General features: G+C 47.8%; 1 protein-coding gene across 3 annotated transcripts; it reads right to left on the bottom strand.

The window, feature by feature from the left end:
* Positions 1-10,256: 10,256 nt before the first annotated feature.
* FOXN2 (forkhead box N2) lies at positions 10,257-26,621 on the bottom strand. 3 transcript variants are annotated; one of them, XM_009809476.2, is made up of 5 exons: positions 26,085-26,621; positions 20,082-20,206; positions 15,727-15,791; positions 11,276-11,344; positions 10,257-10,813 (listed from the first exon to the last, which is right to left on the bottom strand). In XM_009809476.2, exons 1-5 carry the CDS (start codon positions 26,619-26,621, stop codon positions 10,296-10,298), a joined length of 1,314 nt encoding a protein of 437 aa, XP_009807778.2. In that variant the 3' UTR covers positions 10,257-10,295. The 3 variants fall into 3 exon arrangements, with proteins under 3 accessions (XP_009807778.2, XP_009807779.2, XP_059691575.1); XM_009809477.2 differs by having other exon boundaries at positions 15,727-15,788; XM_059835592.1 differs by lacking the exons at positions 11,276-11,344; positions 15,727-15,791 and having other exon boundaries at positions 10,257-10,668.
* Positions 26,622-60,948: the final 34,327 nt, after the last annotated feature.

Raw genomic sequence — 60,948 nt, 5'->3', positions numbered from 1 at the left:
ATTCAGAGTTGACTTTGCAGCTCACGTTCCACTCGGGTACAACACATACCAGCCCCTGGTGCAACAGTAGCAACTTCTGTATCTTCACAGCAAATCCTTACCCATACTCACTCGGTAATACAGCAGAACTTAGTAACTGCTGAGAAAGTTTATTTTTCTTCCATTTTTTTTGAATGCGGAATTCTCCCTCTTCCAGGAAAAGGAAACCTCTTCCCTAGCTCTGCCATCTTTTGTTGAAGGTCTACACATCTTCTACAGCTTTTCCTCTCTTCATGCTTGCAGGGGCTATAGCTGAGAAACGGTGGCCCAGCTAAGACTGCCTGCCCCCAGATCACAGAATCACAGAATCACTAAGGTTGGAAAAGACCTGTAAGATCATCAAGTCCAACCATCAACAAACCCCACCATGCCCACTAAACCATGTCCCACAGTGCCTCGTCCACATGTTCCTTGAACACCTCCAGTGATGGTGACTCCACCACCTCTCTGGGCAGTTTATTCCAGTGTCTCACCACTCTCTCAGTAAAGACATTTTTCCTAATATCCAGCCTGAACCTCCCCTGGCGCAACTTGAGGCCATTTGCTCTTGTCCTGTCGCTAGTCACTTGGGAGAAGAGACCAACACCCACCTCCCCACAACCCCCTTTCAGGTCATTGTAGAGAGCGATGAGGTCTCCCCTCAGCCTCCTCTTCTCCAGACTGAACAACCCCAGTTCCCTCAGCCGCTCCTCATCAGACTTGTGCTCTACAGTCTTGCACATTTGCTGGAGAAAGAAAAATAAAAGCAATGTACATTAAATCCCAAGAGACAAATTGTCCAATTTCATAGAGAAAGATAAAAGACTGAATTGAGAAGGAGCGTTGTGAAGATTGTACAGTGAGAAGTGGATGCTCTGTCATGTACACCAGTTGTGGACACAGACCTGCAGCCTCTGAAAGAAGTCCCGACTCGCCCGTGCGAGTAACATCAACAGACCAGGAGCTGTTACCTGCAGCATAGATGGCATGGGTTTGTCTTCATTGTCTCAAATCTGCAGAGAGAGACACACACGCAGAGAAAGGAAAGAGATCCGGCAGATTTACCAGTAGTTTCGGAAACATTTTAATCAGAACTATTCCTGTTCATGAGCATTATTTTTTATTTTTAAAAAGATTGTGGCACCTCCAGAAAGAATTTGGACTTTTGGAATGAGCTAAAGCCAGGTCTTTGGTGTGTAAAGGCTGTCGCGGAAAAAGAAGCGGGATGGAGGAGACGCGGGGCAGGGTTCCTCACTGAGAGAGCGGGGGGAGAAGGCACAACATGCCATGCGGAAGGAGAAAGTGCTAAACAGTTATTTGTACATCGCAAGCCCGGCGATGGAAAACATGAACTTGAAGCAGTGGAAGGGGGGGACGGCCCGGGAGGATCGAAAGGCAGCAGGGGAGCATTACGATCAAACTGACTGCTGAAAAAAGTGCCTTGGCGGAGACAGGTTTGTCTTTGCGGATTAGGATGAACTGGGAAGGAGAAACAGCGTGAGGAGCAAAGCAGTGTCGGTTTTGAATCCTAACAATGGGAGGAGGAAGAATCTTAGGGGGGATTACGAGGCTGAGACGGACTATATTAGCATTTTTAAAAGTATGAATGGTCCAATTTTTTTTTTTTTTTTCATTTTATTGCATTTTATTACATTTTATGGGGGGTTTTATGCAGTTCTCTGGGGTTTTGTGTGGTTATGATACTGACCAGATAAAAGCAGCATTATTTCAGCCCAGTCAAATATCACATACCTTTAAGACATGAACTTGAGTGCACTTAAAGGGACATGTGTAGTAATTAATCAAGGAACGACACAGTTGGTCAGAAATATTTTCTTTTTTTTTTTTTGTAAAATATGGGATTAGGCTTCCAGGCCTCTACACTTTAGAAAGAAATAAAATGCAGAGAAGTTTTTACAAAAAGAAAAAAAAAAAAACAAAACAAAACCAAAAAAACTCTGTAGAACTTCATTATGATCTGTAAATAATCTATGTAATGATTTAAAAGAGTTAAAAGTTTTCCAGGATTTAAAAAACCCCTAAATTTCAACATGACAGTAGTTTATTGGAATGGTTTTAGATAAGAAGACAAGCTGCTTAACCTAGATGAAATTCATCTAGAAGTAAGAGAACACATAATATTACTAAAAATTGAAGCTTAATTGTTATTGCCAGCTACCCATCCCTAAGCATTCATTCATCTGCAAACCAGCATTCCTTAGAGAGAAGGTAGGCACGAGCCACTTGAGCGAGCCAGCAAAGAAAGGAAGATTCGCAGAACCACGCCGCACTATTTTCCACCTCTAATTGCAGCCCATATTTCTGTGTATAGCTCAGCACTAAAATGAAATTTGGTATCAAGATCGACCCGGGGTGTTTACGCTTCTCCTCGTTATGAGCCACTGTATATGATAAAGAAAACAGCAACGCTACCAGATCCAGGGTATTTGCGAAGTTGGACGCCAACAAGTAGGGATTAACAACAACATCGGAAATAATGAGCCTTGACAGATCTGGGGTTAAATATTTTAAAATTAGATCCTGCTGAAAGCCGAATCTTGTCGCTTAGCAACGGCTGCATGGGATGCTGCTGTCACTCAGCGGATGCTTCTCTGGGGAGTTAACGTTACGCTCACAGAAAATGGGTTATGATTGGGTCAAGGTGACATCATGCAGCACGGCGGCATCGGTTTTTTAAGGTGGCGTACAACACGATCGCACTCGAGTTAATACCCCGATTTGCGTAGCCACTCAGAGATTTAAGGAGACATCTTTTCTTTTGAAACGGCTCAGCTCTGCCTATGCCTTACCTGCCCCGCGGAAGGGCTCGCAGAGCCTGCGTGAAACGGCAGGGCATTTCAGCCGGCACACCGTAGTCAAACTCAACAGGTGAACTTTCCTTCTTTTCAAATTACTCAGAGCCAAAAGAAAAGCAAAATGCCTGTAATTTGTGGAGGTCTGGCTGTGTATTCAGAGCATGGAAACCTCCACCAGCAGTTCGGAAAACACGCACAAAGCTTATGAGAGAGAATAAAATGTACCCTTACTGAAAATAACTGAAAATTTAGTTTGCTGAGCTAATTTTAGCATTTAAACCAACTGGGAACCTACTGGATCTTAGGAAGAAACAAAGCTACCAAGTTAATTAAATCGAAAAAAGCCTTTGAGGCATGAAATCTATTTTTAAAAGCGATGCTGTGTAAAGGTTGAAATAGGCACCTACAGAGATTTTTCTGAACACTTGCCTGCCAACTGCAAAGCACATAAGCACATCAGCGCTTCTGAGGTCGGTCTGATAGAGACCAAGCTGCATCTCTAGGCATGAAAATACCCAAGTGCTTAACTGCTACCAGCGTCTTTGTAATGGATACAGAAATTAGGTACTCAGTCCAATCTACGCTGCCCACTAGGGCTTGGAGAGTCAAGATGCTATGGAAATGGAGATTATGGCAACCAGAATAAAAGCAACACTCAGGTAGACATACCTAGTTTTAAGAAACTGGATGCTCTTCTCTGAACGTTGAAAAAGCACAGACAAGTACTTGGTTGAGGGTAGTCATTCCGATGACTCAAACGAAGTGTGACGCTGGCAAATGTAGCATCTCCTATAAAGACATGAGGCAAAGACACCTTTGATCTGTCCCCACTGTTTTAAACAAAAAAACCCCCAACCCTGTAGATAACTGCAAAACGAGCTGAAATACATAGCATGGCTGACAAATCTTGTGCTTCTTCCTTTATTTGGACAGGCTGTGCCAAAAGGGAGCAGGAAGGTTACCAGGAGAGATCACAGAGAGTCAGGATCAAGACAGAGCTCATTAAATCACGTTCCAGGTCATGAACTACCAACTTTTTCCGCCAACTGGGGCCTCACCGTTTGGCAGTGACGGGAAGAGAACAAAGGCATGGACATACTAGTTGATAACACGATGAGTCGACCGTATGTGACCGTGATAAAGGCCATGACAAGCCTAGGACATGCCGGGCAAGAGTGCTGCTGCAAAGCCAGGGAAGGTATTAAGGCCAGGTTACAAAAAACACCAGCACTCTGCAAGAGTGTCTGCAGCTCTTCTCACGCACGTGCCAGCAGGCTGAATGCAAACTGGAATTGAAATGCAAACTGTAGAGAAAAGTGGTTAAGAGCAGCGAAGATCATGTCTTCCAAATGGATACCAAATAATCTTTGTTTGTTTAATAAGTCAAGAGCCTAAGGAGGGAAATGATTGCTTTTGTACTGATGCAATAGGGAAACAAACACTCTGATGTTTAACGAAGAGCTGTTTAAACTAACACTGGCAGAGGGTAGTTAATAATCTTACATTAGCTTCAAGTAGTTTATAACTGTACGAGCAAGTAGCTTTCAGGAGAGCCTTCTGGAAGAAAAGGGAGAACAAGAAACCCGAAAATTCAAGGGTGAACAAGAAAACCGAAAATTCAAGCAGAGACGATACTGCTTTGCCGTCTCAAGCGTAAGAATAACTCTCACAGGTAAAATCAGGGAAGAGAGTTTCTATGTCCAAATACGCTGGGAAAGTTCACAGGAACACTGTGGGACTAACCTTCATCCGTGATCACCCTGAAGCACGCCAGATCCTGTATTTTCTCTGACTACTCAAACTAAGAACACTTACAGGTATCTGGAAGCTGAAGATCTGTGAAAGTATAACTGTATTCTGTGTCAAATTTAGACGGCCATTTTTTCCAAATAAATCTCATCTATTAAGTATTTCCTCAACAAATGTCCTTAAAATACAGCTGGAATAAGTGGGTAATTGCTTCAGTTAATGCTTTATTTTGAGAGTTGTGGCTCCATACAGAGGGTAATTTTCAGCAAAGTCGTAACAGAGGAAAACACTCTTGGGAAATTTAACAACGAACTTAAGGCTGTGTTAGCACAATATAGTGAATAGCAATTAGAAAGATATCATTAACATATGATACATAGCTGTGATTTTGTCCAAACTAATTAGAGCAGTTGTTCTCTTTTATTAAGAGGAACACTAAATCAAAGATATTACTAGCACGTATATATTCTGTAATTTGTGATTTAAATATTATTTGATACGGCGATGAAGGCAAGTTTTTGTTAAAATCTACCATATCGCTTCAAGTGGTGCAAAAGAAACTGTTGTATTTCCATCAAAAACAACAGAGGAGACTTAACCTAGTGATAGTGGTAGGTTAAAAAAAATGAAAAAAAGGAGAGATGGACCAGTGTCCGCTTGTAAGGGAGGTAAGTGTCACATCACATCTTGTTTCCCTCCTCTGATACTTCTGCCTCTCAGGCACTGGTGGCCTGCGAGCAGCAAGCCAAGGCAAGTGGGAAGTGGGATGGGGAGTATTTCGTTCCTGCTAGTGCAGAGGGGAGCGTTCCCACCTGTGTGCCTTCCATAAGGCCTTATGTATAAAGACCCAACAGATGCCATAAATCATAGCCAGAGAAAGTAAACACTGAAAAAACACCAAACAAGACCTATGCAGCTTTATCCAGGGACACGTTTTTCAAATTCCCCGTCCTGTATTACGCTGTTGATCCTTTGAGTATCATACAAGCAACTTAGCCGCAGCGATATGGATACAGAACTGTAAATAATCACTGATGCTTCATCAGAAAAAGATTTGAGTTATTTCTGTTTAAACAAATGCTTTGCACAGGAGGGCAAAAGGTATGCAGTAGTATTTCAGCAGTTTCCAAGATGTCAAAACATTCCTCGAGTTCCAAGTTAAAGGGTGAAATCTTGGCCTTAAAAAGATGCTCTTCAAGCATTACGGGCCAGCTATGGATGAACCTGACCGTAAGCAAACCGTCCTATGGATTGGTAGGCTTCGGTTGTCGTACAGATGACTTCCACACGCATCCAACAGTCTTAACCAAGCCGAGACGTCCAATGAATTTGGACGTTTGGCTTTTTACACTAGCCCAGTCTTGTGGAAGAGACTGAAACGGCAAGGTAGGGGACTCGGAGCAGCATCTGAGACCAGGGTCTGTAGATAAAGAGAGAACACAGCACTTTCTGTTTGCAATGCTGTTTATTTTAGAAAAGCCCCTTTGATCATCTGAATGAAAAATGTGGGCAGAAAAGTCACAAATGTTATAAAACAAAGTTTATTCTGCAATATTTTGTCATAATGAATTGCATCTCTTTGGTAAAAATAAACTTTATAAACATTTTAATTAACAGAGATTAGCATACAAAAAACTAAACTTCTGTAAATCGTCTTTAAAACAGGTAAAGGACTAAACTGGAGGAAAAAGGGTTAGAATTGGTCACCTACTGGCAAAATTATTCTAAACAAACCCAAGGACATTGCTTATGCTACATTAGAAACAAGCTAACGGGAACGGTTTAAAAACAACTCTGGTTCATTTGATCAGAAAGCATTCTTACAATTCACTTTTAAATAAATAATAGTTACAATGAATTGGCAATTATAAAATGTTTTATATCGCTATATGGCAGTAACATAATACTTTTAATTATGCACTTTTTAGTTTGAAGAAATGTACATTTATAAAACAGACTTGATAATGGCACTGGCAGTTAGGTGTGAAGAATGTGCTTTAAAGATATAATGGCAGGTGCAACATTTAAAATATTCTACCTTTTCTTTTCAATAAATATTTTGACTACACCACTATTAACGTGTATGAGCATACTTTGCTTTAACCAAAGCTTGTACTGCCTTTTCAGGCTGATGAAAAGTTGCGAACCATACAACTTCCATTTTACAGTCAGATTTTAAAACGAGTGATGCGACTTTTGCAAAAGCAGTCATTTAGTATTGGAATCTGAAAGGCCAATACAGGTTCGCACAGTATTCACATCAGATTTATCCTGAACAGAGCAGCCTCCCTTGTACACGAGTCTCACACACTTCCTCACTGTATTTAAAGAATTGAATGTGGTTCATTAATACTTTTCTTGCCAAAATATATCCGAGTCAACCATTGGCATCAACATTTTACATATGTCACTAAAAAAACCCCCAAAACCCAACAATCAAAATAACTTTTAATTATACTCCATTTATACTATATACACCAGGGTCTCTAACTGAGGTGGCAAACAAACCCAAACCCAATGCTAGGTACGTAAGCGGAAGGAAGGACAGCGATTCTTCCACTCCCAAGAGGGGTGCTCCACGACGGAGCTGGCGGCCTTTGCCTGCCAAAACGTGTGGGCAGAGGCGTGGGACAACGTGGTGGAATAGGTCAGGGGCACAGATCAGCTGCCTTCTCCTTCGCGAAGGGGAGAGGGAAGATGGCAAAGCGTGGAGAGCGTGGCCCCGCGTCCCCCCTTCCACAATCCCGGTTCTCCCAGGCTGAAAGCTGTGAGGATGGATGCAGCTTTCACTGTTAACTTCTGATTAGTATGGTTTTATTGCTCATTGCATACGGTAATTAAATGCATTGTTAGCATCCCAACCCCATCCCTTCAGAAATGCTGAAGTCCTTATCACCAACTTCAGGGTTAACAGCGGTACAGCCACACTCCTAGTAAGTATTAACCTTCTCAAATTTTATCTGAGGCAAAAAAATAATTCAGGACCAAAGCAAACCACGGAGCCGACTACGACCGCGGTTTCCAGAATACTTGGACCTTGATCCAGCTTTCACTGGAAGCTACAGAAAAGCTGCAACCACCTTCAGCGGGAGCCAGGCAGCACCCCTCTTCAACAGCGTGCAACTGAAATCATGGCACCGAGCAAAATCCCAGACTGCTAACGATGTTTCTGTGTAGCTGAATCCTCGTTTTTGCATTGACACAAACTCTGCCCTTTGCAGTTTTCCATCCAAGGTACAAAAGCAACCCGTGAGCAGAAAGCAGTTCCACCAAGCTTTCACATCTCCACATCCCAAAATCCTACGAACCACTGCGTCGGTACTTAATTTTCCTTTAAATAGCGAGTTTTACCCCTATTATCCATGAGTAACACACCCGGTATCAGATCTAATTGGCTAATGCACCACTTGTGATATCCAGAAGACATACCCGTCTGCACACATGTTGCCCTGTTATGGGTGTAGGCTAATGGGTGTTCACACAAAGCAAGAATGCAGCAGAGTATTTATCTTCCCTTTCAAGAAATAAAACAAATCATGCTTAAAACTGAAATAATTGGAAAAAGAAAAAAAAAAAAGAACCACTTTTTTTTCTCCTAGTGTTTGTGCTTTAAAAAAAAAAAATAGCGTTGGCTTTAAATTCCAAAACACAAAGAACCTCAAATATTTCAGGCTTGATCCAACAGCCATTGAGTCAGCGGGAGCACCACCGTTGTCTTCAAGAGGCACTGGAACTGGCCCTCAGAGCAACAGACCTTCAGCAGCATGGCTGTGTTCGTATTTAAAGTAGACAGTTTATGGCAGTATTCATAAAGAGACTGACAAATAAGAAAAGAAAACCCCAAACCCCCACACTGATCGAAGGAAGGCCTCCAAATAGCCAGAAAAATACCCCGTTAGGGAAAGGTTAACTTTTGGCTCAATCCAGCACTGTTTTCAACAACCGAAACAGTGGACATTGGTTTCCTCGGTGGCCCTGCTCCTAATTTTCAACCAGCTTGCCCAACACCTGCTGGAAGCAATAGCTTCGTGTGTGAGCGAGAACGTTTATGGCACATCACGCTACCTTTCGAAAACAGGAAAGATGACCTTTGATAGTTGTATTCGATTCTGCAACATACTTAAGGCATCCTTATACTCGCAGTACTGTTAAAACCCCCTCCAACAGAACTGCTTACCCATTTTTGAACAGAAAAACTTTAAAAAAAAAAAAAAGCCATCATCTACAAGAAGATGTAAGCAATCACCACTGATTTTAAAAGAAAAAAAAATAGGAAAAAAGTTCACCATACCATGAAAACATTTTTGGCCGAAGGATGTCTGGGGATGATACAGAGATTCTTTTATTGCAAAAATGAATCGTGAAGGAATTTCTTCCCACAACAGAGAGGTCCTCCTGAGCTACGATGTACATCCGAAGGCTGAAGCCCAGCCTTGCCCGTTAGATGCCCCGTATTGCGTCAGGAGCCTGGTAGGACTCACACAGCACAAGGCACAGTGATCTGGGAAACAAGAGGTACGGACAGCCCACGGGACAAAAACAACGCACGTCAGGGGGGCAAGGGGCAAAAAACCCAAAAGCAATTCAGGGTTCGCTGATCCAAACGGAAGCTATTCTATTTTGTCTCAGATTAGGGGTGAGATGTTCCCTTTTCAGCAGCCGTTCACCACCTAGGCCACCTAAAGCCTCCATCTCGTCCACGTTGTCACCACCATCAGCTGCTGGGCTCTTTTTCCGCCCCCCCAAATCGGTATAGGGGAGCAGAAGGGTAGATGTTGCAGGACTATGTAGCTACTACGTATTCAAGGGTGGTGGTAACACGAGGACAACATTAAACTTGGCAAGTGGCAGCTTTCCTTGTTGGCTACATCCAAGGTGCGTGTATGCACACGTGCACCTGCGTGAAAAGGACACGCACCCCCCCAAAAAGGATAATTTGTCTTAAGATAAAAAAAAAAAACCACACAACCTATTTTCTTTCAGGAATCTGACCTGCACACAGCAGATTTGGGGGAAGGAGTTAAAAAAAAAAATAAAGAAAACTGAGGGTGGTACCCACCTCAGCTACCCCTTATCCCCACTCTTCCAGGGGGTATTTAGCATCTTGCTGAAAGCAGCTCCTGGAGTGCTACAGGTTTTCAGCCGCTATGTCAGATGGGCTGAGATCTGCGGCCACTCGGAGCTGCTTCACCAGCGTTTCCATGGGACCTGTCTCAGAAGAGCGAAGAGAGGACGGGTGGGAGGAGGCAACCGAGGCCAGGAACCTTTTTCCCCCCCTTTCTTTCTTTTTCCTCCTCCTTTTTAAGCCTTTACATGGAAGTCAGAGCCCTTAGACAGGGCAAAATTCACCTCTGCAGATGCGGCCAGCAGAGATGTAAATATGATCCGCAATGTGCACCTGAACAAAAGCATCTCTGGAAAAAAAAATAAAATCAACTATTCAAAAGAAAAAAAATATTAAAAAGCGATCATTAAGAAGTATGCTTTCAGGTTTTCACAAGTCATGCATCTCTTCTAATTTGAGAAGATTAAATAATTTTTTTTCTTTTTAGGCAGTGATTTAAAAATAAATGGCTAAATTATAGTTAGCGCCAAAAATAAAAAAGCAATGAGTCCTCTTATGGCTTTGATCTCCCTTGTGAAGGGTAAAAGTAGAAGAGTATTGCCACAATTAAAAAAAATATATGTATATATTCAACACTGACAAACATACTATTTTTTCCTTTGCTTGTGACAGTGGGTCTTTGCAGTACTTATTAAGGAACTCAAGCACGTTTGGATGCCAGCAAGGTGGAGCAGAGACCCCGCTGCTTCTTTCAACTCCTCATCGATTTCTTGACATAACTCCTTGAGCGCTTTGTTGCTAGGCTGACTTTCCTCAGAGGTATCTACACAAGGTTGCGATGCATAGCCACTGTCTCCAAGAGGATCATCTTCATAGTCAACGTCTGTTTCCGCTTCGCTGTGAAATCCTTCGCTGCCATCGCTTCCGTCGTGGCTGGTCTTGGAGATAAATTCGTACACCTCATCAAGGGAGGACAAGGAAGACACGCTGGACCTAGATGCACAGCGCTGGGAACCCATGCTGCTGGCACTGTAGTTGTGATCCTCCTTCGGATCGATATTGGTGGCCGCGGAATCATTTTCCTGCAAATTTATAGAACTGGGAGGATTGAACGCACTGCCGTAACTCCTCTTCTTAGGTGTCTTCAGAGGCTGAGGCTTCTCGCCTATTAAAAACAAGATCCGTCAGTAAGCAAATACTCCAACAAGATCACCGGCAAAATGAGCACGCTATGGCTGGCTGACTGCAAAGCAAGCTGAACATGAGTGTTTAAGAGTCGTAATATCTTGTGCACATTTACTGTCATCCACAGGGGACAACAGTCTTCAGCTAATCACAGCTAAGAGCTGGAGAAACAGAGAAGTAGCTACGAAACTCTTCTTACCATCTAGGACAAAGGGGGCAGGGGAAGAACTTTGCAGAAAAAGCAAAATTAACTGGGGAAAAAAAAAGAACGTGGTTCTATAAAACTCTGTCATGCTAGCAAAAAGAATAATCAAACCAGAATTGCTTCTTGACCGCTCTTACTATTTGGAAACTAGACCATACTCGTTTCCTGAAACTTTATCGAGAAAGCATTTAGCTGCTGGGTAGAGAAGAAAAACAGAGTAAAACGGCTTACGCTTACAGTCCAACATCCCTTGTTGAATGGAAGTATTTAACAGCATCATTGCAGTAGCAGCATCAATATCGGATTCTGTGAAGGAGAAGCAGCAAAACGTTAGATCTCAGGTAAGCCTGACAAAATGAGGTCCCTAGAACATACAAAGAATATATATCTGCGTATATTGGCCTACAATAAAGAGCAGGGGGGGCAAAATGTACAAATTTAGACAGAGCATGACTCTTATACAGTGCAATACTGTTACAGAACAGTCTCATATCTTAACTACGATATTCGAAAGCTGAATTCTCACACTGCACTTACCAAAGCTGAGGCCAAGAATCAGCGACATTAATTAGACATTCGTGTGATGATGCTGTTGCTATACTTCTCAACAAGCGGCTTTTGTTCGTACCGGTTGAGAGAGAAAGATTACGCATATGGCGCAGCAAAGCATCTCAGCAGCTTCATACCCTGGTGATGTGAATACGCAAGGCTGAGGAACGAAGGCGCCCGTTAACGCAGCGCTAATTCAGCACGCCTCTCTCCTCCAGCAGTGTTTTTGACACTAACAAGAAGTCAAACGGAAGAAAATTGAGAAGAGGGGGGGGGGAAAGGGCGCCGAGCTGCTCGATCTAAAAAGCATGGGGATCTAAATAATAAATAGACACTTTAAAAGGTTGAGGTGAACCGCGGCGCTTTTAGCTAGGGTGACAAGCGCTGCTGTAAAACTCCATCCTTTGCTGCCCGGAGTGGATTGCTTACATCTCAAAAAGGGTGCCTGGAGGATATTGTGGCAGAGGGTGACATTTCTAACCAGAATCAGGTGAAAAGGAAAAGAAAGCAGCATGCCTTTCCCACTCATTTCAGGACACGCTCAAGCTCTTCAAAAATAAAAGAGGAAATCCAAGGTCTTCCTTTGCTCACTTCAGCTATGGATGATGGAGAGACAGGCGATACACTCCTCTCTTTATACACGAGAGAAATATGTAAGACTATATATATACGGCGGACTAACCAGGGAAAAGAGGAGCAAAGAGGCAGTGAGCTCTCACAAGAACGTTGGTGTCTCAGAGCAAAAGCCCACATCCGAGGTGTACGTATGGATGTACGTATGTACATATGAGTGGAGAAGCAGGACTGGAGGACAACACGTGGAAGGCGCCGGTAGCGAGCAGAACGGCCTCGCAGTCCTGCTGAACTGCAACTGGGGTGGGAATTGCTGAAGTGAAACACCAGCAATGTCATTTTTTGATGGCATTTCTTCCCCCCCTCAGCCCCCATCATATGCATTAACTATGTTACTGAATTTGAGGGGAGGGTTAGTATTGGGAGGGGGACTGCAGAATTGTCCGTTTGGCTCCCTTGTCGTATATAATTGTCCCTAACTTCATCTTGGTTAAGGAGGGATTTGAAGAAGATGACATTGCCCTGGGAATGTTGTACCAACATGGAAAGGGAACTGAGCTGCTGCTTCCAACACAGGTCCTAAAACATCCACATTCTCCCCTTATTTTCACTTTCTGTCATTTTAAAACCAGCATACTTTAAGGTCTACCCCATAGCACTCATGAGATTATTTTATTTTATTCAGTTTTGTCTTTTTTTGGCAGCAACAGAGCTCCTGAATTTACAAGTCATACGTACCCAACTGACAAAAACAAATAAAATAAAAAAAAGCATGAAGAGTTACTTTCCTCCACTACCATCATCAGCAAGTGAAATATTCCCATTCCTTACTTGCTATCACAGACATTTTATTTTAACATACGATGTTGGTATATAAGCGTCACCTTGTTAAAATGACAAGCAATCGGAGGCGGTAATGCAACACAGAATTACTACCTGCAAATAGTGTTTCTGCATGGTAGTACCTCCAAAGAAAGAGGAGAGGCACTTCTGCAGCGACTTCTTAGCAGTGTTCTGCGTCACCGCTAATGTGCTTTGGCTTCACTTGCGATCGCTCTCCTCGATAAAGCAGTATTTCCCAAATTTATTCCCCAGGAGAATGGCCGAGGAAGCGCCTTATTACAAAGAATTCTTTCATCGGCACGACAGCTGCCCTATACGACCCCGGGAACGTGAATGGCTTTCCTCTGATGCCAGGGAGATGCTGAACAGGTTCACCGAGATGCAGAAATTAAATGAGAGCAGACATACATCATTATTTGGGCACCTCTGGTGTAGCAAACTGGAATAGTTAGCATCAGACTGGCAATCTCCAAACCTGTCAAAGGAGACACCAGCAAAATCAAGAGGAGGGGGATTTCTTGTATTCTCTAACAAGCCCTGAGAATCCCGGGTCTTCCCAAGGCAACATATTCCTCCTGCAGTCCTGCGGGCAGAGGAGATCTAGCAGCCCTGCAGCACCCAGCCAGCCAAGGATGCTTCCTTGCCACCCGGGTACCACCATAAAACCTCCGTCTGGATGCGTGGTGATTATCATCAGTGGACCAGGCAGCTGCTCGGTCTTTAAAAAACCTTGGCTTTGCTGCCTAGCCAGTATTTCTGGTTTGTGACCGAAAACTAGAAGCAACCCTCTCACCTCCACAGCCCACTGTGCTAACAAAACCAGAGAGCTGGATGGATGTCTGCTATGCTGCTGAAGTCCTACTTCATCGGTGGCCTTTTATTACCCTTTTGGAAGAGCTTTAGCAGTACTCCTCTACAATGAATTAACACATGCTCCTTTTTTCTTGGGATCAGCCCTTTAAAAAATGAGCATGTTTCACTTTTCAGTGCTTTTTAAAAAAATTATTATTTTTGATGAGGATAAGCCTTCAGTGGATTAAGCTTTATTACTGAGGTACAAGACCTGTGCTCAACAGGCTGCTTCTAAAGAAATGCTGAGATATCCCAGATCCCTCCTGGTACCACGGCCCACTAAAATGTTTTAAAAATGAAGAAAACTTTTTTATATGGGCAAATGAAGTAACCATCTTCTGTTCAACAGCTGTTGCTACTTTAATTTGCATTTGACTGTCGATGAAAAACAGATTTCCATCTTAAATTAACTTTTTTTTAAAAAAATCTGAATCTGGCTGGCTGTTTTCTGTCGTGGAAAGCAAAAGTAGAAATCGCTAGGACAGAACTATGGCCAAGTCCTTGGTACTCTAATGCTCATTAACACCTGTAAGAGTAGGTATATCCTGGTGGGCTGAGGAAGGGGACACCGGAAAAGACAAGCGATGCTGCACTTCAGCAGGGATTCCCTGAAAATAAACAGCAAAAAACCCCCAAACCCACCCAAAACCTGCATTCTTTCTCAGTAGTAATACTACTTTGGGTTTGTCTGTGCTACAAAAGCACAAGTGTAGCTACGTCAACATCCCCTGCCCAGCTTGCACGCTGCTGCCAGCGCCCGACCGACCCCTCGGGCAGGTTCGCAAGTGCTGAACAACCGCCCTAACAGCGGTGCCAGCTACTGCAGGGGCAACCGCCTTCTGAAACATCCCCTACAGACAACTACGTTTAACTCGCTAGACGGGGAAATGCATTGTGCTACCGAGTTCCTGCCACGGCTGGAAGAGATCACTCATCCACAGTGATACCCTGAGCATGATTCGGTCCGATCCAATCTTTCTCCACCAAGTTTTGGTGGCTACAGTTGAAATAACATTTATACAACGTAAAAGCTGTTGGTTGTGGACATGAGTTGTTTTCTCCCACCTACTTGTGCAGGAAACACAGAGGGATATAAACTTGGTTGAGGAGCAGTGCCGCAGCCTACGGTATCAAGACCTGTATTCGGAGTCCATATATTAAACCCATTCTAGTCCTCTCTCCCAAGAGTCAAAATGAACATTTTGCAATTTTTAAGGTGATTCCTTAAACTAAACAGACATCAGGAGGCTATTCTGTTAACTGGGTTAATATCCAGAACTTAGGTCTTCCTGCATAACTACACCGGCAATAACACCAGCTTGTGCCCAACTTTTGGGCAAGTGAATGAAAGGTACCACACAGCTATGAAATACTTATCTGAAGTGCACTCGCTGTTCCACGTTCCCCTGCAAATCCTGTCATGCTCTCCCACCCACCTGTATCAAACAACCAACTTTTAAGGCACTCCTGTGGCCACATCCCCAAGTTTTATACATTCAAGTTTGCTGCCTTTTGTTCTCGGTTCTTGGTAAGCAATAAAACCAGTGTAGAGATACGTAGCTTTCAGACTGGTTTTCTACTGAACTATTCATTCTTTAAGTAGGTCATATTTGGGAGTGATGCGTCTGCCAAGTACCTTGCTGGCAGAACAAGATGGCCCCTATTACATCTTGAAATTCGTCTTATGGATTTAAACTTAAGACACAAGCGGCTAATATAACGAGCATGTGTTCTACTACATCGGTTTTTTTCATCATCTAGCAGACCCTTCAGAGCAGGTCCATACACAAGACTAGCTGGGCTTCAGTACATGCTTGCGACTAAAACCACGGGAGCAGAGCGAAAGAAAATTAAGAAAATTAAATGTTTACCTTTGAGAGATCGGCCATGATTCTGCTGAAGGACTGAAGTTAGGTAGTGAGGGGATGCTGACCTACTGAAAAGAAATTCAACAGGTCAAAGTCAAGCCCTAATTAGCCAAATAATTTGTGCAAAGTATAGTAGACTCAATACTACCATCACAGAAAGGTAAAACCAAAACCAACCCAAACACCACAGTTTGGTGGACAAGCAACTTCTATCACCCTCAGTAAATGGCTTGACGTGTTGGTTGATGGTTTATGTAGCGCCATAAGCCATCATCAGCATTTGGAAACCACCTCAAAACACACACACTAAGCAAAAGTCTTGTTGGCAAGAGATACTAACTTCTACAGATTTTATGTACCTGCCTAAAGGCTGGATTTTAAACAAAGATATGTATTTTCTAGTAAGTAAAACATACATGTAAACAAAACATTAGCTTATATAGGGATGCTTAGAGCCCAGGAGCAACAGAATAGTTAAGGACCAGTTGTGTCCGTCTGCTCTTCGAAACGATGGGGGGAGATTAACAAAAACAAAAGGTAATGTCGTGCAAAAAGCTGGGGAAGAAAAACCCAAACCAAGATATCTGCCGATTTTAAAGTTATCTGAAGGTGGGCTCTTTTGGTGATGCGGTCTGCTTTTTTGCGTTATCAGCCCAGCTTTGCAGCTGGCAAAATACCACTTGATACCTTGCAGGATACAGGGCAAGTTAAAGCTTTCACATGGTTTTCTGCTACACACCCAGCCCTAATTAAGCAGTTCATTATAAAGGTACTAGCAAACAGTTAGAAATAAATACAACAGAAATAGTACACAACTATTAAAATTGCATGAAACATAGCAATATGCATCTTTTATAGTATCGCTAGAAGAATTCAAAGGGTGATGAGCAGAATTCTCAAGGCCAACCTGTAACAGCAACCTCACGGGGTTGGTTTCTGTCATTAAGGTGTGCTTTCCTTTTACATTTATCATATTTAGGCAGCGCTAATTTCCAAAATAAGGCACAGCCACAAATCCCCCCAAAATCACAAAGCTGCTAAGTACTTTATGTATTTTTTAAATTACTGGTCTGGATCGTTAATTAAAACCCAAACAATGACTTCAGTCTTAAAAAAAACCTTTTTAAAACTAAAAATCTTCCTTCTTTAAGTTGAATTTTGAACAAAGTGTTTTTCACTGACTGCTGCTGTGGCTGCACACATCTTAACAACCCTGAGATGAGCTATTCTGCACAGCCATTTATGAGGGATGCCTGTTTAATACTCTCGCTGCTCCAACTTGTCATCACAGTATCCAAACTCAGCTGGCCGTTGGTAACAGCTCCAAAGGTTGGTATACTGCAGGAGGAAAATAAAAAAAAAGGAAGAAATCGAAGCAAGGTTGCTTGAAATGCATCATCCGAGCTATGTAAGGAGCTCTTGCAGCACCGCAACCTGCCTGGCGCTGGTAACCAAAGCTACTGAAAAGAAGAGTAATATTTAAGCATCTCCCAATGCCGTAAGCAATGGGGAAAAGATCCGGTGCAGTTGAACGCAAACGTGCGCAAAACTCTAGTTCACTGTCCGGTATGTTTGCTTGTGGGGGTGATGGAGTGCAAAGGGAACAGATCCAAAACCGGGGGAAAAAATTAAAAATAATTAAAAAAAAAAAAACGAAAAAGGTCACAAGGAGAGCAACGGACCCACCCCACCATGGCTGGCTATGATTCTACATTGTACAAATAGATGCTAAATATCTCCAGCCTTTCACTTCAGCACAGATCCTTCGAGGATCATACCCACATAGAGCTTTCCTACAGCGAATTAATGCTTAGTATTGATTAAGACGAGCTATGCGTATGCATAAGGTATTTGCAAGATGAGGACCACGGCAGTCCCCAGAGCCCAGGGATATAATACATGTAGTACTAGAAACAGAATGCAGCTAGAAGCCTTGCACCGACTCGTTGAACAAGCTGTGCAGGAATACGACGCACCAGCAATGCCAATCATTTACGATAATACAAGTTTCAGTCTAACTAGACACAGATTACAGTTTTGGAAAGCTTCTGCTCAAAGTAACACCTCAATTTTTATTTTAAAATGTTGCTGAATGATAGGTGTATTCCCCACGAACGCACTGTAAAATAATTATGAACACAAGCCCTCCCACAGAAAAATTCAAGAGACTCTCGCAGTCGAATTCGAGCATCACCCTGTAGATAAATTTGGACAGTCCTTCCAGCTTCTCTCCAGCTGCACCTCGGGGCTTTCTCTTTCTCTCCACATACAAGGCAGCCCCTTGGGGGCCCTTCCCCAACATTAGGCCAGAATTTAAATCTAATCCAAGAATTTTTAAACGTGGAAGGGAAAAAAAATAGATCTGTTTTTCTGTGTAGCACTGAAAGTCATACAAATGTTTTTCATTATTAAAGGAAAATAAACCAGCTTTCATTAGGGAGAAGTCGAGTATCTTAAAATGTTGGGTTTATTTTGTTGTACTTATAAATACAAGCGCTGCAAAATCCTAAACGTATTGAAGTCAGTGGGAATTTTGCCACGGGGCTTCATTAGGACCAGGATTTCCTTGTCATTGTGATTGTTGGCAAGTGTGACCTAGTCCTTCAGTGAAGGAAAAAAAAAGTTACTGAAAACAACAGCTTCAAATTGAAGTCCCGATCTTCAAGTACTTCAGCATTCAGATAAAATCTCTCCTTCCCTACACCTAATTTCTGTAGGTTGTATTTATACAAGCTAGGTAAATCATGCTTCAATGCTTGTATCGTTGGACTAATCTTGAAGACCTTGGAGATATTGAAAGCTTAACTGGTCAAGGCTCTGAATGACTTGCTCTAGGCTGAGTCTGTCTTGATCCTCTGCTCCTCTGGCTAGACAACATCCAGAGGTCCCTTCCCATCTGTATTATTCTCTAAATTTTAAAGTTTGACCATGTTAACATAGCTACAGTGTTAACAAAGCTTTCAAGGACCAAACCTTCACTTGAGTTGTATTGAAGAACAGAAGTCCGTGCCCTTACATAGAAACATTACCGCCTGTAAAAACTTCTAGAGTCTAATGACAGTAGTTTCAACAATCTTTGTTCCCATACAACAAAGCCTGACAATACCACCAGCCACCTCACGCTTTCCAATTTCACTGTTTCTTAATACTTAAACGCTTCAGGGTTATTTTAGCTGAGAAACAAGACGCTTTGGCCTGGCTCACTCAAACCCGAGATGACCCTTTACGGCTCAAGATGCCTGGAAGGTTGGAGACCCCTTTTACATCTCGTAGGTTACAAGCCCACCTGGGAGAGCTCACGCCATGCGTTCAACCGCTGCCAGACAGCTCCGGCTTGCAGGGGGGTGCCAGCCCTCAGGGTCAACGTCCGTTGGACCCTTAGAAATGTCTGCTCAATGTTATCAGTTTTACATCCTGCTCCAGCAATCCCGGTTCCTCCTGTTTGTTATAGAAACTCCTCGCAGGAAGGTAAGCCATAGGGCAACGTACAGAGACCTTAATTATCTCTTATCTCACCCAAATTCTTTGCTGAACTAGATAAACCGGCCACGTGCCTACCTAACAACTGAGCTCACCAAGAGCAACGCGTTCCGCTCTGCTTTCTGTCCTCCTCCTCCTCCTCTCTGTCCCGCCTCTGTAGGCTGACCCAGCTGCCGTTCTTCTTCCTCTACTGAGAACGCGTGACGTTGACTTCAAATTCCCCAAAACCTATTGCCTAATCTTAAAATTGTGTCGGATGAGGAAGCCCTGATTTCAGAAGTCTTGCCTGCTCCACTTCAGAGTATGTTTATGGTAAAGGCTCTTCTTCCCATCCCCGCTGCAAAATGCTTTTAACAGCCTCGGAGAAAAACACCCCACTTAGTCCAGCCTCTCTAAGCACTTCAGATCGTAGAAAAGTTGATTGATTTTGACGACAGCGTAGAATATATACATTTTATATCCAGACGAGTGACTCACAGGAGAAGACACACACCTCCTTCCAAGCTAACAGCCCCAGGCGCCCCAGATCAGTCCCGGTGAACTGTGCTTGAAGGAGGCTTTTGCTCCCGTTCCCGGGACTGCCTGCCCTCCAGAGAAATGGGGCTCACCAGTAAGCACCCAGCACAGCCCCGACCCTCTTCTTTTAAACTCTCCCACAGTTACGAAGACGACTGGGACACGAACCCCAGATCTGCTATCTGGGAAGCCTGAGCTCGTTACATCTCCCCGCCTCATCCAGCCGGTCTCGCCTAAGCCCCACTCAAATTCTTCTCTCGGGTGGCAGCTGGTAACAACGCATCAACATCCACGCCAGCGTTTCCTCTGCTAGGTGGAGTAACACAACCGCGCGCCGTGCTCGGATGAGAAAATTCACCTACCTTGGTGGTGACGCCGGCGGAGTATAAAATGCAAGTGCTGAGGGAAAAGGCTGCTTTTTCAGTGCTTGGACAAGATTAGGTTTATATTCTGGATCGACACACCATAACGAACCTTTTCCATTCACCTGCAAGAAAGAAGTACTGCAAATTAGAAAATCCAGGGGCCAGGCTGTTACAGTCATTTCTAATTTAGTATTCCCAAGACGCAGCACAGTGCAATGATCTCAGCATCCACTGCTGTACAGCTGATGTACATCATCCTCAGGCAGCTCCGTCGCCTGCATGGAAAGCGGACGCTCCCAAACTCAGTGTACGGTCCCGAGAGCCTCGTTGGACGGTACGGAAGCACCCGTCTCCCAGCTTGGGGTAGCATCTCCGAAGTCCCTCCTCTAAAGCCCCATTCCCATTCATGTTCATCCACTGAAAGCTGTAAACCTTATTTAAACACTTGTTAAATACAGCTGTAAGTTCACAACTGGCCAGGCATCAGTGAATTGATCAGCAGTCTTTTGATTAACAGGTTTCCAACTAAGAAACCAAAGTGCCTTTCCTGTGCTTAGATATAGCCACACACTCATTTAACTTTACACCACCCTGTCAAAGCAATTTGCTGGATGCCCAGCTACAAAATGGATTATTCCCACTTTTTCAAAATCTGAGTGCCTGATTTGTGTATTTTTGATGCACCTAACGATGTAAGCACCACTGTGCCAGCCATTCTTGACATTAAATTTGATATGCCAAAAGTTAAGCAAGATAAAGCACCTCCTGCTCTTCTCAAGGGTTTCTTCACATGTTAACTATATAAAGAAAAAAACCCTGTTTTTCGAGCCTACTAGTTCTTGCAACATAAAGAGGAAAATTAAATAGAAGAAGTTAAAACAACTCTACAATCTCTGACACAATAGATTAGCTAACAGCTCTACAGGTAGCGGCGCCAGGGGTTTTTTTGGGGGGGTAAATGGATGTTACAGGGGTGGTCAAGCACACAGCAGAAGGATGGGGCAGCTCTACACCTGAACAGGAAGATGTTTCTATAGGATTTGGGGGGGAGGGGGGTGTGAAAGTCTCAGAGCAAAAACCCAAGCATCGTGGAGCACCTCCTGCAAGGCCACCGAGGCCAGCTGGCCTCCTCCTGCCAGTATCAATGCGGTATTAATGCCATTTTATGGATGGATACTCCATGACTTATTTAAGACTGAAAAGGACCCACAAAGCATGTAAGTTTGTGGTCCTATTTAAGTCATGTGACTTTTCCTGAAAAGAGGAAATATTTTGCTATCAATAGTGAAAAATCAAACCAGGGAGAGCTCCAGCTGAGAAACAGAGAGATGCTGCTCCATAATTTTAGCTGAAGCCGCCGCCTTTCATAACGATCTCTGAGCTGCAGCATCTCTCAGAGTTGGTGGGTTTTTTTAACCTGAATCTTTCTTACACTCGTCTTTTCATGCTAAAACTGAGCACAGCCTGTAAGGTACCTATCTAGAAGCTTTCCTTTCATTAAACAGCTGATTCCTGCACCGCGGGATGATTTAGCCTGCTAGGTACTAATGGGGGGGTATCCTCCCAACTGGCTCCATCTACTAATGCCCGGATCCCTTTCCCACACCTTGCCCGGAGCCGGACCCTCTCCCTGGCCAGCCAGCCGGCTCATTACTTTTCCCCTGTAAAAGACCCTGCCTAACTCTGGCTTTTCTTTTTTTTTTTCCCCTCCTGGGGTAGCTTTGAGGCTCTCACCCCCAAGGAGCAGCAAGAACTACCCCCACCAGCACACCACTGCTCTACCCTATTTTATCTGCTGCTTTGGGTGAGCGCTTCCACTTGATGCCCAATTCAGTTCAGCTGTGGGCTGCAGCCAGGACGGGGTTAGTTTCCCTCTTTCAACTTCCCAGCCACTTACTGATAATATAACACAGTGATTTTGGGTGGGTATTGCTGAACCGGGGCACAGCCTGAAGCCATACAGACACTCAGTCCAGTGCAAGAGGCGATAAACAGAGTGACGACTGCTTTGGGGAGTAAGATTGGGTTAGGTGTGAAGCGAAACCACGCTTCCACCCACCATTATTTGTACTAAAAGCAGACATTGAGCAAAAGAGATGATGCCCATGGGGCTGCTGGTGTGCACCCATCTGCTGCTTGGCGAAGACATGCAGCGGAAAGCCAACACAGGTCTGAAGTTAGTGCCACGCTTTAGGGGAAAGCCGTGCACAACTGGAGCTGAAAACCCCATAAAACACAGATGCATCCAGCTTTAAAACAAACCAGCGGTCTAACCACAGCAACAAAACAAAACAAAAAAAGACAGTGTCGTTTCTCCCAGCAAAGACAAAGCCTAGGCGATCCAAAACGCTGAACTGCCTTTGGAGGTTACTGTTTCACGTCAACAGCGGGGCAACTGTTGATGTGCTAGCTGAAATCTAGATGTAACTTATTTACCACCTACCGAAACGTCCCTCCAGAGTCAGCGCAGGGCAGCCACCAGACCGGTTTGACTCTCCATCTCAAAATGAACAGGCAGTTAAATTGTTCTGAGATGGTTTTTTGGCCTGACCATCATCTCTTCTGCATCTGTCCAATGTTCCTTATTTGACTTGCAGGGTTTTATCTCACCAACTAAAGAAAATTGGGAAGGAAAATAATTCCTGCATTTTGAGGCGTTGGACTATTTCATAAGAACAGTAAGTTTCCAGTCCCTAGCATTTTGGGGCTTGATTATAGCAATATGGGCTGGAAACCAGATGCCCACCATGGTGCAGCCTTGTCCTTTACCACCACCCCGCCACGGTCCCTCCTCCGTTAGCGGTGAAGTATGACCCCTGAGTACGACCAGACCAGCGAGGAAAGCCCAAGGAGCGACCGAAGCGGAGCAGCTCAGCCGGCGCCGGTGGCTCAGGCTCACTGCCGAGGCAGATACCCATCCCCGTGCTGCGGAGAGCCCTCCGTGAGCTCCAGCCCTGGCCAGCGGCCCCGGCTCCATCAGGTACGGGCAGTTCTTGCCAGCTCCTTCCACTGGAGCTAGGTGAACCGCTGGAAAACGTTGTGCATGTGCTTGGAGGTAGAGTGTATATTCACTGAGAGGTTTATCAGGTAACAGGCATCTCTCCTATCTCTGCAGGCTTATAGACGGGACCTGCTCTTTGCCCGCATCTTTGAATAGCCACACAGGTCATTTACCACCATCTCTTGTCAAAAAAATAAAAGACAAACCCTAAAAGAAGAAAAAAAACCTAAAACATGTATCTTCCAAGAAGAAGAGAGATCTGTTGGAAGATATTCAAGCCTTGTCCCCGCCCCGACCTCCGGAGGAGACAGTGGCAGGGCCACATCCACGTGAGCAGTGGAACGCCAAACTGATGCTCGACGCGGATGCCACTCCTGCCTCCTCGCACCTTTTCTCCCCAGCGGTATCGATTAATAAAAAATCCCCAAACCCACAATTCTAGCAAAGGGCAGGGAGACTCTTCAGGGCTTCCAACTCCAACTTTTCACTTCAGGTCCTCAGTGCCCTTCAACTTACCAAAAGAAAACTGTAACGTACAGTATTTTTCAGCGATCCAAGCAAGGACAGCCTTCCCTCAATCTCTGCTGAATGCCATCCTAGACTCCTGAACGCCCGCAGCCTACTCCGACAGGCAAGGTAAAGGTATTTAGCCAAGTGATACGAATACACGTGCGAACGGAACAACGTGCAGCTGTGCAGCACGACGTGGCACAGCTCGGTGGAAATGGCTCTGCGGAGGGAGAGAGTCGGTGCTGGGGGATCAGCCTGCACGAGCCTTGGAGGTTTTTTTTTACTCCAGATCTGCTAGAGCAGGGTCTTGTGGACAACGGCTGGGAGCAAGCAGGGCACAGCAAGCACCTCTTCCAGGTCAGCCAAAATGAATCCAGTTCACGTGTCCCGAAACCGCCCTGCAGCACCAGCTCCCATGGGTAAGTGGGGGGAAAAAAATAAATCAGGAGATCCACTTCGAAACGTGATGTCCAAACCAAAATATTAGCGTTATGGAAGGACTCTTCCTACTTTTGCTGCCAGACCTCCAAGCCATGATTTCATAGCTGATGGCTGGCAGCAATAGCAGCCTGCCCCGGGATGGGGGGGCACAGACCCTCCCCTCCTGTCAGGCATTTACACTCTTCCCATCTGAGAGCCCAGATTCATTTGAAAGGCTTTAAAACCCTTCTTACCCTGACGTTAGAAAATAAAACATGCTCCTCTCATGCAACACGCCATAGGCACCTCTGCTTCCACTGGCACTTGGGACAGAAGGAAGCTGACTACGTGCTCCCTTCGAGACACAATTAAGATGCCATTAACAAAGAAAAAGATGGAAGAAAATACAAAATTATCTTGCCCTCTCAGAGGAGCACCCAGAGGCATTGCTAGCACATGGGTACAGCAATGCAATCAGCAAGACAAGCTTGCAAGCAAGCAACACCTGAGGAGCTCATCCAAAGGGGTCTGCAGCATTCCGGTCATCCCCCGTGGGGTCTGCATGTGCCGTGGACTTATTTTGCCGGAAGGATTTGGAGCAGTACCCTCACGTGGTCCTTTTCTAAACAGGGCAGAGGGTAAAGATATAAACACTGTGTGTTGGAAACGGGAAAGCTTTGGCAAAGTTTCAGGAGGGGCTTTTTGGGGTGGGTTTTTTTTTGGTAAATGCAGTTTCTCTTCAAGAATTAGAGAGTTGCGCAGTCTCTAGAGCCTTGGGAAAACGCTGAAAGAGCACATCAGCATCACCTTACTGGTAGTGGTGGTACCTCCTCTACGTTTTGTTTTTCCTACTAGAGGTGTCACATCTAGCAGCAAGCCTTCCCTTGGCTTTCCTTCAGCCACGCCGAGCCCAGCAGTACCGGTGGAGTCGGCAGGGCACGCAGAGGACCCAGCAGTCTCAAGCTCCTGCCACCCACACGCCAAGACATGAGGTTTGACTGGTAACTCCCAAACGGGAAGTGTTTCCAGGCTGGAAACGGCTGAGCTTTAAAAGGGCGGATCCACAGACAGCAGGAACTCGTACACCGATTTAGGAGATTTCCCTTCCCTGCCCCAATTCTTCCGAAACTCACGTCTCCCTTCCCAGACAGAGCCATCCAGTCCTTTCAGGGCACCTTTGCCATCTGCAGCAGCGTGCAGTGGCTGCTCAGGTCCACGTCCTTCACACAGGCACGGCTTGCAGTATCATCCCATTCCAGCACCTGGAGCCACATTAAAAGCCCATCCTAACACTCGGCAGGACTCAGCTACAGGGGAGTTACCAGATTTGCCACACAGCAGTCAAAATCGTGGGTTTTTTTCAGGGCAAAGCCGCTGCTCGGGAAGATGACACCCTAACAATTTAATGTAAGAGCAGGGATACTGAGAAGCGGTGACGTTGAGTCCTACCAGTCCCAGGCAGTCCTTCCTGATGCCCACTCAGCTCCAGGACCTCTAGCTACAGCGAGAGGCTGTCAAGCACGCCAGGCATCGCATGCGTTTCTGATAACAAGCCTGTTACAGCTTAGGCTGACCTCCAAGCACACCAGTCCAGGATTTGTTTGTTGACTTTTTGGGTATGTGGTTTGTTGGTTTATTTAAGTCAGAGCCAAGTCTTTGAGGAATGGGATGGGAAAAGAGAGAGGGAGAAAGGAAGTTACTGGTAAAATCATACAAGACAGAAGAAGAAAGAGTTTGTACAGAAAAGAGTAGCCTTGACTGTAAGAATTATAAGTAAGTGGAAACAGGATCCTTTGCAAAGCGTGTCAGACAGTTTTAAAAAGGATGCAGCACAGCTAGCTCTACCCAGGTCAGTGCTAAAGAAAACCAAGAGACTTTTGTCACCCTCTGATTTGTCAGAAGTGGCATTTCCAAACCATGTCCAGCTGCAAATAAAGTGTTAGAGGACATGGAAGGGGGGGGGGGAAAAAAAAAAAGAGAACCACAAAAAGTCCTTGAGAACAACAGAGTCTTCTCCATTTCCCCCCTAAATTTCACCCTTGATCCACCTCCCTCCCGCCAGGTCTCACCTTGCCATGGCTTCTCTCCACCTTTCGGAAACACTTGTTCAAGGAGAGGTTGTGTCGGACCGAGTTCTTCCAGCCGGTGGGCGCCGTGGCGAAATAGGGGAAGCGCTCCAGGATCCAGCTGTAGATTTCTTTGACTGGCAAGCTCTTGTTGGGGGAATGCTCGATCGCCATGTAAATGAGAAGGCTGAAAGAGTAAGGGGGTTTGGAAGTGGAGGATTTTTTTTCGGGGTTCTGGTAGCAGGACGGCGAGAAGGATGGCACGCTGTCGCCCTCAATGTCATATAAGGGGCTAACGATCGGAAGACCCTCGCTTCCGAGGCTGAAGTTTGTTAGGAGGTTAGTACTTTCGTGCAGCCAGTTCAAATTCGTGAGCTCGTCGTCTGCTGAATCTCTGTCCACCACAGTGGCCTTCGGCCTGCCGGCATCACCTGCGTCGGGCAAGCTTCCCATCCCGTGACACTGCCGTAGTCCTGCAGCTTTTTCTGCTCCTGGCGTTTCAGCTTTCTTATCCGGAGTCATGCCAGTGACTGGACCCATTTAGCTTTATTGGTCTGCAACAAAGGAGACAGTCAGAAATCAATGCAAACCTTCAAAATCACATTGAATGGCAGCCCACCGAACCCAAACAGAGTGCTGTACCATCCCCGCGCCGTGCAAGAATACTGCAGTCACTGATGAGAGCCAGGGTCCAACACAAGCTCCCCCCGTAATCTCATGAGCACATGTTAACTGTCCCTGGTTTATAACAAGAACTTACAGTAAGGACTTGGAAACTGCTGTATCTATCTTGAAACGCCAATCTGGACACCGAAATAATGGCTATTTTGATGTCAACATCTGAAAGCTGAAAAAGACCTTAACAGGTAAGATCGAATCCATTCAGCTCTCACGTTAACTCTTTAGTTACGCTCATTATACTGGAAATTGACCCTATTTAGAAGTGTTTGCCTTTGGTGCCCAACGAGTAAAAAATAAGTTGCAAAACTTATCTAAAAATATATATATAAAATATAAAATTGTATCTATTAAAAACTGCCACCCAGAATGCAGGGTCTAACAGGCTACCCATGCTTTAGAGGCATTACACTAACAAAAAGCATCTTCTTGCTCCGAGAGTTTTAAAAGGGATCATCTAGCGAACTGTGTTACGCTAACAGCTGTTTTTTCTTCTGCTGTGACCGTGTTAGAGCTTCACTGCACCTATAGCTTTGCCAACATACCTGTACCAGAAGTACAGGCCGACAAAACCACTCTAAAGATAGATATACACACACATATAGAGATATACACACAGGAGCTATACCAGCCTGCTATAAACATAAGGCACTCCCACTATGGATGCAGTTTACCGGCAAAGTCGAAGTCTGAATTAACTGTAAAAAACCCCCAAAACCCCAACTAAATAAAAAAACCAACCCAACCCAGTTCCCTGTCCCAGTACCTGTGCTATCATTCTGGTTTCATGCTCCAGCTCCTACTGCAAGAGCACAGCCGCAAGACTAGGACCAGTTTCCACATCCTATCTCACCGGACAGCTCTACGCGGTCACTGGGTATTTCCTTACAACAGATTTTAGTAAACACGTGGCTTCCTGCACTTCCATCTTCTCCTACAAAGTGGAGGCGAGGAGTTGGCCAGCTTGCGCACACCGTCCGGCTGTCCCACCTACAAAACCACGCCGCCGGCTTGCTCCAACCTGACAACCTCACCGCCTCCATGCAATTACGCTGCCCAGCCTGCCTGGAGATGTGTTTGCCCAGCCTCCTTCTTCTGGAGGAGGTGAGCGATGGAGGTGTGACGTGGTGACGCAGAAAGGCAAGAGGACACAGCCATTTTATGCTCCCCAACAGGAGCCAGAGCCCTGCCAGCTCCGGCGCCGGGCAGGCGTGGGGTGCCGAATTTGTGCCTCCCCTAGAAAACGCACCGGGTTTCCCACCAGCAATTTCTTCTCTTCATCTGCTCGTACGCTTTCGCGCCGGCTATCGCAAAGCTGTTTTGACAGCAAGACCTGCATATGTGCTTACCAGTACTAGCGCTGGAAACCAGCCCCAAACTTTCTATTTATGTGCAGGGACGGGCGTGATTAACTACCAGCTCAGTCATTAAAAAAAAAAAATTAAAGCAAAGCGAACTGCTCAAATAGCTGGTCAAAAATAGCTTTGCTCTCCCTACAATTTACTTCTCCCCCAAGCCATCGGAGCAGATTTATATTGGCAGTTGGTGGCTGCTGGCTTTAAACAGAGCAATATATACATACGCTTAACCCTTCCTTAAATTAAAAAACAAAGAGCTAGTGATAAAATTCATAAAGTGAGACAAACCCAAATCCTGCCACAACGTGAGCTGCACCCTTTTCCTTACAACGAGTAACTTTACCTCTGTGTTCAGCGCCTCTTTGGCCAGCTACGTACTAGCTTACGCCTCTCAGCCACGTGCTAGTAATTTTAGCAGTCAGTTCATGTTGCGTGAAATATCCCTTTGCAAATCTTCAGTCAGCGCAGATCAAGAACGTGCACATGCACACACACACAGGCAACTTTTAGGTCACTGCATTTATTCCTTTGGTGAAATGGGGCGATAAACTCTGTTTTATGACACAAATATGGCCTGGGCACTCTCGCCGTCTTCTCAAAAATACAGAGGGAAGAAAAACATATGAACTTATTAAACTGGCACTTAAAATCAGGTAGGCATTGTGGTGTCACAGAATCACAGAATCACTAAGGTTGGCAAAGACCTGTAAGACCATCAAGCCCAACCATCAACCCAACCCCACCATGCCCACTAAACCATGTCCCGCAGTGCCTCGTCCACATGTTCCTTGAACACCTAGTCAACGCGCTATTTGTTTGCACACTATTATGTATTAGCTCGGAATGATTAGAATAATTAATAGCCTACTTTAAAAAAAAAATGTATTTCCAAGCAATATACTTCCAGTAAATAATATAGGCTGGTGCCACATTCCTCTTAGTAGATGCATTACGAAAATCCACGTCTCATATTACCTTCTTAGTGCTTAGTTCACCACCTCACACATCTTCTACACAAACGCATCAGCAGAAATTAAAATATTTTTTCTAGAAAGCTATAAAGGCCATTATTAGACTATTATCGTCTAATAAATAAGAAAAAAAATAAAATCCCAGTTCCGTAACTACTGCAGTTTTCAAGCGATGTTCTCCAGTGGTGTAAACTGAACGCTGCATCAAGGATAATTTAAACATAGAAACAGCAGAGTATGCAACAGGAAGAGTTACTTTAATAAAGTAATCCGGTAACGAGACTGGTAGCATCAAGGACCATCAACGGATGATTTTGGCGCTGCCTTTCTGGAGATAGCCACTGTTCCTAGGCTGCATCACCTCAGCCCCAACGACGTAACGTCCTTTACAGAAGGCGATCCCACACCCGCTTCGCTTGATCTCACAACGGAATATTAGAGCCTCTGATTCCGTCCAGTTCACTCCAGCCTGCTGCTGCATCAGTCTGAAGAAACGACCGACGCTGGCAGCCTTCCTACTGCAAAGGTCTGCAAAGCCATCCAAAGATTGCCCTTCCCCTAGACAAAGATCAGCCACGGCAGCTCCAAGGGGTACCCCACAGATGGGCTTGCTAACAGACGTGTTAATGTCCGTCTCACCTCTCAAACACCCAAGGGCCACGCAGACCACAGGACCTCCTCACCTCTCAAGCACCTAAGGGCCATGCGGACCACAGGACGTCCTCACCTCTCAAGCACCTTAGGGCCATGTGGACCACAGGATGTCCTCACCTCTCAAGGGCCATGCGGACCACAGGACCTCCTCACCTCTCAAGCACCTTAGGGCCATGTGGACCACAGGATGTCCTCACCACTCAAGCACCCAAGGGCCATGCAGACCACAGGACCTCCTCACCTCTCAAGCACCCAAGGGCCATGCGGGCCACAGGACCTCCTCACCTCTCAAGCACCTAAGGGCCATGTGGACCACAGGACCTCCTCACCTCTCAAGCACCTTAGGGCCATGTGGACCACAGGATGTCCTCACCACTCAAGGGCCATGCGGACCACAGGACCTCCTCACCTCTCAAGCACCTTAGGGCCATGTGGACCACAGGATGTCCTCACCACTCAAGCACCCACGGGCCATGCAGACCACAGGACCTCCTCACCACTCAAGCACCCAAGGGCCATGCAGACCACAGGACCTCCTCACCTCTCAAGCACCCAAGGGCCATGCAGGCCACAGGACCTCCTCACCTCTCAAGGGCCATGCAGACCACAGGACCTCCTCACCTCTCAAGGGCCATGCAGACCACAGGACCTCCTCACCTCTCAAGCATCTTAGGGCCATGTGGACCACAGGACGTCCTCACCACTCAAGGGCCATGCAGACCACAGGACCTCCTCACCTCTCAAGCACCTAAGGGCCATGTGGACCACAGGACGTCCTCACCACTCAAGGGCCGTGCGGACCACAGGACCTCCTCACCTCTCAAGTACCTAAGGGCCATGTGGACCACAGGACGTCCTCACCACTCAAGCACCCAAGGGCCATGCAGACCACAGGACCTCCTCACCTCTCAAGCACCTAAGGGCCATGTGGACCACAGGACGTCCTCACCACTCAAGCACCCAAGGGCCATGCAGACCACAGGACCTCCTCACCTCTCAAGCACCTAAGGGCCATGTGGACCACAGGACGTCCTCACCTCTCAAGGGCCTTGTGGACCACAGGACGTCCTCACCTCTCAAGGGCCATGCGGACCACAGGACGTCCTCACCTCTCAAGCACCTTAGGGCCATGTGGACCACAGGATGTCCTCACCACTCAAGCACCCAAGGGCCATGCAGACCACAGGACGTCCTCACCTCTCAAGCACCTAAGGGCCATGTGGACCACAGGACGTCCTCACCTCTCAAGGGCCATGCGGACCACAGGACCTCCTCACCTCTCAAGGGCCATGCGGACCACAGGACGTCCTCACCTCTCAAGGGCCATGCAGACCACAGGACCTCCTCACCTCTCAAGCACCTAAGGGCCATGTGGACCACAGGACGTCCTCACCACTCAAGCACCCAAGGGCCATGCAGACCACAGGACCTCCTCACCTCTCAAGCACCTAAGGGCCATGTGGACCACAGGACGTCCTCACCTCTCAAGGGCCATGCGGACCACAGGACGTCCTCACCTCTCAAGGGCCTTGCGGAACACAGGACGTCCTCACCTCTCAAGGGCCATGCAGACCACAGGACCTCCTCACCTCTCAAGCACCTAAGGGCCATGTGGAGCACAGGACGTCCTCACCACTCAAGGGCCGTGCGGACCACAGGACCTCCTCACCTCTCAAGCACCTAAGGGCCATGTGGACCACAGGACGTCCTCACCACTCAAGGGCCGTGCAGACCACAGGACCTCCTCACCTCTCAAGTACCTAAGGGCCATGTGGACCACAGGACGTCCTCAGCTCTCAAGGGCCATGCGGACCACAGGACGTCCTCACCTCTCAAGCACCCAAGGGCCATGCGGACCACAGGACGTCCTCACCTCTCAAGGGCGATGCGGACCACGGGACGTCCTCACCTCTCAAGGGCCATGCAGACCACAGGACCTCCTCACCTCTCAAGCACCTTAGGGCCATGTGGACCACAGGATGTCCTCACCACTCAAGGGCCATGCGGACCACAGGACCTCCTCACCTCTCAAGGGCCATGCAGACCACAGGACCTCCTCACCTCTCAAGCACCTAAGGGCCATGTGGACCACAGGACGTCCTCACCACTCAAGCACCCAAGGGCCATGCAGACCACAGGACCTCCTCACCTCTCAAGCACCTAAGGGCCATGTGGACCACAGGACGTCCTCACCACTCAAGGGCCATGCGGACCACAGGACGTCCTCACCTCTCAAGGGCCATGCGGACCACAGGACGTCCTCACCTCTCAAGGGCCATGCAGACCACAGGACCTCCTCACCTCTCAAGCACCTAAGGGCCATGTGGACCACAGGACGTCGTCACCACTCAAGGGCCGTGCGGACCACAGGACCTCCTCACCTCTCAAGCACCTAAGGGCCATGCGGACCACAGGACGTCCTCACCTCTCAAGGGCCATGCAGACCACAGGACGTCCTCACCACTCAAGCACCCAAGGGCCATGCAGACCACAGGACCTCCTCACCTCTCAAGCACCCAAGGGCCATGCGGGCCACTGGACCTCCTCACCTCTTAAGCACCCAAGGGCCATGTGGACCACAGGACCTCCTCACCTCTCAAGCACCCAAGGGCCACGTGGACCGTAGGACCGTCTCTAACTATTCAGCTGAGACAGCACTGTTTTCTGCCTGCAGCAGCCTGGTGGGGAGTGACGGCAGTGCCACTCGAGTGTATCTGAAGGCACACAAGCGGTCAGCTTGCGTGCTCTCCAAAGTCCCTCTTCATTCATGCAGACCCTCATGACAAAATTCACCATGTCTTTTTCTCCGGGTGTGCTCTGCTTGGCCATAAGCAGATGGGACTGTGAAAACACAGCTTCCAAGCTGTTGTTTTCAAGATTAATATTTCCAATATTTGGGGTTTAATATTTTACATAAGGGTCATGCGATTCACCAAAGCCATCTTTGCTGTAAGCTAGCAGCGTTTTGTGGACAGGGATGACCCCGTGGGAAGGGTCGGCAGGAGCAAAGAAAGCAGACTGCGAAAAGAAAAGAGCACAGAAGAAGCTCTCCAATGCAGACGTCGTGATAAAACCATATACGCTTGGACCCTCAGCTTTTTCCCTAACGTTTCTCACTGTTACCGGCTAGAAAGGTTGCTGTAAACAAGGTTAGAGGTAGCCACTTAGGACTCACTCTCCACAGTGCTGCCAGCCAAGCTGAATTAGCGACACCGATGTGAAGCAGGGAAGGAGAGGGAAACCTAGCAGAAAGGCAAGGTTAAGAGAGCACGAGCGTTGCAAGGCCACTCAGTGAAATTTATCTTCCACTCCTTTATTCCCTTACTGCCACCTTCTCCACCTCTTCAGCTACTCCAGGGGCAGCAGAAACCTTGCTAGAAAACCATCTCCAAATGACAGGCACCGGCTCAGCTGCTGAGACACGCTCCCTGTCCCTCTCCTCCGGCTCTCCCGCAGCCACTTCTTACCGAAGAAGGATGGCAGATGGCAACCATTTAACCGGCCTTGCCGGTTGGCACGTCTGGATGCCCAGAGATTCGCTGCAATTCCCACGGGGACAGCCCCAGCTCCGCAAGCAGAGCCAAAAGGCAACTCCAGCCGTGCAAACGCAGAAATAACGTGCTTTAAGCGCACCTCTAAAAAACAGGCAACAGTTTATGCTCCGTCCCATGTGCTTTGCCCTACCAATAAGTACACAGTAACGCAGACCACTGCTGTAAATTAGTATTAACACTTGCAACTGAAAGACAAAGTATTCAAAGCCTAAGAGCATCACGCATCCAAACCCCGAGGAACTTGAGCATCTACCTCCGGTAAGCACCTTCAAAAAGAAAAGCCAACCAAGACATCCACTCCTCAAATACAAAGTACTGCAGCAGACGCAGATGTTATTTTTGCATGGCAATTATATACAGAGGACTATGATTCTAGGGTAGGAAGATTAAAAGGCAGCAAAGTCAACTGAGGCTGCTCAAACAAAAGTTAGGGTGAGAAAGATGACCTTCTGTCCAGCAGTCTTGGCATCGCTCAAGAGCGCACGGAAATCATAAACGCCAGTCCAGCACCCAAAGCCCAGTGAAGTCCCGCTCTTCCAGGCCACTCGCTACCGGGACAGCACAGCCCAGGTCCAAAGGGGCTGATTTTGGCTGCAGGTGTATTCAGGTGGCAGTCAGGTTCAGAGAAGCCCTAACAGATCGGAGGAGATTCAATGTCGTGAGACAAGATAATTTTTGCAGTCCTCTTTCAAACTCACTGAAGAGCTAAGTTTGGGAAAGGTTACGGGGGCTGGAAGGTCCTCAGCCGAGCAGCACACGTCTGAGGTTAAACCAGGTTTGCACGCCCCCATAGACATCCCCAGCTACGACTTCACGTTGATGGAAGACCTTGAGCACCACTGTGTTCTGCTACAGAAACGAATATTTTAATGCACGAGCGTTTTATGAAGACAAAGCTGCTTTTACAAAACTGGGAGTCCTCAGGCAAGCAGGGAAGCACTTTTTTTGCAGCAGCAGCCCTTCTTGAAGAAGTCTCAGCTCCAGCTGAGTCCAGGTCCAGGAGGCAAAGCCATAGTAGATACCTCCGTCCCACCGAAGGCGACCTTCTCCAAAACCAGCAGCGGTGCAGTTAACAGTGCACAGCCGTCATTTTAGTCCGACGGCCACCACGGCTGGACTCATCGACCCGAGGAGAAAGAATTCATCCTTTTCGTTAAAAGACGCCATAGACCTCATCCACGCCAAGTTAGCGCATGAGCAGAGCTGCTGCTGCTTGACCCTTCTGCACTCTCCAGTGGCGTCAGATGAAAAGTGCCATTTGGCATCTGCACAACATCAGTGCCCCAGGTTAGGACAACCTTCTCTATGACTAAATGTACCTATTTATTTCTGTAGGACCAGCCGAGCAACTAGGTCACCTCTGCTAGCAGCGGGAAGACCTGGAACGTGCTAACAGTGCAGTAATTTCCCTCTGGATTTAAAAAAAAAAAAAAAATTAAAAAAAAAAATCTTACCAGGCATTGTCTAAGTCTGAGGGGTAGAATATGATTTTAATCCAGGAGAAGAGATTTTTAGCCATATCCCACTTACGTTAATGAAAGCAGCTCTGCAACTGTGCGCTCTGCAGCAAGCTCGGGGCACGCAGCCTTAGGTACAGAGCCGGGGCAATTCGTGTACTCTTTACACAACTTTTCTACTAACATATACACGCTCCAAGAGAGTCTTTTAAAAGATTGGTATGTGCCTTAGCATGCAAGCAACTATATTAATAGCAAACTCTTCTATTGATTTTTCATATTCCCTTCGGGAAGCGTCTCGACACCAGGGATGGTCCCGACTTAAATACAGCAACGTAGGTATTGCGTTGCTAAAACAGCACGAGAATTACACGAGTAAATGACTGTCACCACTCACCTACAGAAGTTTACGATAAACTTTCAAGGCAGCGCAGGACCAACTACAAGTTTTTGCACCTTAGAGGGAAGAGCAACAACAACAACAACCTTGGCACAACTATTAGTGAAAACCTATCGATAAAAAGCACCACATCTGCTTGACCGGGAGCACTAAAAGCATGACACCAGACCATTTCCCCACCCCTCCCTCATCCTCTTTGTCTCGGGCTGCCCTGCTCCATCCCCTGCCCACCCCACACAGGCAGCTTGGAGGGCTGGAGGTCAGCCTTAACCCCCCCCCCCCAGCCCTGCGAAAGGCCTATATTTGATTACAACACTATATGATGTCACGTATCCAAGACAACTAAAGGCATTACGGTCTCCCAGGGACAAACCCGCCTCTCGGCCATAGATTTCGGTGAGCCAGGACCCGTTGTCTGCAGAGGAGAAGAACGAGCGGCTGCACCCACCGGCGACAAAAGGCACCCAAAGATGCTCCCTCGGGGCAACACCCATGGCAGGCGCGGCCTTTCCCACTCCTCTTGGCTTGCAAAGGGCGGGGGGGATTAAAAAGAAGTATTTAAAAACCCATTAAAAAGACAGGTATCGGCTTCTCGAAGCCAGCCTGAGAAAAACCCCAACCAACCAAAGGACCGGACAAGCCGTAAGCTCAGGGGTTTCTTTTTAACCTTGGCATCGGTGGGCTCAAAGGAGAAGAGAGGTTTTCCAGGTATTAGCCGAAATACTTCCAAGCCTCTCTTATTTTAACACTCCTTTGACGGCAATCTTCTCCCGCACTCTCTGATCTAATTAAAGGCAGGGGGAACAAAACACAACACAGTAAAGGAAGCCAATGAAAAGGTCCAACGTTAGGAAAAGTTAAGAAATGCTGCAGAATTTAAAAAGGGAAGGGAATAAACACTTATCACAGCCCAAGGAAGGGCAGGGAGTGAGAGAAAGAGATTTCATCCCAGATCCGACTTGTATGAAAAAAGTTTTCCTTTTTTTTTTTACTAAGTACACATATGCATGCACTCAAGTGGGTTTGTGATTGAAATAAATATCTGAAACAAAAAACGACAGGTAAACTCAGACCCATGCCCAGACCCCCATCCAGACCCTGTGTGCAGCCCGGAGCCTCCGGGTCATTGATTCCAGCGCTGCCTGCAGAGACTTTGCAAGCGTGAAGCCTTTCCAAAGGCTGCAGTCACAGTTGGACGGGGTTCCCTGTGCCTCAGATTTAAAACATGCACGTGAAAACAGGCTGAGTATAACGGAGAAATTGGGAAGTGATAAAAAAAACCCAAAAAACAGAACAGCAGTGAAATCTAAACTATTAAGAAAACCCCTTGGTGTCACAGAAAGGAGGGGCGGGGGGGAAGAAGTACTTTTAAGAAAAATGCTTTACTGCCAATCTTAGCTTTTCAAAAGCAGCTTTTCAAAAGAAGCCTTCAGGTCATGTTCCTTAAATTCAGTACACTGCTTGCTAAATGGACTAAAATGCAAAAAAAAATGTAAGCCATTGATATGTTCACAAGTGAGCCATTTGAGCCAATGCCTTGCAGAATAATTCCGATGCTAATTCCCTTTCCAGGGTAACCCCTTCCACGTGTTTCTTTACCATCCCCTCAAAACAGAAGTGAATGTAGCGGCGTTTCAGCTGGTGTCAGTACCAATTTACCAACCCTAGAAAACATAATGCTATCTTTTCCGCCCAGCTCTCCCACCGTCTTCAGCCTTAAAGTACCAGAACTCCGCATTTTCAGCTGAAAACCAACAATTTGAAGCTTCGCCCCCAGTGACCCTTATGCAAGATTTAATTTAAAAGCATCGTTGGAGCCGTACCACAAAGCCACCGCCGCGTTACCAGTACAACTTCGTGATGGTGAAGCTGTCACCAATTGCTGTTTCCCCATCTTTGTCTCCCCAAGCGCCAGTTTTCCTCCGGAGCCCCAGCCGCGGCAAAGCGATGCTCTTCACCATGCTGACCTCCCCGGCCAACTCACTCTTAATTTTACTCCACAACTGTTGAACTTGGCTTTCCATTTCAAAATTACTTTATGTCGGAGTAATCCCTCTGCTCAGAATGGTTGTGGCAGAAAATTATCGTTTCTTCTTCTATACCATGACCCCACACTGGACCAAGCAGGTTTCTTGTATAGAAAAATGGCCCAGTTGGATCATACAGCGTCTGTAGGTTGAGGTACACCTTCAGGTGGAAGGCTACAGAAGATACAAGTTTCTCGAAACACGGAAGAAAGGCACCCGTGCTACCAAAACTAGACCGTCAAAGCACAAGATGCCATTTGCCACTTCTCAGAGGGCACGGTCAAAAGCCTGAAAGCATACCAGCTCATGCTTTGGACTACCCAACATCGCTAAACCAAACCAATCTGGCTGATAACCGGTCTGGTGATGGTCCTCGCAGACCATCACAGGGTGAGGGATGAGGGATTGCTGCTGCTTGGCAGCTACCTTCCCAACTCCCCCTCCCTCAGCTCCACTTTGTGCAAGTTTTCCGGTCGCTGAGCTCTCTCCGCATCCAGTAATTAGCTTTTAGGCGACCGTATACTTGCCCCAAATCTAAGCGTAACGCAATCCAGCGAGAGCGTTAAAAAGGAAGCAAGCAGGGGACCGCACGTGAATCGGGAATCTAAAAATAGCCACAAACTGCAAGACAGGAACGCACTGCAAATCATCCAGGAGAGGAAACAAAGCCTGAGTGTGGTATCAGGATAAGCTGCTCCAGGAGATGGGCTTTGGGAATACATCCACTCACGCATCACGAAGCCCGCAATAAAAACGCTACGGCGATTTGTACGACGCACGCTGGTGGGACATCCAGGTGCATAAGCAAAATAACACGAGGATCGAGCAGCACCACCCGCATACCACCCGCCCGGCACTTAATAGACGGAAAACGCGGTCACGCTGAGAAGGTCGAAGGTACCCGGTGATGCCGTTCAGAGGCAAATCGAGGCGTGTGGAGCTGTGGCTGTAATGCAGAGACCGGGTTTGTCGCTGGCCGAAGGGGAAGACCCGCACAGCCGGAGGCTGTGGACCTGATCCCAGCCCAGCCCCGCATTTCAAACCCGTCCCATGAGCAAGCCCCAAGAAGCGGCGTCAGCCACCTTGGACCACAACTGCCATCCCGCAAGGCGGCCAACGTACACGGGTACCGCTGACCCCAGTGGATCGTGTTAGGATTTTCTGCCGGCGGGAACGGGGTGAAAACATTCCCAATTTAAAATCTAATCCTTGCAGGGGGTGCAGAAGAGCAGGGGTGGGGGGTGATTTTTGCAGTAGCAAATTTCATGGAGCCCCTAACATACCCTAACCTGGGAGGAAAAAGTAGGGAGCTCTAAGTCTAGTTTGAACATAACAGAAAAAAAATTTGAGCACGCTAGGAAAGAAAAAAATAAAAAGTGTCAAAATCCACATCGTTGACTTTTGGTCTAAATCTTCTTATCTGCACAAATTCCAGGCTTCTCCTAAAATGGTCCTGGTAGGCGAGCAACCGTTCAGTAACACGGCTGCTTCTCCCCCAGACACAACAGCTAGCCTTCCCGCTTGCCGACCGCGCACCCGGCACTGAGGAGCGCCCAGCAGCGCTCTCCAAAAGCGAGCGTGACCCAACCCTCGCGCTTCCGCAGCCGTAACGTTTTACAGGGAGGAGGCAGAGTACCAGAGGTCATAAAGACGCTGGCTGGCATCAGACGGCACTTCTTCCCTACGACGCGATTTATTACCGAAGCACGGGCGAGCTGTCTCCTACTTGCTGACTTAAACTGTATTTTGTGAGTACCCCGGAGCATCGCCGTGTGCTCTTACAGTGAGGGTGGGATGGAGAGCTCATCATCACGCAGCGTGGACTAAGTCAGAAGGCACGATACGACAGGGAACGATTAAACACGTATCACACATAAAGGTCCAGCCAGAAAAAAGAAGTGAAGCAGCATCTCAGGGTTTTCTTGTTTTACTTGCGGGTGTCTTCTCTGGGAGCCAAGGAAGCTGCTGGATCCGGGAAGAGACATGGCACATGCACCCAAACCGACCCTTTCGCTTGCTGCGCCGGGATGCGGACGGGGTTTGCAGTCTGCAAGCGCGCACTTGTCGAGAGACGGAGCCGCGTGTTGACGTGAGTCACCGAGGGCCGCCGACAGCAGCGTCTCGGCGCAGGAAGTTGCCCAACACCATTTCAGCTGTCGAGCGGTGAGGCACACGCACTAGAATGAGGCACTCGCTGCCTCCATCGACTTCCCTCAAAAAAGTTCCAATCAATGCAGTGGCATCCTATAGACGAGCTTATACACAATACACCTCATTAACGGGAGGAACAGCAACAGCCATAAAAAGAAAACTCAAGGAGCCAAATGGAATAAACTGGACAGAATTTACCCCTGTGTTAAAAGGTAGCGAGTACGCATCCGTACCGCCAACAGCCTTTCCTTACGGGGACTAAAGGCTGCTTTTCCTTGATTTACCGCCAGGAAAGCTGTATTTCACACAGCTCGTTTTGCACTGGGGCGGTGCGGTAAGACTACCCCGTCGAAGGGAACGGCGTAGGAAATGCACAGCAGCGGTGGCTGCGGGCCCGTCGTCACTCCTCCCAACATCCCTCCGGTCTGTCACCCCGCCAGCTCTAATCCCACTGTCCGGCTCGTTCCGATAAGGTAACACGGACTTGTATCTGGAAAAAAAATCTTCTGAGTGCCTGGGATATTTCCTCCCATAAATACCAGCTCCTTTTAAGCCCAACAACAAGAAGCCAAGGAATGACGACAGGGGAGGAAGGTGGAATTACAACCCTAGCGAAACCAGCATCAAAACTTCCACTGTTTTTATGGGAACCATCATTTCCGTGCAAGAACCGCGTCACTTTCTCATCAGTTTGAACTAAACCCACGCGCAGCATCTTCAGGTGCCAAACTATCTCGTTCACCAAGAGGGTTTGGCTTTGCTCAATGTCTCAGGTTTTCAAGCCGACTGCGTTGAGCGGGCAGAGCCTATGGTTGACAGAGATGGTGAAAATGAGCTTGACGTGCCCCTAAGCCTCTGCCTTCTTTCCCAGGCACCTCCGTCGCTCGCCAGGCAGTCCTTTTTCTAGTCCGAAAGGAGCATTACACGTCCCTGTATCTGCTCCGTTACTTACTGGACTGGCACGTCCTGACTCTGAGATGGTTGCTGGCAACGCTGGCGCCTTCCACCCCGAGCTCCCTGGAGGACACGGGAAGGCTCCTCAAGCAGAAAACCTGTGGCGGTTGGAGCTGTTGAGGCAGCACGTGCCTCGGTTGGTGTCCCTTTTGGATAACAAAAAAAAAATCTTACTTCTGGGCTGAGCAACCCCTGCGGAGCAGCTTCAGCACGGCCTCGGCGGCAGCACCCGAAGGGGTCACAACGTCATCCTCTGGTCAAGACGCTGACAACGAAGAGTTTTATTTCAGCGAGGTCCCCGAGAGCGCGAAATGACTAAGAGCACAGAAAAGTCCTACACGTATTTTAGGCAACTTGAAGAGAAAACGTGAGAATTGCCATCTCCTCCCCGTTTCTACAAAGTTCATTAGCTCAAGCTCTGTGCCATGTTAATCGCTACTATACAGCTTTCGCTTCAGAGCTGATGTGTCCAACTACCGTCTGCCGAGCTTGGGAAATGTGAGTTGGCACCTGCCAAGAAAAAAACAAAACAAAAAACCCACCCCAAAACCTGCAAACTAGTTCAAGTTTTCTGACGTGACGCCAGCTTCATTTTTCTTGCATAGACGTAGCATCACACCAGCCTTCTTAGGAGGGAAAAGAGCCCCCAAACCAAGAAACGCAACAGAAGTTAAATGATTCGCGTGTCAATATATTACAACCCAAGGCCGCCTAAATGCAAGTCCACCGATAGCAAGATTTGGAGAGTGTGTGTGTGCGTGCGTGTGTATATATATATATACAGGTAGTATATTATATATAAAATTACCCTGATTTCACAGGTTAGCCGCAAACCCAACCAAGTTACCTTCGCAGCATTCAAGCCCAACGCAACTCAGCATTTTTAACTTTACATTCTGCGTATCGCGTCCGTCCCGGGGCAGGCACCAAGGCGGGGAGGCGAGTTTATCGGGCCCCGCTCGAGGTTACTCCTTATTTTCTACTTTTACTCTTTGTCCCCTTTACTCTTTGTCTGGGCCTTGTCAGAATCCCCATCTTTACGAACAAAAGCCAGTTGCCGCTCCCATCTGAACGGGGAGAGCGGGAATTATTCGGTGTCTGAGCAGGGATAAGGCGGGCGGGCGATAGGACACTGCTCCCCAGCCACCCCCATGCCTCACTGCCCAACTCCACCACCCCCCCCCCAAAAAAAGAAACAAACCCGGGGGGACTCCGGCTTTTGGGGCCACGTGCAGCCCCAGCCCGGCCTCCAGCCCCTCAGGAGCCGTTTCCAGTGTTTTACCCCAAAACGCGGGATCCCCGTAAGGCGTTTTCCCGCCCCCCCCCCCCCCCCCCCAAACCACAGCCCCTTCTGCACACCCGGGGGGGGACTTCCCATCGATGTCGGGACAACGGGGACCCCCCCCCCCAATAACGCCCCGAAGGTGCTTATGGAGTTCAATAAAGCGCTGGAGCGGTGTCTCGGCCCGCGGGCGGGGGGCACGGCGGGGCCGCGCTGCCGGGTCCCTGCCCGGGGGGCGGAGGCCGCCTCCATCACCTCAGCGGGAAGGGCGTAAGAAGCGCGGGCCCTGCGCTGCCGTGGGAGGTCATCCGCGTAAAACCCGCGGATGGACGGGTGGAAGCTCCGCGCTGGGAGGAGGAGCTGCGGTGCGGGGGGGGGGGGAGGTGGGTGGCCCCGCTCCCTGCACGGCGGCCGCGTGGGGTGGGGGGGGGGGGGTCCCCACGCACCGTGCGCACCCCCCTCCCCACGCATCGTCACCGAGACCGCTTGAAGAGGAAGCGCCGCCGCGCGCTGTGCCCGCGCGGGAAGAGGGGTGAGGGGGTATCGCTTCTCCGCCTCCACGAGTGGGGCACCAAACCCCCCCCACACACACACAGCACCAGCGGGACCCACCTCCCCGCTCCCTTTCCCCAACAAAAAACCCGCAAACCTCGAAAACTAAACCCCCCCCCCCCAAAAAAAAAGGGGAAAAGCAACAAAAACAGGCGTGGGGTTGAGGGGAGGGGGGGGGGAGAACCGCGCAGCCGCGGCGGCTCCACTCACCGCGGTCATGAAGCCGTGCGGTCGGTAGCGCGGACACAATATGGCAGCGGGGGGATGTGTCAGGGAGCAGCTGCTCCCTGCGCAGCGGCGGCGGCACCGCCCTCCCCGCCTCCCCATGGCAACCGGGGACAACCCCCCCCCGCCTTTCCCTTCCCTCCCCGCACCGCCCCGGCGCCGGTACCGCCTCCCCGCACCGCCCCGACGGCCCCGGGGTGGCGGCGGTGCCTCCGGCACCGCCGCCACCCCGGGGCCGTCGGGGCGGTGCGAGCGGCTTCCAGGCCCCGCATCCCCCCCCCCCCCCATCCTCACCACCTGGGCAAAGTTTCTATTTCCCCCCCAAAAAAGCAGATTTAAAGCAGAAACCCCCCTTGCACCTTCACTTCCCTCCCCTCTCCCATCCCCAATCCCCCCTGCGCTGGTGCATTTTACCTCCCCCCCATTTCTCCCCCCACATTAAACCTTCTTCATACATATTTTCCCCCCTCTCACCCTCTTAACGCTGATGAAGCCTTTGCTCTGCATCGTCCTCCGCTCGTAGCGTTTCAGGGGGAGAACATGGCCCTTTGGCCCTTTTCTGAGCGGGGGGTTTTACAGTCCCGTGTACGCTTGCGGTTTTACAACGTAACAAAGAGGAATTCGGGAAGTCGCGCGCAGGGAGAAATTTTCTTCCGAGGCTCATCTGCGCCTGCAAAAAAAAAAAAAAGTTTATTCGCCCTTCCAAGGGCCTTCCGAAGGCCGCTCGGCTTTCCCCTGCCTCGTGATGCACTGCAGTAATTTTATTTATAAGGAAGGATGGGAACGTGTCTCAAGGAAATTCCCCAACTCTACGTTAACAGGAACCAGTTGATTTTTTTTTTTTAATTTCAAATAATTTTAGTTCCGAGAACAACCTTGGTTTTTTTAAGAGTGAGGATGAATCGGGCTTACAGCAAGCAGAATATTCTCCCAAGGGCGGAGGATTGAATCCAGCGGCCGCCCAGCACATACACGCTGTGAAGCACGACCGGCTTCGGAAAGAGTCCGGCTGCACAGTTTTGACCCAAAGAAATTGTTCTCAGCATCTTTCATTTTGCTCCTACCTGATTTCCACTGATTGAATACATTATGAGTCATTCCATCTTTTCTGGGGTTTTTTTATTTTCTTTCCAGCTTCAGAAAGTTATCCGGGCCCTCCCTACCCTCTCGGCGGACAACGGAAGTGCACTTATATTAATTATGTATTACTGAAGCCATCTAATGCTGAAAGCACCCTCCATTCCTAAACCATTAAAAATAGACCTAGCGCTGCTGCTACCAGCACCGCTTTGCCCGTAAGAGGCTCTTTTGCCTAAATTCCCGTCCCTCCGCCTCGCAGAAAGCCTGCGCTGCAGCTTGCCTTGGCAGCTACCACACCTCAGCTGCCTCCGAGGGAGGGAGGAGCGGGGGCCCGAGCCCTTTGCCTGCTGCAATCAGGGTGTGCTGCTTTGCCTTTTGCCCGGCCGGGCGACGACCATGGAAGAGAGACAGAATCACAGAATCACTACGGTTGGAAACGACCTGTAAGATCATCGAGTCCAACCATCAACCCAACCCCACCATGCCCATTAAACCATGTCCCGCAGTGCCATGTCCACACGTTCCCTGAACACCTCCAGGGATGGTGACTCCACCACCTCCCTGGGCAGCCTGTTCCAGTGTCTCACCACTCTCTCAGGAAAGAAATTTTTCCTAATATCCAGCCTGAACCTCCCCTGGCGCAACTTGAGGCCATTTCCTCTTGTCCTGTCACTCGTCACTTGGGAGAAGAGACCAACACCCACCTCCCCACAACCCCCTTTCAGGTAGTTGTAGAGAGCGATGAGGTCTCCCCTCAGCCTCCTCTTCTCCAGACTGAACAACCCCAGCTCCCTCAGCCGCTCCTCATCAGACTTGTGCTCCAGACCCCTCACCAGCTCCGTCGCCCTTCTCTGGACACGCTCCAGCACCTCAGTGTTGAGACGTTTCAATCCAGGATGCCTTTGGCTTTGATTTATGGCACGAAAGGTTCGGTGTGGGCCACCAAGGGTGGTATCCGTTCTCACCCTTCAACTGCATTACACCCTGGCCTTTAAAGCGGAGCTGCTCACAGATTTTTCCCTTTACCCTTTAAAAACGCAGGCTGAGTTCAGTAGCAACGTATGCCCTCTCACCCTTTATATTTTAGCGGAAGAAAAAAAAAAAGAACCCACAAAACCAAACAAGAACTAAAAAGATAAAAGGCGAAGGTGCCTTGAAGTCACCACCCCCTCACGGAAACAAAACATAAAACTTGGCCTTTGAACGGGCATTTAATTTAAAGCAGGGTGTGGCAAATGAAATAAAATATTTCTACATCTCCTGAAAAACACTGTCACCTTTATCATCCTCGGTCCTCTCTACTGCTCAGCACGCCCCAGGGAGGGTTTTTTGTCTTTAAACCATACTATGTTGATAAAAACCCAGCAGCTCCATATCGATAAGGGCAGTAACTGGGATTTGAGGCTTTCTGGAGTGCCTTCTGCATCACCCCCTTAACCTCCAACACCAACCAGAGTTGCCTGCACTCTTCTGCTGCCTGTGAAGTCACCGGTGACTGCAGCAGTGGATTTGGGGAGGGGGGGCACAAAGGAAAGCCCAGCACGATCCCTAGAAAGGGTTCAGCTTTCCGCCTCGTACCATACTCATCTCGTTAACGCGCCACCGGCAGAATGACATCTAGAGATGCACGTACGGTTGCGATTCCGCAGCACCTCGTCCGCGCGGTGTTGGAGGACGCGGGGCTGACCCGGCTCAGCCGGGGTGTAGAGCGTTTTGAGCGGGCGCTGCCAGGTCGGGTCACGGGTACAGGATGGGCACGTGCCGTGGAAACGCGATTCAGCATCCCTAGCGCGACAGCGATGCTGGGGGACGCTTCTCGAAGGCGCCCACTTTCCTGCCAGCCACAGCCCCCAGGAGCAGCCCTGCGAAAACCAGCGCCTTCCTGCCGGAGCTCTGTTCGCACCCCAGGGGCGACGCTTCACATTTTCAGCCGGTTTTCAGCAGCGGCCCGCATCCCTGCCCGCAGCTCACGCGGGAGCCAAGGCACGCCAGGGCTCCAGGCTCTCCTGGTCCCCACCAAAAACACAGCCGGAGAGAAGGGTAGGTGCCCTTGGTGAGCAGGCAGGGACAGTCCTCCACCACGGGCCTTTTTGGGTCATGGTGGGGGCACTCACATCACTCCTTTGCCTGCTCTGCCTGTCCCTGCCTGCACTGGCTCCTGCCTAGCGACCTCAGCCCGCATCGGGATGCCTTCACTTAGTGCCCAGGCAGCTGCCGAACGATCGCGGAACCTGTGTTTGTTCGGTGTCCGCGCCGAGGCTGATCCCCGCTTCCTCACCATGATCCAGTTTGCCCGCTAAATCCTCCACGCGGTTCGGGAGAGCAAGAGGGAGGAGGTGGCGGAGGGCTGGGAGCGACGGTATCAGACGGAGCCAAGGCCACCGCTGTCATCCTGCCGTGCGCCCGCTCACCCCTGAGAAGCTGGAGAGCCACGGCGTGGAGGACGCCCTGCCAGGCTGCTTTGTGCAAAATCCCCCAAAGCTGCTCGTCCCCGGATTTCAGATTGAAGGGATGAAACCATTCGTCCCTGCAATTTACCCTGTCCCACAATGGAGGCCTGCGGCCGCTGGCGGTCCAAACCCACGCGCCGCCTTGGTCTCCCTCTCGCTCCGTCTCAGTTTCCTGCTGCCCGCAGGACGAGCACCGGGGCCGCTGAAGGAAACCTACAGCAAAACAGCAACCAAGCAAAGCAGAACTCATCCAAGAAATATGACAAGGACCTGGCGCTATTTCCCGACACAGACCTTTCAAACAGACGTTAGCCATGGCACTACACCGCGGGTCTCCACGCGGCTCCCCAGCATGTCCGTGTAGCACCTCCTGCGGTCCCCCAAGGCAGGAGGCATGGGGAAGACAGGCTGCAGAGGCGGAGGCAGGTGCTGGGGAGGTGGCAGAAGGTGCCCCCCCACCTTGTCACCTCCTGCTCAGGGCCAAGTCAGACTCAGCAGCGGCTGCGGGTGCCTCCTGGCCGGGCTTCAGGGCTGTCCTTGACGGTACTGCCCACTCAAGGACACGCCGTGCCTGCTTTGCCAAGGCGGCTCGCATCACTGCAGCTCTCCTTCCCGGCTCCTGCAGGGTTTCTGCCAGAGGCTGGCTGTGCTCTCCCCTTCAGGGCACAGTCACGGCTCCGCTTGTCTTGAGCTTGCCACAGGTGGTAAGCAAAAAAAAAATAATAAAAAGAAGCAGTTTGGGTTTTTTTTTTTCTGCTCTGGGCAGAAAATAGGCCCTTCCACCTCTACCATGCCAGGGTCAAAATCACAGAATCACAGCATTACTACGGTTGGAAAAGACCTGTAAGGTCATCAAATCCAACCATCAACCAACAAACCCCACCATGCCCATTAAACCATGTCCCATAGTGCCTCATCCACACGTTCCTTGAACACCTCCAGGGATGGTGACTCCACCACTTCCCTGGGCAGCTTATTCCAGTGTCTCACCACTCTCTCCGAAAATAAATCTTTCCTAATATCCAGCCTAAACCTCCCCTGGTGCAACTTGAGGCCATTTCCTCTTGTCCTTTCGCTTGTCACTTGGGAGAAGAGACCAACACCCACCCTCAGACCTCCTCTCTTACTTCAATCCGAGGTGTTGATGGTAGATGGCATTTATATGTGCATCGTGGGATAAGGCTTTCCCCAGACCAAGAGGATGGTCATCCACACCTGCTATGTGGAGGACAAACCCACTGGGAAGACGAAACCAGCCTCCCAGCAGTTGCAATCTGCCTCTCCTGAGAGCAGAGGGACTCTCCGAAGGCCGTATCAGCCGGACCCGACCCGTGCCACCCAGCGCCATGAAAGCACCTCCTCACCCAAGCCAGTCACCCATCCTGTCATCTAAAGTACAATGCAGGATGAGTGCTCTTAGGTGCAACCAAAGAGCAGGGAGAGCGGGGAAGGGCAAGAAAGGAACTGCTAAAAAGCAGAAGGGCAAGTGTTGGGGGTCCAGTGGCACGGACGTGCGATACGAGGTCCAGCGAGCCCCAGTTGCTCTGCCGGGATTTCTGCCACGCGTGTGAACGGTCAGCCGGGCTTCATAGTGCCTCAGCACTTTGCATCGTGAAACCAGAGGCACATTGATCCCAGTGACCTACAACCGGTGTATCACCCTGCGGACAGCCGGCGTAAGAAGAGTTTGTCAGGTTAATCCACCCAGGAACGGCGTTGTCTCCTCCGGGGAAGCAAAACAGGGTGCTGTTCGCAGGCTCTGGCTAACCTTTGTTTCTGCCCAGGGATGCCGTGAGAGAAATGCCGGCCCGGCGCTGGTTGGACACCTGCTTCTTCTGGGACTTCTTGTTGCGAGCGGCATCTCCGATTTGCATTGGCAGCTCGTTTGAAGTAGTAACTTCAAAGGGACTTCCTATTTCTCCAGGTTGGTGTGTCTGCCTACTCAGCTCCCACACCGTAACTTTCTGCTTGCGGTTTCTGTCTGGGAACGTCTCCCGCTTTGCTCCCTCCTACCACCGGGATAGTCTAGCATTTGATCTCTTCCCCGGCCCTAGGCAAAGCCACGAGGGATACTGCCGAGTGTGTGAGTCACAGCACTTCTTCTCCCACCATCTTGCCGCCTGCCACATTTGCTCTCTCTCTTGTCCCTTGCTACGTCCTAAATGGGACTCGGTGCTGAAGTTCTTGCTCAGATCTGGTTGTAGCTATATACAGACAGGTCCGAAGTCCCTCATTTTCGGGACTGAATATGCCCTCTGCTTTTTTCTTTCCCCCTTGACAGCTCCTCCTAAGATTGAGGGTCTGGGAACATCTCCTGAGACCCACTCTTCCCCACTGAGTATCTCCGCAGTATAGATCCAGAGCTCAGACAAGCAGGTAACTATAAAGGAAGTTTTAGGGGCAATATTATCTGGCAAAATTAATGATTAGGTGCTTTCCCAACCATACGACCGAAGTCACTGCACTGATTGGGAAGATGTTCAGTGCTGGTTGCAGTATTCCTCCCGCACCGCACGTTGCACGTCCAAGAACTGAAATACACGTGTCAAATCACCATCGAAACACGAAGACTCTACAATATTGGATATCCAAAACTGTAGATATCCAAAAAAAGGTGTCTGTGTTAGAAAGAGTTTGAGATTATTGCTATCCTGGGAAACACTTTGGGTGGGAATATTGATCAGACTTGCATCTGGTTGGTTGGTATAGCTTATGCTATACATCAATAAGCTTATGCTTACATCAATAAATGATGTAAGCCCAAACCTGCGTGAGATGGTTCTGCCAAAACAGAATAGCGACCGTTTTGCCAGCTTAGCTATGTCACTTAAGGGTGCCATATTTTTTTCAGACTTCTAAATGATACAGCTGGAAAATCATCACCAAGAGACCAGGCCGACGCAGCCCGGTTTGAAACCTCGTGCAGAAGTACCTACTCAAGAATGGATAAATCAACCACAGAGTAAACCAAATGCGATGTTCCTTAGCAATGCATTTGGATTACTATTTAGCACCGTCACCTATTTACTCTTAAGCAGGAGGAAGTTTATCTGTAGACTTGCTATCCTCAACAATGGATGAGGAATAAACCCAGGATTTTTATTACTGGAAAGAATCTTGCGTTTTTAAGAGATAACTTGCCTCCCTCTCTTCATGGGTAATACAAATACCTTACAGAAAACAGTAGCAATTTCCTAAATAAGACCAAGTCAATTGTTTCTGTTGTGCACAAACAAAAAGATTCATGCCTTTTAGTAGATAGCCCACTATGTAATCTGCCAGGCTGAATTACCCAGAGATACTTTGTTTTGAAAGGAGTGCAGAAATCCTGCAGGTTTAATTGCCAATAAATCAGCATGACCTCCACTCCCTGACACTTTTTTTTTACAGTGATCTTTTCAAGCAGAAAATGAAGAGACTGATTTTTACAGCGTGTGCATACTGCCTTTGGAGAGATAAGAGCAATGACACACACGCAGGTTCCTCCATTAAAAGCTATCCTAGATAATGAAGGACTCAATCAATGGTGTGTTCTGTTTGCTTTCTGGTTATTTTCACCTTGTGTTATGGCGCTCTCTTTTTCTTATGATTAGGAGAGTACTTGCTTGTTTAACAATTGGCTTTCAAATTGTTGTGTCCATGTATTCTGCGGTACTCGAAATGAATTTATCTGTGGTTTATTTTTACACTGATGCTTAAAATTTTAAGGCAAGCGGCAATAGCTCAAGTTCTGATCTGGGGTTAAATATCTGACTAAGGACATAGCAGTTTGACGAGAGCTTGAGTATTTTTAAAAGGAACTATTTTGATTTCAATGCAAAATGCTCATTATGGTGCCTCTCAGGAACAAAGGGGTTATCGTTTTACCTTATTATTCAAAAGAAAAGGTATGATTTAAAGCCCAGTGAAAAACCTGAAATCTAGCCCCTCGTCTTAACTGCATATTATAAGCTTGACTTCTCATATCAGCTTTTATTTAGCCTATCTTTAATCCAAATATCTTCAAGCATTTGCAAGTGCTTAGCTTCAAAACACCGTCTGAGGCAGCTGGTTATTATCATCTCCTCTAATAGACAGGTGGGTTGATACAGGGAGGGACGGAGAGGTGAACAGCACCTCATCAATGCACGGTGGTGGGCTGGGGCTCAGCAACTCTGAAATAATCCCTGAAGAGATTTGCTTTCATCCTGCCGTCATGTTTGTGGCTGAATTAGGAACAGTGCAGAAGAGCTGTGGCTCTACTGTTGGATGTTTTTGGACCCACCTTACACGGGCCAGTGAGGTTGAGGTGATGCCATCCTAATGTTCAGCCCAACAGCAAGAGGAATGCTCACGCTTTCCAAGGCTGTAGCTGGGAGGACAGCTTTCGGAGATGCCCTCTGAATGTCCCGTTTTGCCCAGGACGTTTACAAACCAAAGAGCGCCTAGCACAAGACAAAGGGTGACAACGATCAGCCTACCAACTGCTTTAGTCTACCTGAGTACTGCAAAGGCAAGCGAACAGATGCTGCCGGATCCTGGGGAAGAAAGGACCACCAGTCTCCATATGCAGCTTTTGGCGTTGGATGAATTAGTTGGTTTTCGGACAAGAGACGGAGGCAATAGGAATGGCAGTGATGGGGACTCTGATGGCAGTAAGGGCAGAGCTTAGAAATGCGTGCGTAACTCCCTGGCTCTCCTGCCTCTCCTCCTTCATTGCCTGTAATCTGTAATTGAAGGGATTCCAGACAGGACAGAAAGATTGCACATGGAACTGGCACTTCATTCTTATGAAGTTCAAGGGGTTTGCAAAAATATATAATGGGGAAAGAAAAGAAATCAAGACAAGAAGTGGGGTTATGGATGGGGCAAGCAGGAGTGCCTATTTCTTATAGATATTTCTTATGGGTACTATACATGAGGCTCTTTATGCAACGCTTTCATGTCAAGAGATTGCCATAGAGTTATGCCATCACTGGTATCGAAGCGTTGATCCAGACAGTCCAAGTTACCAGTTCCAGTGACTTCACGATATGACAAGAGCCCCTAAGGAGAGCAGTGTTGAGTTCCTGATCCTCTCTATCTAGGGCCCACACAGATTTGAGTCTCCAGGTGCATCGATAATCATGGTTTTGCAGCCTGGTTCTGCAGGTAAGTTACCCTTTGTCTGAATCTCCCCCCATTCCTCAGTGAAGTTGCTTGGTAATCTCTTCATACAAGAGAAACTCAAGACCTGTGGTCCTTGTAGGAGGCAAATAGCAATGGCTGGGGTGGTACCTGCAAACCAATTCTCGATGAACTTTTCAAGCAAGCTAAGAACAGTCACTCTCACATGGATGATACTCCAGCACCAAGCTGGAAAACTCACAGCCTGTTCCAGTCAAGGATTTCAAACAGGCTCCCTGGCTGGAAATATTAGAAAGATAATGGTCAAAGACCTTGTGTCTGGTTGCTGCACTGCCTCTGACAGCCAAAACCACATTTTCGCTAAACTTTCTTTTTTCAGCTAATGAACTCTGAAATCCTTATCATCATGTCTCTGGGGGCTGGCATGGCTCCTGCTAGCTGTTTCTGAGTGGCCAATGTGTAGAAATGAAATGAAGGCATACCAAGTAGGTAAAAGTATCAACATGTGACCTTGCCATCATTCAGGGTGTAAAAGGCATGGGAGAGAAGGGTGACTGAAATGGTTGTCTTCATTCTGTAGACAAAAAATACGCTTTCACCCCTTCCGTGCCTGGGCAGGATGTGCTGGGCTGAAGGATCAACTCTGTTGAAACTCGCGGCTATGGAATAAAACTTGTTCTCTTCAGTGCGCTGACACTGGGTATAACCTCACGAGTCAGAGGAGGAGATGGATGAGGCCCTGGAAAACAAGCCTGGACTCAGATGTCCTGTTGATTACGGTCTTATTTGGAGAGAAGAAAGACTATTCAACACCAGCTGGTGCATTTCTCTGAGGCATTCAGGAAGGTGCCTTCCAGCTGATTAAGCGCAGTGTAATGGTCACGCAGCATTTTGTTTGGTTGATATTTTCATATACTTACTGCGGCCAGCAAACCTTATGCCACAAATGGTCCTGGTTGAGTACAGGAAGCCTTTTCTGTCGAAGCCGGACCTTTCAGGCACATTCACAATACCCATCGCTCACAGATTATCCAGGTTTTAATCCACTTCACTATCAATCACCGACAGCTAGCTTGCCAACATTAAACCTGTTGATCGTGGATCTGCTGGGTATCTGAGGTAGTCGTGCTGATAATGACATCCTTTGGGACTGGTGGTGTAGACCTCTACACAGGCTAATGTATCCTGCTGGGGAATGGCCCTTGCGATGCTCGAGTGGCATCTCCAACCCTTCAGCTGGGTAGTTTTGGCACCTGACGCAGCTCGAGCAGGGCTGGTGGGTCCCCACGCAGCACAACGGCGTGCAGCCTAGTGCCTCTTAGACGTAGATCACCATGGCATCCAAGCGTGAGCAGTGGGTAGAAGCTCCCCAGGGATGTTTCCAGATGTGAGTGGGAATTTACAAACTGTTCAAAAGCAGCTAAAATGGTGGATGGGCTGAACATGGAAAGTGCAGAAAGCAATTCTGTACAAGTTCACATGTGTCCGTGCCTATACATCTAGAAAATGTCCTGATCCCCATCTAAGGCTGGTTTTAGTCAGGAACCAAAGAATAGGAGCAAAGTAATGTTACCGAATTTCACTCTGCACATTTATTTCAACTCGAAACCCTGGTAACAAAACAGAGACTTCAAAGTTTGAACCACAGCAAAGCGGCACTTTGAAAGTGAGGTTCTTTGGACCCCTGAGCATCAAAGCCAGGCTTGGCTTTAGCTCCAGCTGTGCCATGCACTCTGCTGTTGTGCACCTCACCCCTCAACCCCTCTCCTCTTGGTCCATCCTCTTCCATCTGCCCCTGCCGCTTTTGTGGCTCTATCCTCTTGTCCTCCATCAGTCTTCCCTCATGCAGCTGCTTCTTCAGCCTTATTCCCTGTTCAGTCACACAGAGACAATTTCAGACTTTCACACAGTCCTCCTCCCTTTCCTTCCCCAGGTTATTATTGTTGGCTCTCTTTTGGGGCAGACAAAATGTTGGTGAGCGGTCAAAGACAGCCTTTAAACCCTTTGCTTTGTTCGATGAGCACAGTCTGCGTTGAATGCGCAATGGAGAGACTCAGCGGAAAAAAATTGTATGAGATTCAGTTCTGGGCCCAGCATTGCCCTTTGCTGGCTGCTTTGCCTGGAGCTGCTCAGTGCCGGGATGAGACCACAGAGTTCATTAAAACATCAGGAATTAGCGATGGGACATGGCTTAATGGGCATGGTGGTGTTTTTTTTCTGGTTGATGGTTGGACTTGATCTTACAGGTCTTTTCCAACCTTAGTGATTCTGTGATTCCGTGATTCTGTGATTCTGGATATTCCTCACATTCTGTTCCTTACTTTTCATTTGTACTTTTAAAAAATGAAGTGTTTTGTCCTTATATGAATCTGGGGGGTGGAGGGAAGAGGAGTGAATTAGAGATGATTACTGGAAAAGCATCCGATAACTGGGATATGCCCAGTGAGGGGCCCCCAAGCCCAAATTCAGTGTGGGAGAGGGAACAGGGTGGGAGGAGACATAGACTCTCCTCCAGTGCATAATCTGTAGGCAAAGCCCTTTTTAAGAGGCCGGTTTGCATGGCGTTGCTGCTGAGAAGGAAGACCCAATACCGTGCCCCGGCAAGCTTGCTCTCCGAGCTGTGCAGATCTGCCCCTCGTCAGAAGGCATTTCTCCCCATCTTCAGAAAAAGTAGTTTCACGACAAATGTTGCATCTATGTCCTTGGGAAAAAGTCGGCTTTTAGGACCAGGATTTCGTTTGCTTCTTCTAGTGTAAGACTAGAGTTCAGCCATTGAAGCTGCCCGTTGAGTTGCGGAGAGCCGGTGGTGTGTCCTCCGTGCCTGCGCCTGCCGGCGGGCTGGTTCTGCACGCTGGCTTTCACAGGCTTTAATAGCCTTCATGTCCTGATCTTCCTTTCACCTGTGAAAACCCAGATAATTCAGAATTGTCTAAAACTTAAAGCTATCCAGAAGAGAAAGGTTTTCTCTACCTCCCACTGGACCCAAGCTTTGAGATGATCCAAGGTGGAATTAACATTCCTTCGATCTCGCTGCTGCCATATGTCAGACTTCCCTAAAACGACTGTAATCAAAACACTTATCACTGAACATTACACTTAACAAGCAATTGCCGCATTTGCATGTAGCATTGGTTACCACTCAGCAGCAGTTCACAACTCTCTAATCATTGCAAGAAATTTTCTCTATACGCCACTCAAAATATCAAAGCCGACGTTCCTGAGCTGGACTGTCCTACATATTCAGGGATATCCTCATATAAGACTTTCAGAAACACTATGAGTTACTGATTGTATTCCAGCTCTAAATTATTTTCGTCTTTTGAAGTTTAGATTATTGTATGTATGTATCTATATATTTATTTACATACAATGTATTCACACACATATTTTACATGTGAATATGTATGTATATTTTTGTGTATATATAATTTAACTGTAAGATTATATCTAAATATTGAATATAAATTTACTTTGTTATAGGCATGCATGGAGTCCAGCAAAAGAGGGGACTATGTTCAGGTTAGAGTATCTGGAGGTACAACAAGGTGAAAAAGAGTAGTGAGAAATGGCTGGGCTCAATCACAGTAATCCTCATTTGAGTAAACTTTCCAGGATTTTACTGGGCATCTTGCTTGGTTTAGGATGACAGAATTCACCCCAGAGTAATTTCTTTCCTTTCTGGAGTCGGTGAGAACGTCTCTGATCGGGCGCACAAAGTCAAAAGCACCTTCTGCACACCTATTCCCTGTGTGCAATAGGGACTGCCTCTGCCCGCACAACGTGTGTGGGGGGTTTCTCTGCCCCTTCCAAGGAGGCAGAGGGGACCAGAGGGGATTTCAGGCTCCAGCACGTTTTCTCCCAGTCAGCCTGAGCCTGGGCTCTCGGGATGGTTACTGGAGAACCTTTTAGAGTTCTTTCTCCCCTGGCACAGGAGCAGTTGCTATAAAATCCAGCGTAACTCATCTGCAGAGAAGCGACCACCACCGTGACCTGACTCTGCAGAGCACCTGCACTTTTACTGCCAATCCTGATGGGAAACCTGCATGCTCTGCCTGTTCAGGCAGGTCAAGAGAGATGATTCTCCCCTTCTACTTCGCTTTCATGAGATCCCCCCTGGAGTACTGCGTTCAGCTCTGGGGCCCCCAAAATAAGAAGGACATGGACCTGTTGGAGTGAGCCCAGAGGAGGGCCACGAAGATGATCAGAGGGCTGGAGCACCTCTCCTATGAGGACAGGCTGAGAGAGTTGGGGTTGTTCAGCCTGCAGAAGAGAAGGCTCCGGGGAGACCTTACAGCAGCCTTCCAGTACCTGAAGGGGCCTACAAGAAAGCTGGAGAGGGACTTTTCACAAGGGCATGTAGTGATAGGACAAGGGGTAATGGCTTTAAGCTGGAAGAGGATAGATTTAGATTAGATATTAGGAAGAAATTCTTCACCATGAGGGTGGTGCCACACTGGAACAGGTTGCCCAGAGAAGCTGTGGATGCCTCAACCCTGGAAGCGTTCAAGGCCGGGTTGGACGGGGCTTTGAGCAACCTGGTCCAGTGGAAGGTGTCCCTGCTCATGGCAGGGGGGTTGGAACGAGATAATCTTTAAGGTCCCTTCCCACCCACACCATTCTATGATTCTATAATTCTATGATTCAGTGTTTTGCTTCCCGTGTCCTTTCTCTGTCGTATCTCTCTTAGTCTTTTCAAAGTCACTCCAGATTTACAGCAGCGTAACTTAGATCAAAATCAGGTTCTGCGGCATGCACCAGCTATTCGCTTCTATAGATCATTACACTTTATCACCAGAAGTCTTTTCCATTTATATTATTTGGAGAGTTAGTTAGAAATCAACAGTTTGGTACTACAGCCCACTGGAGGGGCTGTGTCCTGGGCAAAGAGAGGAGGACTTTCTTAGATGGTGCTTGTTGAGTTTCCCGAAGTATAAATGCTTCCGACAGGCACATCTGTGCAACAGCTGTTGGGGATCGCTGCCTGGACCTGATTCCAGCTGTCCTGAGGACTCACACTTTCTGGCATCTGCATGGGGACAGCCTCTTTCATAGCTCAAGATCCGTCTATTTCTATTTAATACATACATAAAAGATGTTGCATTAACAAAATTGCATTGTTTGCCTTCCTCCAGAGAGCCCGAGGCCTCCAGCCGTCGCAGCTGCCTTGGCCAAAACCTGGGGGTGGAGGAAAACCTCCAGCCTGCCCAGAGAGCACACACTCATCCTGAGAGAGGCACTGGGGAGACGAGAACCTGATGAGAAACGTGATGGGAAACAAAATAAAATGCAAATCATCATTAACATTTCATGTTACATTGGTATACTTGACATGAGTTCTGGCTCTGACCCCCTTGGTGCACCAGAGAGCAAAACCTCAGACAAACTCAGCTGACTGAGACAAATACAAGTTTTAATTAATTAATTATCACAAAACCTGCATTTAATGCTCTCTGAACTGATGTCTTGCTCAAATCAGATTTGATCTGGAAACATGGAACGAGATCATCAAGTGGACCAAATGAAAGTTATTCCACTGGCATCTCTGAGGCAGTGTGAAACCATGCTGTTGTTTTTCCTCTCCTCTTCACTGCAGCTTGGATTTTGGGGTTCCAATGGATAGAGATGAAGCAGAGGAACTGCTGCCCCTTACTTAAGGGTTCATTCTTGGAACCCATGAAAGACAAGTTAGACAAACCAAGTTTATTTTGTGTAACTTCTAACCTAAAGAAACATTGCACGTGAGTAAAATTACAATGAAAGTAGGATTAGGCTTTTGTGTAGATCTTTATTCATAGATCTGTAAGTACACCCACCAACAATAAGTAATTGCTCTGTTCACTTTGACAAATCACTTCTAATGAATTAAGATGATGAATTTACTTAATGATTAAGCAAAAAGTCAGTCAAATAAAGTTTAAAAATATTTTTGCTATTATTCACTGTTCCTATACCCAAAGGTTGGAGCCACCAGTAAGGCAATCCATCCAAATCAATCACCAACAAACCACTTCATGTTGCCCAGGACCCACATAAGAAGGCAGCAGTGTTGCCCCAAACCCTACTAATTTGAAGACTAAATCATTAAGCATGGAAATGCAGTAACTTGTCCTCTGTAGAGGCAGGACTTCAGCAAGGGGTAACTTCTGCCTGTGAATCACCACTCAGCGGCTACGTCTTGCTCCTGAAAGCCACCGACAAGGTGACAAGGTGGCCATGCTCACTCCAACCAAGGATCCCTCTGGCCCATCGCTCTGTGCCCAGCCGTGGCCATAAGTGGACAGCGAGGGGAGGGCAGGAGCAGCACAAGTGTACGTGATCCTTCTGCCCCATAATATTCCCCCAGCCTCTGCTTACATTCGGCTCAGGGGCCTCCTGAGCCTGGTGCACTTTGTCTTTCAGTAAGCAAAGGGTCTCTCCTCCAAGCACTTTTCCATCTTCCCTTTGAACTCACACAAACGTCTTGCATCCAACCACCACCCTTTAGGAAAGACTTCTTAAGATCCATCACTTCTTTCACAGAGCACCACCTCCTTTTGTCTTGAACTTGGTTTACTTGTTCACCTACATATAATTCGGTAGCATTTGAGTAAAGGTCACCCTGTTCATTGTACGAAATTCCAACATCTTTCTTTGTAAAGACCGTATCTATGTGACAAATGCTAGCCAGTTCCCCAGTTATACTGAAAATAAAGTACTCTGAATGATCCGAACCAAACTTTTGCCTTTTGACAAAGGGAAGCTAGGACGAATTGCCCAGGAGATGAAGGCAGGTGGCCATGCCAGGAAGCAGCTTGGTGATGGGAGAGACGGCCTCGCATCGTGGGTCCACGACCCGATGGGGACATCCAGCCAGCAAGTGAGGCACAGCCAGGGATGGGAATGGGGCGCATGGAGGTCTCAGGAGCAAGGCAACGGGTGAACCCAAGGCCCTGGCAGCCAACAGCAAAGGCCAGACACGCTGCTTAAGGGGTTTTGGCTCATTTTCCAGTTCCAGGAGGAAGGAGGCTGTGACAGGAAAGTAGGAATTAATCTTCTGGCTCCATCTCAAAGTCCAGTCTGTTCAGCAATTCTGATGCAGACTAGTATTGGATGCTTCCCAGGGTGTAGAAAAATCTGCATTTCTCATCCCAACACCAGGAGTTAAACACTGGCTTCCAGGAGGCCATTCAAGAGCTTTTTCAACTTTATTCTCATTTGGTTTAGCAATAACAATAGTAACGCTGGATATTCTTGATCGCGCCCGCTCCCTTTTGAAAATCGGTGGCAATAGGAAAGCGGAACTGGAAATGATTCATGTGGCTAAAATCTGCAGAACAGAGGTGAACTGTTGGCTGAGCCAACACGGGCTCGTACAGATAACTTAAGAGTTTTGTGGGTAGGAAAAGCTCTTCATCTGAGAAACAGAAAGACCCCCCCAAGAGGCCCTGCCAAACCTTTTTTAACTTCCCGATCACATAGCTGTGTTTACACCACCCGCGTTATTTATTGGCCGTGCGCTTGACAAGTGGTTACCATGAGGAATACTAATTCAAGGTGGCAGTAAATTTCAGGAAGAGAAGCAATACATTTTTCAATTAATATTATTTGCAGCCTTACCTAGACACGGTGACCTGCTTCTATGGAGATTTGTATAGTAATTAATTTACTTTGTCTATACATTTGCTTGATTGTTTCAAATATATAAAAGAAATACTTCTGCTTCATTTTCTACCAAATCCCAATGGTGTTTTCATAAGCTAATCAATAGCATCACACCTTTATAAGCTTGCTTGCTTGCTGATTTCTATGTCAGCTTTATACGAGGTGGGAAGGGAATAATATCACCTGCTTCGACCCTGCAGCCAGTTTCCAAAGAAATGTATAGATACTGCTCGGTGAGAATAAAGCCAATTAGCTATTAAGCTGGCTGCTACTGTTCTGCCAGGAACATTTTTATTACCATACCAAATGTTTCTGACTCTCGAGTCAGTTGTAGCTGTATTCGTTGTTTTTCACAGCTTCCCAAAAGCGAACGCCACAGCAGTAAGGGCTGGAAGCTGTTGGGAGCCAGCGACTGCTTAAGGATGGCTCCAATTTGGGGAAGCAGGAGATAAATTTGCCAGTCAAATGGCCAGAGTTACAGAGATTTCGGAAGCGTGCATCAAAGCCCTGTCCACCCTGCATCGCCACCTCAAACTGAGTTCATCATGGAAAGGATTGATAAGGGCACAGAAAAATCAATCCACAGTATGCCATAAAAACCTATTGGCATGTGCGAGGACACGTGGGATGTGGGATTTCACAAAATTGCAGCTATGCATGACAGCAGATTCCTCTGCCTTACGTAACCATTGCATTGGCATTCGCTGCAACCTACTTGCAAGAGCGTATTTTGAATTTTCAAAGCACGGCTAAGCTAGCAGGCGCTGTATGAGTCAATATGGAACTCCAAAATTGCATGTGAGCAATGCTCTATCATACGTGAATATTGGCACTATGCAACAACATGAAAAAAACTTTTCAAGGTTTAAATTAAATATACTTTAATTAAAATTAATTATGGCAATGATCTCAAACTGGATGCAGCCACAGCTGATGACTTTGTTTAAAAAATTAGGTGAAAGTTCAAAGAACAGCCCTGAGTTTTTAACCACTGGTGTTGTCCCTTTGCTTGTTTTTACAAACAGATTTTCAGATTCTCAGCGAGTCCCTAAAGCTATGTTGCTGCTGATTATATAAAAATATAAATTTATTTTTTTATTACCCCCTATAATAAAAAAGCAAAGTGTCTGCTAAGAAGAGGGCAGATGACATGTAAGGGATTACGCCTATCCGGGCTTTTGCTGGCCGGTACCGTGCCACGTCTGCGCACGCCAGCGTTGCAGCACTTGGCTTTGGGGCACGTCACCTCCCACATCACGAACGCGCATCCTTGCCGTACGCAAGGAGACGGGATCAGCACCTCGCACTCTGCCACACTCGGCCACCCAGGTGTGCGGGAAGGAACCCAGCAGCCAGCAAGGTGGCTAACGAACCTCTTTCTTTGGCGCTCAAGCTCCCGTCCGCTGGGCAGCCGAGGCCAAGCACCTCCACCAGCCCTTTCCGAAAGTACAGAAATTGTGTTACTGGGAGCGAACGACAGCACTCAGGCTGGGTACGGGTGAGCCAGGCTGCAGGTCTCAATTTCTGACTGGGAAAAAAGGGAAATTTTTTCTGCTGATGCAACTAGCTCAGCTCTGCTGAGCTCGTTAGATGGATTTGTGTTTGTACCAGCCACGCATCTGCCTCCCAGCTTCCTTTGTTTACCACTTCCATGGATGATAAAATTAAATAAAGAGTCCAGAAATGTCACTCTGAGAGACCGACACGAGGATGCGCAGGGCAGTTCGCCTGCGACGAATTCACCTGCGACGAATCAGGCGTAACGTCAACACTACCGATGTGCATCACGCCCACTTTCAACCCGCAGCCCGGCGGAGGATGACAGCATCGCTACGCCAGCGCAGCCTCACCAGTATCAGCACAACTGTAAGCGTGACCCTGAAACAACAGGCTGGTTCACAAAGAAACATAAGGCTGACCTTGCTGTGAGTTAGCTGGCTCCCCTGTCTTCAGGGGGTATCGCACATACGAATCCAAGATGCTGAATTTGATGGCAAATAGAAACTTTGCAGTTGGGCTCAGCAGAAACACAATTTAGTCGTCAGTGTAAAATAGCTTCATTTTCTTCATCCAGAAAACACCAGGCTGCTGCAAGTCCCATGATTTTGCCACTTAGAGCTGCTTTCCGATTACTGTGGGGGGAACATCCTCTGCTACATTTCTTCTGAATTTTCCTGCTCTTTTCCCGTGTCTTGTACAACATCGTGCCGGCTGTCAGCGTTTAATGAGTTACAAGAAACCCAAAAAGTAAGCTTTTCCCATGAGAATTAAACCAAAACAAGGCAGAGGATTGTTTAGGAACTTTGTAAAGTACAACAGAGGCCAGC

The sequence above is a fragment of the Gavia stellata genome, chromosome 2 (assembly GCF_030936135.1).
Source record: "Gavia stellata isolate bGavSte3 chromosome 2, bGavSte3.hap2, whole genome shotgun sequence".
Classification (NCBI taxonomy): Eukaryota; Metazoa; Chordata; class Aves; order Gaviiformes; family Gaviidae; genus Gavia; species Gavia stellata.
This window is presented reverse-complemented; position numbering and strand designations above follow the sequence as displayed.

Bases quoted from the DNA above. Each gene is read 5' to 3' on its own strand.
- FOXN2 (XM_009809476.2), bottom strand. From the start codon at position 26,621: ATGGGTCCAGTCACTGGCATGACTCCGGATAAGAAAGCTGAAACGCCA. The intron at 15,792-20,081 runs GTAGGTGAATTT...ATTTCTTTTCAG, and splicing joins CCGCCGGCGTCACCACCAAG to TAGGTCAGCATCCCCTCACT. The intron at 11,345-15,726 runs GTAAACATTTAA...TCTCCTTCACAG, and splicing joins TCATGGCCGATCTCTCAAAG to AATCCGATATTGATGCTGCT.